At 31.9% G+C, this 60,948-nt stretch overlaps 5 protein-coding genes and 1 non-coding gene across 14 annotated transcripts in view; 3 read left to right on the top strand and 3 right to left on the bottom strand.

The window, feature by feature from the left end:
- The first annotated feature begins 3,713 nt into the window (after window positions 1–3,713).
- Window positions 3,714–3,785, top strand: Trnad-guc. The gene has a single exon. It is a non-coding gene; the product is annotated as a tRNA-Asp (tRNA).
- Window positions 3,786–3,818: 33 nt separating this feature from the next.
- Window positions 3,819–16,236, bottom strand: LOC119606059 (ubiquitin-like modifier-activating enzyme ATG7). The gene is made up of 11 exons (XM_037959435.1): window positions 15,909–16,236; window positions 14,241–14,436; window positions 13,834–14,180; window positions 13,561–13,773; window positions 13,351–13,495; window positions 13,130–13,288; window positions 11,953–12,141; window positions 11,681–11,854; window positions 4,385–4,681; window positions 4,206–4,322; window positions 3,819–4,144 (listed from the first exon to the last, which is right to left on the bottom strand). Exons 1-11 carry the CDS (start codon window positions 16,100–16,102, stop codon window positions 4,100–4,102), a joined length of 2,076 nt encoding a protein of 691 aa, XP_037815363.1. The 5' UTR covers window positions 16,103–16,236; the 3' UTR covers window positions 3,819–4,099.
- Window positions 7,235–11,679, top strand: LOC119606060 (32 kDa beta-galactoside-binding lectin). Of its 5 annotated transcripts, none has more exons than XM_037959438.1 (4): window positions 7,235–7,296; window positions 7,753–8,107; window positions 10,631–11,218; window positions 11,285–11,626. In XM_037959438.1, the coding sequence occupies exons 2-4, from the start codon at window positions 8,016–8,018 to the stop codon at window positions 11,568–11,570; spliced, it is 966 nt and encodes a 321-aa protein (XP_037815366.1). In that variant the 5' UTR covers window positions 7,235–7,296; window positions 7,753–8,015; the 3' UTR covers window positions 11,571–11,626. The 5 variants fall into 5 exon arrangements, with proteins under 5 accessions (XP_037815366.1, XP_037815368.1, XP_037815367.1 ...); XM_037959440.1 differs by having other exon boundaries at window positions 7,278–7,296; window positions 7,989–8,107; window positions 11,285–11,679; XM_037959439.1 differs by lacking the exon at window positions 7,235–7,296 and adding an exon at window positions 7,307–7,462.
- Window positions 16,237–16,576: 340 nt separating the features above from the next.
- Window positions 16,577–33,783, bottom strand: LOC119606057. 5 transcript variants are annotated; one of them, XM_037959434.1, is made up of 16 exons: window positions 33,076–33,782; window positions 31,949–32,062; window positions 31,765–31,878; window positions 31,634–31,705; window positions 30,552–31,568; window positions 29,254–29,433; window positions 28,673–29,192; window positions 28,304–28,600; window positions 28,171–28,233; window positions 27,926–27,994; window positions 25,052–25,162; window positions 23,961–24,973; window positions 23,729–23,824; window positions 20,686–20,904; window positions 19,163–20,619; window positions 16,577–16,945 (listed from the first exon to the last, which is right to left on the bottom strand). In XM_037959434.1, the coding sequence occupies exons 1-16, from the start codon at window positions 33,548–33,550 to the stop codon at window positions 16,916–16,918; spliced, it is 5,847 nt and encodes a 1,948-aa protein (XP_037815362.1). In that variant the 5' UTR covers window positions 33,551–33,782; the 3' UTR covers window positions 16,577–16,915. The 5 variants fall into 5 exon arrangements, with proteins under 5 accessions (XP_037815362.1, XP_037815360.1, XP_037815359.1 ...); XM_037959433.1 differs by lacking the exon at window positions 16,577–16,945 and adding an exon at window positions 18,480–19,090 and having other exon boundaries at window positions 33,076–33,783; XM_037959432.1 differs by lacking the exon at window positions 16,577–16,945 and having other exon boundaries at window positions 18,479–20,619; window positions 20,686–20,901; window positions 33,076–33,783.
- A 13,013-nt stretch (window positions 33,784–46,796) lies between these two features.
- The window catches only part of LOC119606056 (probable beta-hexosaminidase fdl), a 58,558-nt gene continuing 44,406 nt past the window's right edge, over window positions 46,797–60,948 (top strand). The window contains exon 1 of the mRNA XM_037959429.1: window positions 46,797–46,955. Coding sequence (XP_037815357.1) covers window positions 46,939–46,955 — 17 coding nt within the window. The 5' untranslated portion in view covers window positions 46,797–46,938. The remainder of the gene's footprint in view (window positions 46,956–60,948) is intronic.
- LOC119606062 (uncharacterized protein DDB_G0283357) overlaps window positions 54,993–60,948 on the bottom strand; it is a 10,945-nt gene continuing 4,989 nt past the window's right edge. The window contains exon 3 of the mRNA XM_037959441.1: window positions 54,993–56,683. Coding sequence (XP_037815369.1) covers window positions 55,094–56,683 — 1,590 coding nt within the window. The 3' untranslated portion in view covers window positions 54,993–55,093. The remainder of the gene's footprint in view (window positions 56,684–60,948) is intronic.

Here is a 60,948-nt window from a genome sequence, read left to right as displayed (position 1 = left end):
TACAAACGGTCTTTTGTGATTAGTGAAATGATTTAAATCTCAATTCAAATTTATTCTAAATTTCTAAAATTTACGGCCGTTTTCTCTCTCCTAGCTAAAAATGTCTATTCTACACTTATCTAATGCATATGTATTGACCCATAAATGTTTGAGTTTTTCTTTTAAGTATATATTTCTGAGTTTTTTTTCTTAATATTGAGTTTTGAGTCGTTTTTAATGACCTGTGGTTAAGTATTAGAAATTTCTTTTTTTGCAATAAATACAATTTTTCACTCAAATTATATCAGCCTTTATTTTTAGAGAATATTTTCGGTGAAACGTTTTTCTATAATTAATGTTTTGGTGTCAAAGTTCAATAGAACTTTTATGTACTATTTTTGTGTTGTTATCATACTTCTTGCCTCAGTAGGTTTATAATTCTTTATTCAATTTCGAGATACAATGCTATGGGTGTTTAGGGTCCAAAGATAAACTGATAGGCCTTATTTTTCTTTATATAAATAATCTGGTTGTATTGCCAAAGGCGACAAATTTAAACCCCCCATTTCTGGGTTCATTAAGGAGCTATTGTTTCAAAATTGTAACAATAATGATGAGTATCAGGGTCTAAATCAAATTTTGTTTCCTGGTCTGAGTTCGATAACAACTTGAAACTAGTTGTTGGACTTTCAAAAGTCCTGTCCGTTTGTATGTTTGTAGAAATCAGTTTTTAGAAGACCCTCGTGATGAATTGTGCATCCATAGTATATAGAATTAGATTTGAAATTGATCATTACATAGTGCTATAGCCGATCCTTATAAAATTTACTGCATTGATTTTTGTTCTGATATAAAAAGTTATTTAAGCTGAATATCATAGTGATACTAATGTTTATATGTAAGTGAATTATTCAAGTTCAAGTCATTTTCTGGAGCGGAAAGAAAATCAACAGTATTTGGGATTATAACAAAACTTGTAGGGGACAATTTTTTTTATTTTTGTGTAGAGTATGCTTTCTGTCAAAAGTTGTTATTGTTTACATGTTATGAATGTTATTTGTTTACATTTCATAAGTCATTTTTTGACAGTAATCTAATTATAATACAAAAACAAAATATATATTGTTTTTGTATTGTTGTAGTGATGCAGTCACCTCTCTAATTATGCCATGTATTTAACATGAATATATTTAATCCAAACAAGTAAGAAAGTATAGTGTCGGCCGTGGCCGACCATATGATACCCTATACCAGTTTTGAATATTAAATGTGATATATTTTTCATAATAAAGCATTTATCTTCAATATTACCTTGCTTCCGATACCTTTAAGCAATTTATGGACTGACTATGGAAAAAGTAATTTTCTGAAAGAGGCTTTATATGGGGCAAGAGGCAAATATGGAACGATTCCGAAAAAATTTTGTGATTTTATTTATATGTATATAATATTTATTTGTGCTGAATTTCATCGCGGTATTAGTACTTTTAGTGCATTTTCTGAAAGGGACTTTGTATGGGGAGTATGGGAGTTTGATGAGTCAATGAGGCCCGATCTTTATGGATTTTGGCTAGGTCATCAAGGCTTTTATAAAACTTATTTGTGTTGCTTTTTATTGAGATATAAGTATATTTAACATAATTATGAATAAATATTTTCGTTGGGTACTGTTGTATCGGGTTAGGTGAAATAATGGACCGATTTTAACCGTTATCAATAGGCTTTGTCCTTGAGCCAAAAAAAAGCGTATGTGTTTAATTTCATCCAATTACATAGACAGCCAGCCATGATGGCTTAATCAGCTCAGAAAACGATTCTAAGCCGATTGGTATAGTTTATGGTATGCTTTAGGGTATAAAAACTTTTTTCGAGGATCCATTTGAATGGCGGCTTAGTAAAAAAATGGATCGATTTCAATCTACATCAATGTCCAGGTCAAAAAATTGAGCTACTTCAACTGGATGCGTCCATAAATCTATTGGTGTGAAGTAGGGTTGGCTGAGCAGTTGAATATGTGGCGGGTGTCATGAGGATCCTCACCACATGCAGGACATCCGTTGGAGACCGTCCGTTTATACATGACCAGTAGGCCTTGAGCCTATTGCTCCATACCGATCTTAGTTGTGCTAGAATTACTATTGTTTTCCGCGGCATGTTTTCTTCCTTGTCTGCTATGGGCGGTGGACAACGTCCAAGTATGACATTCATGCGATATTCTGCGACCGCGGAATTTATGGTGTCTCTATGAATGTCGTTCAAAGCTGTCGTATACGAGGACTGATATATTGCATCCGGCACATATCTGCATATGTTTTCCTCATATATACATGCCTCGCGGGAGAATCCAACTGTGTGATGTTAAAGTTGGGATGACTCCTTCGATGACATCCCAGGAGGAACTGTTTGGTCAACATGACATTGTTTTCCTTGACTGGGAGGATCTTCGTTTCCTCATGCAGGTGATGTTCCGAGCTAATTTGTTGGCAGACCGTTACAGTCCTTAGGGCGGCATTTTGGCAGCTTTGAATGTTTCTCCACTGGGTATAAGTGAGCGAAGGTGATCACACTGCAGCAGTATAATTAACCACTGACCGACTAATCATTTTATATGTTGCTAACAAGGTTTCTTTATCCATAACCCAAGTGTTGGCGGCTAGCGCTTTGAGGACTTTGTTTCGACTTTGCAATCTGTGCGTGATTGCAGTCGACCACGATGCCAGGGTGGTAAAAAGTGTTGTTGACGACTACGCTGGTGATAATTGCAGGTTATGTGCATTAATTGGAATTACATATTATAATATAATTAATAAATTATAATTCTATATACTTCCAAAACGTACCAATACAAAGTTTAAACACTAGTACACATGTAAAGTTTCAAAACATTGCAACAATGCTTTGTTTATTTTCACGTTCTAAAATATAGAAGATGCAAAGTATTGTTTTGAGTAAGTCAGCTGTTTGTGTTGTTTTAGCAAATAATTTCAACAAGCATCAACTTTAAAACTGATGCGCTGATTGCCATTTTACTGCGTTTATAATACTTGTCGATGACGTTTTGAAACAGTATGCATTGTTAATGTTTTGTACTGCGGCGTTATGAAACACTAGCGGAGTTCAGTGTTTAGTGCAAATGGTCTTGCAAAAGAGCAAATGCAAAATTTCATAGCTTTTTATTGCAATCCAACAACAAAACACACACTGTTGCATTTGTCACACCATTGCATTCATCCAATACTCAAAAGGTATAGTTTTTTTGGTGCGTTATTGCATTTGCAATTCTCTCATTAAAACAGCTGTCATTTGTAAACAACAAAATAAATGAAACTAAAACAATAGAAAATTATTCCAAATAAATTAAAAAGTGAAAAACCAAACAAAAAGTGGTCAACAGAAGGAATATTCTTTGATTATTTGGAGGAGGCAGCAAGTATAGAAGTACGTTTTTTTAAACAAATAAGTTTTTTTTTACAAACCGCGGAACTTTTACAAAAATATTAATGTTAGTTGAGACTATACTTTGTTCGTATACAAAGCAAATGACGTTTTGGAAGTCAGCCTACGTAAACTCAATAGTAAAAGGTGAATTACACTTTTATAAATTTTGCTCACTGTATACAGTTTGAAAAGCATTGCTTTTATGAAAAAAAGCTTTTCTTTATACAATACTATAAAAGTACATAAAAGTAAGCAACAAATGTTTTTATTTAAAATTAAGCTGTTGTATTCCAACATCCTCGATAGTATAGTGGTCAGTATCCCCGCCTGTCACGCGGGAGACCGGGGTTCAATTCCCCGTCGGGGAGATGTAAAAGATTTTTTTAAATATATTTTTTTGTAATTTCATTAATAGACAAAATTCTGCATATTTTTTATTTATTTGAGTAAAATATATATTGGAAAAGTCGTTTTTCTTTTCATATGACACATATTGAACAAAACAAGCTGTTTATTAGGTTTTTAATCAAAATATTAAAAGCCACATTTTTAACATAAAAAGCTAATATAGAGAGTCATTCATTTAAATATGTATGAGTTATTATGAATGTTTTGTTTAATACATAAATGCTGTTTTAATTTATAGGTTTTATGTCCAGTCCAATTACACAATTACTAGACTTTAGTCATCCGATAATTCTAAATCAGAATCGTTGAAATCGATAATCTATAAAAAAATAGAAATCAAATCAAATAAAAAAATTTAAAAGATAATATCAAAAACTAACCTCATTATTTAAATCCTTATATTCAGAAATACCAGTTAAATCTTCCAAATATTTAGCAGATTCAAATACTTTAAACAGAAACTCATTGCCTTGGCTGCGGTAGGCATTCACTACTTTCTGTAGATAAAAAAAATCAATTTAAAAATTTAGATGTACCCCAAAATCAAGCTAAAACATACCTCTGAGCACGCTATACATTGTAAAAATTTCTCAGATGCTGGTAGTATATTCTCAAAGTTACTCAGCATACCCCTAATGGAATGTGGTAAAATACCCATTATACCTTCGGGAGTTTTATCTGAAACTGCTGAGTTAGATTTCAAACTACCACTAGCAGCATAATAAGCTGGTGCCATTTCTTTAAGGGGATGATGTAGTAGAGATACTAGCAGTTCCACAGCATAACTGGCGGCTATATTTGAAACACCAGGTCGCGTAACGGTACATTGTTGATCCAGAGTACGATCTTTAAGTGACTGTTGAGAATGTTGAGAAATTTTAAAATAAGTTTAGAAAAGTTTCAATTTCATTATTATTTACATAGATTTTTAACATTTACATCGCAATTTCTACTCTATGTATTACTCTATGGCTAAAGCTTTTATTAAGTATAATGAGTGAAACTTTTTTTAATGTCTGTTTTGTGTCGGAAAAGAGTCCAAAAGTTAATGTAAACAAATGTCAGACATATGGAAAAAAAACTGAGTTGTGCAATAAGTGGCGCCTTAAATTAAAGTTTAAATAGACTTTTTACACATTCTAGTCTAGAGCCGTAAGCGTTCCAGGCGGAACTTCACAGCTATCAAAAATGTTATTATTTTAGTATTTGCTAAAAAATTAACACCACAACTTTTTCAGAATGAAAGCAATTATAAAGTGGAATTGGTATTCGTTTTTGTTATTGTATTTTAAGTATTAATTAATCTTTTACTAAAAATTTACACTTGCGATCAGAATGAAACGACAATTCAGTTCTAGTTCTGTTCTAGTTCTATTCTAGTTCTATTCTAGTTCTGTTCTAGTTCTGTTCTAGTTCTGTTCTAGTTCTGTTCTAGTTCTGTTCTAGTTCTGTTCTAGTTCTGTTCTAGTTCTGTTCTGGTTCTGTTCTAGTTCTGTTCTGGTTCTGTTCTAGTTCTGTTCTAGTTCTATTCTAGTTCTATTCTAGTTCTGTTCTAGTTCTGTTCTATTTCTGTTCTATTTCTGTTCTAGTTCTGTTCTAGATCTGTTTTAGTTCTGTTCTAGATCTGTTCTAGTTTTGTTCTGGTTCTGTTATAGTTCTGTTCTAGTTCAGTTCTAGTTCAGTTCTAGTTCAGATCTAGTTCAGTTCTAGTAGTCTAGTTCAGTTCTAGTTAAGTTCTAGTTCAGTTCTAGTTCAGTTCTAGTTCAGTTCTAGTTCAGTTCTAGTTCAGTTCTAGTTCAGTTCTAGTTCAGTTCTAGTTCAGTTCTAGTTCAGTTCTAGTTCAGTTCTAGTTCAAGTTCTAGTTCAGATCTAGTTCAGTTCTAGTTCAGTTCTAGTTCAGTTCTAGTTCAGTTCTAGTTCAGTTCTAGTTCAGTTCTAGTTCAGTTCTAGTTCAGTTCTAGTTCAGTTCTAGTTCAGTTCTAGTTCAGTTCTAGTTCAGTTCTAGTTCAGTTCTAGTTCAGTTCTAGTTCAGTTCTAGTTCAGTTCTAGTTCAGTTCTAGTTCAGTTCTAGTTCAGTTCTAGTTCAGTTCTAGTTCAGTTCTAGTTCAGTTCTAGTTCAGTTCTAGTTCAGTTCTAGTTCAGTTCTAGTTCAGTTCTAGTTCAGTTCTAGTTCAGTTCTAGTTCAGTTTCTAGTTCAGTTTCTAGTTCAGTTCTAGTCAGTTCAGTTCAGTTCTAGTTCAGTTCTAGTTCAGTTCTAGTTCAGTTCTAGTTCAGTTCTAGTTCAGTTCTAGATTCAGTTCTAGTTCAGTTCTAGTTCAGTTCTAGTTCAGTTCTAGTTCAGTTCTAGTTCATTCTAGTTCAGTTCTAGTTCAGTTTCTAGTTCAGTTCTAGTTCAGTTCTAGTTCAGTTCTAGTTCAGTTCTAGGTCAGTTCTAGTTCAGTTCTAGTCAGTTCTAGTTCAGTTCTAGTTCAGTTCTAGTTCAGTTCTAGTTCAGTTCTAGTTCAGTTCTAGTTCAGTTCTAGTTCAGTTCTAGTTCGTTCTAGTTCGTCTAGTTCAGTTCTAGTTCAGTTCTAGTTCAGTTCTAGTTCAGTTCTAGTTCAGTTCTAGTTCAGGTTCTAGTTCAGTTCTAGTTCAGATCTAGTTCAGTTCTAGTTCAGTTCTTGTTCTGTCTAGTTCTGTTCTAGTTTCGTTTTAGTTTCTAGTTCGGTTCTAGGTCCGTTCTAGTTCAGTTTTAGTTAAGTTCTATCTATCTATCTATCTATCTATCTATCTATCTATCTATCTATCTATCTATCTATCTATCTATCTATCTATCTATCTATCTATCTATCTATCTATCTATCTATCTATCTATCTATCTATCTATCTATCTATCTATCTATCTATCTATCTATCTATCTATCTAAATATCTATCTATCTATCTATCTATCTATCTATCTATCTATCTATCTATCTATCTATCTATCTATCTATCTATCTATCTATCTATCTATCTATCTATCTATCTATCTATCTATCTATCTATCTATCTATCTATCTATCTATCTATCTATCTATCTATCTATCTATCTATCTATCTATCTATCTATCTATCTATCTATCTATCTATCTATCTATCTATCTATCTATCTATCTATCTATCTATCTATCTATCTATCTATCTATCTATCTATCTATCTATCTATCTATCTATCTATCTATCTATCTATCTATCTATCTATCTATCTATCTATCTATCTATCCCACACAAAACTTTTCGTTAGGACAACTCTGAATAAGTTGATCAGATCATTGAAGCAAGTGATGAAAGAGAGCATAAGAGAGTTTAAAAACTCTTAAGAATAGTGTATCGAATGAAAAATTGTATATTAAACAGCGTGTTAAAAAAACTAAATTTCCTGACTTAGTATTAAAATGAATGCAAATGAAACTGCATTCAACAAAAACATCTTTACATTTCGTGAAATCTTGTACAGTTTAATTATACAAAAAATAAAAAGTTTCTCCAAACAATTGAGAACCTAAACTTCTAAAATTTTATTAATTATTAAAAATTTTATAACAATAATTATAACAAAATTTAAATAGTTAATTATTTGTTTAGTTAACTCTCTTTTTATTTCTCTCTATTGATGTGTAAACACTCATATAAAGTTTAATATACAACTTTTTTTTGTTTTTTCCCTTTTTTGTGACATGAAACGATTAGATAAAATTTCAACTGTTTATTCTAGTAGAGCTAACTGATAAGGCACGCCAACAACAAAAATAATAATAATAATAGTACAACAAATATTTAATATTGATAGACGGACGGACGGACCTAGAGGTTTACGGAATTAGTAAGACAACATACAAACAACAACATTTGAAGAAAGAAAAACTAAAAACAAAAATATTTCTTTACTTTAAAATTCTGAATTTAGTTGTATTCCAGACATTGGTGTTTAATATCGATTCGTATAAAAAAGTGAGCGCGAGCGGGAGGTTAAAGTATTGTGCCGGTTGATCAGTAGCAAGTTCAATTATACTATATTTTGAAAATCAATTTGTGTGGAAAGTGTAAATTTAATATTGAATGAATTAATACATCAATTGTTAAGACAACAACAATATAAGTAAAAAAAATAACTTTGTCTGAATTTATTATAATAAATAATAGTGAATATTAAGAAAACAGAAATTAATAATGTTGACAGAATTTGCTGGTAATTTGGCCCATCATTTAGAATTTGGACATGCCTTGGAAATTGTTGCAAAAACTATCGATGGAGCTTCTCGGTAAGTTCGAACAAATATAAAAGACATAGAAAATAATTGATAAGAATTTGTTATCAATAGGTATTTGTAGTGAGTAATTTTAAAATGTTCTCATTGCTGGTAAGTTCCCCTTTTAGTTGATTAGTGTAAAATTGCACTAATTTGAAAAGCGTACAAAATACATACATAAAAATGGAGTACGGCAATAAAATTGAATAAGAGCTAATTTCGAAATGTAATATATTAGTTAATTTAATGGAAAACAAACAAATATCGGTTTTATATTATATTTTTTAATTATATAGCATCCAACGACAGTTTCCTCAGGAGAATATTAATTAATGAAAAAATGGTTTTGAAGTTTAGTTCTAGTTTAGTTCAGTTCTAGTTCTAGTTCTAGTTCAGTTCTAGTTAAGTTCTAGTTCAGTTCTAGTTCAGTTCTAGTTAAGTTCTAGTTCAGTTCTAGTTAGTTCTAGTTCAGTTCTAGTTCAGTTCTAGTTCAGTTCTAGTTCAGTTCTAGTTCAGTTCTAGTTCAGTTCTAGTTCAGTTCTAGTTCAGTTCTAGTTCAGTTCTAGTTCAGTTCTAGTTCAGTTCTAGTTCAGTTCTAGTTCAGTTCTAGTTCAGTTCTAGTTCAGTTCTAGTTCAGTTCTAGTTCAGTTCTAGTTCAGTTCTAGTTCAGTTCTAGTTCAGTTCTAGTTCAGTTCTAGTTCAGTTCTAGTTCAGTTCTAGTTCAGTTCTAGTTCAGTTCTAGTTCAGTTCTAGTTCAGTTCTAGTTCAGTTCTAGTTCAGTTCTAGTTCAGTTCTAGTTCAGTTCTAGTTCAGTTCTAGTTCTAGTTCAGTTCTAGTTCAGTACTAGTTCAGTTCTAGTTCAGTTCTAGTTCAGTTCTAGTTCAGTATTAGTTCATGTTCTAGTTGAGTTTAGTTCAGTTCTAGTTCAGTTCTAGTTCAGTTCTAGTTCAGTTCTAGTTCAGTTCTAGTTCAGTTCTAGTTCAGTTCTAGTTCAGTTCTAGTTCAGTTCTAGTTCAGTTCTAGTTCAGTTCTAGTTCAGTTCTAGTTCAGTTCTAGTTCAGTTCTAGTTCTAGTTCAGTTCTAGTTCTAGTTCAGTTCTAGTTCAGTTCTAGTTCAATTCTAGTTCAGTTCTAGTTCAGTTCTAGTTCAGTTTTAGTTCATTTCTAGTTGAGTTCTAGTTCAGTTTTAGTTCATTTCTAGTTGAGTTCTAGTTCAGTTCTAGTTAAGTTCTAGTTCAGTTCTAGTTCAGTTCTAGTTCAGTTCTAGTTCTAGTTCAGTCTAGTTCAGTTCTAGTTCAGTTCTAGTTCTAGTTCAGTTCTTCTTTTCAGTTCTAGTTCAGTTCTAGTTCAGTTCTAGTTCAGTTCTAGTTCAGTTCTAGTTCAGTTCTAGTTCAGTTCTAGTTCAGTTCTAGTTCAGTTCTAGTTCAGTTCTAGTTCAGTTCTAGTTCAGTTCTAGTTCAGTTCTAGTTCAGTTCTGTTCAGTTCTAGCTTCCGTTTCTAGTTCAGTTCTAGTTCAGTTCTAGTTCAGTTCTAGTTCAGTCTTCTAGTTCAGTTCTAGTTCAGTTCTAGTTCAGTTCTAGTTCCGTTTCTAGTTTCAGTTTCTAGTTCCAGTTCTAGTTCGTTCAGTTCTAGTTCAGTTTCTAGTTCAGTTCTAGTTCAGTTCTAGTTCAAGTTACTAGTTTCAGTTATAGTTCAGTTCTAGTTCAGTTCTAGTTCAGTTTCGTTCAGTTCTAGTTTCTAGTTCTAGTTCAGTTCTAGTTCAGTTCTAGTTCAGTTCTCGTTCAGTTCTAGTTCAGTTCTAGTTCAGTCTAGTTCAGTTCTAGTTCAAGTTCTAGTCAGTTCTAGTTCAAGTTCTAGTTCAGTTTCTAGTTCAAGTTCTAGTTCAGTTCTAGTTCAGTTCTAGTTCAGTTCTAGTTCAGTCGTAGTCAGTTATGTTCAGTTCTAGTTCAGTTCTAGGTTCTAGTTCGTTATGTTCAGTTCTAGTTCAGTTCTAGTTCAGTTCTAGTTCAGTTCTAGTTCAGTTCTAGTTCAGTTCTAGTTCAGTTAGTTCAGTTCTAGTTCAGTTCTAGTTCAGTTCTAGTTCAGTTCTAGTTCAGTTCTAGTTCAGTTCTAGTTCAGTTCTAGTTCAGTTCTAGTTCAGTTCTAGTTCAGTTCTAGTTCAGTTCTAGTTCAGTTCTAGTTCAGTTCTAGTTCAGTTCTAGTTCAGTTCTAGTTCAGTTCTAGTTCAGTTCTAGTTCAGTTCTAGTTCAGTTCTAGTTCAGTTCAGTTCTAGTTCAGTTCTAGTTCAGTTCTAGTTCAGTTCTAGTTCAGTTCTAGTTCAGTTCTAGTTCAATTCTAGTTCAGTTCTAAAATTTTAATTCAGTTCTAGTTTAGTTTTAAAAGTTTAATTCAGATAAATTTTAAAATTTCTGTGAATTTTAAAGTATTTTTAATGTGAATTAATGAACGCATTTTTAAATATTTCCGAACTTAAACTCTATAATTTTTAAAAAAATCTTAAAAAATTTAAAAAAAAATCCTTTACTCTTAATTTCAGATTCAATTTAACTTTAGCCACCGCCAAATCTGTCATTAATCCTAATGCTGACATTGGTTTACGATTTACAGTGTATTTTCGAGACGATTGTATAGTGCGAAATGCACGCATCAACGGGGTGTGGGGTGAAGAGGAAATAAAAAATATTGACAATTACTCCTTGCCAAATCCCATAACATCAGGAGACTTTTTCATGATCTATATTTTGGCATGTGAAGAAAAATTCCACATTTCTATTAATAGTCGCCCGTTTTGTACATTTAAATATCGTTTGCCACTGGAATCTTTAAGATCACTAGAATTACGCGATCAAATACAAGTTATAAAACAAATAGATCATCGTACAGTATTTCCAAATCCTTGGCCTGCTATCCACACATCGGATTATTTTAAAGCCTTTAGTAATGATGCTCCCATATTATATAGTCCTGGACATGTTATTGTAATAACAGCACGTTGCTTTGATAATAAAAAGGGACAATTTATTATTAAGTTTATGGAATCGGATAGTAAACGTGAAGATTTCCATTTTAGTGTAAGGTTTGATGAGAAGGCAGTGGTGCGTAATAGTCATGATAAAAATTTCAAGTAAGTTTTTTGTTTCCATTAAATAAAAGGTTTATACGTTAATATATTTCTGCTAATTTTTCATAGATTTGGTCCGGAGGAGCGCCATGGCGGTTTTCCATTTGTCTTCAATCAACAATTTAAACTTGCCATTGCCTTTACGGAAAAGGAATTCTTAACTGCCGTGGATGGTTACAATTTCTGCAGTTATGCCTATCGCCAGCCAAATATGTTACAAAATCTTGTTGGTTTTAAGGTGACCTGCATTAATGGTCTGCATATGCATGTCACCGGTGTGGATCACATACAAATGGGTGATGCCTTATGCACAAGTTTCGAAAAGTATTCTAGATTTGACTATGAATGTGCCTAAATTTTTCTTTCTTCTTTTTAAGTAATTCTTATTTTAATAAATGTTTTTGTAGTTAAGTAGATTTTCTTTATAAAGAAAGAAAATAATAAATGAAAATAAAAAAAACTTACATTTCCTGGTGCCGTAACATCATTACAGAAATAGCAACCCAATTGATGACCTGGAATGCATTTTAAATGATCGATTTCCATTTGAGCAATGCTTGCATCATTGCCCGGCTTTCTAGCGGATCCATGACGTTGTATTAAGTAACTGTCAAAACCTAAAGCAGAATTGATGACAATCTGTAAGGGAGGGTATAGGGAAATAAATTTTAATCATAAATTTAGTTTTTTAATGAATTATGATTAGGCTGTTGAATTGATGTTTATGAAAAATTTACCTTTTCATGTGCAGTTCCCAATAGAGTGGGCAACCAACGACTTTCTCGAGAGTCTGTTAATAAAAATATAACATCATGTTCTTTTACCAGCTCTTGCAGTTTATTAAGATCTTTCTCTGTTTGCTGCTTCAGAGAGTCACCAACTGTGTGACCAGGCATTGGTATATGCATAACGTGACCAGCTGAAACCTGTAATATTATGTTTGATTTAGAAATGAACCAGAACTGAACTAGAACTGAACTAGAACTGTACTAGAACTGAACTTGAACTAGAACTGAACTAGAACTGTACTAGAACTGAACTAGAACTGAACTAGAACTGAACTAGAACTGAACTAGAACTGAACTAGAACTGAACTAGAACTGAACTAGAACTGAACTAGAACTGAACTAGAACTGAGCTAGAACTGAACTAGAACTGAACTAGAACTGAACTAGAACTGAACTAGAACTGAACTAGAACTGAACTAGAACTGAACTAGAACTGAACTAGAACTGAACTAGAACTGAACTGGAACTGAACTAGAACTGAACTAGAACTGATCTAGAACTGAACTAGAACTGAACTAGAACTGAACTAGAACTGAACTAGAACTGAACTAGAACTGAACTAGAACCGAACTAGGACTGACTAGACTGAAACTAGACTGACTAGAACTGAACTGAACTAGAACTGAACTAAACTGAACTAGAACTGAACTAGAACTGAACTAGAACTGAACTAGAACTGAACTAGAACTGAACTAGAACTGAACTAGAACTGAACTAGAACTGAACTAGAACTGAACTAGAACTGAACTAGAACTGAACTAGAACTGAACTAGAACTGAACTAGAACTGAACTAGAACTGAACTAGAACTGAACTAGAACTGAACTAGAACTGAACTAGAACTGAACTAGAACTGAACTAGAACTGAACTAGAACTGAACTAGAACTGAACTAGAACTAAACTAGAACTGATCTAGAACGGAACGATATCTGAACTAGAACTGAACTAGAATTGAAATAGAACTGAACTAGAACTGAACTAGAGCTGAACAAGATTTGAACTAAAACTGAACTAGAACTGAATTAGGACTGAACTAGAACTGATCTCAATCCAAAAGTAATTAAGCTAAACCAAATTTTATGAGAATTAATAGAACTTTCTATATATCATTATTACTAAAACTTACAGTGGATGGATTTATTTTCCTTAAACAATCAGCAGCAGCATCAGCTTTCAAAACATTGCCCTTAACAGCATCCTCAAATGTGTAAAGATATTGACGCACAGGATTGGCCAAACTAACCTTGCCATTATCCACAAAAGATATATACTTAAAACCCCAACCCTATAGACACAAGAAACGTTAATAACAAAATAAAATTCTCCCTAAATCCCTAACAAACTTACCAATAACATTCTGGCCACAGCACAACCCAAAGTACCAGCACCAAATAATAAACATTTGGTATTTTTAATAACATCCATATTTAAATCGGGTAATAAACGCCATTTCATTAATTTCAAATTTAAATCAATGGAATTATCGGTTAAACTATTTCAAATAAATTAAAAAAAGATTAATACAAATTATTTAACATATTCCAAAAAGAAACTTACACTTGGGGATCCATGCTATCTCGCATTGAAACCATACGAGGTTGGGGCTTTTGATTTTTGTTCAATTCCCAGCCTACAAACTTTATTTGGTCCATTTCTTTAAGGTCCAATATTTCAGATTGTTTAATATGCCATATTAAACTGAAACCAATATTCATGTGATTGCCATAACGCAAACCCAAGAATTTAATGGTATTACCCACTAAGAAAGAACTTAAAAAGAAATAAGAATGTAATTAGATTTTATCATATTTATAAAATTAGAAAACTTACCACTTGTAATATATAAATGCTGCATATACTCTCATCAGCCAAGATGGTTGCACAAACTCACTGTTATCTGGGAAACAAAAATAAGTTTCTTCCAAAGATAATTTCTCTAAAGTTATGTAGTTATCAATGAATTCTTTTAGAGTATAAAATTTCTTATTTGTAGCCGAGGCTTGCAATACAAACAAATTTTGCAATATACCATTGGGACATAATTTTATGGCCTCTTGTATATTATCAAATTTCTCGCGTGAATCTACCAATTTTGATGCTGGTTTTTCCAATGTCAAAGTGGTAGTCAAAGGACAGGGAAATGCAAACCAATAGTAATAGCTATGGTTTTTAAGATCCTTTAATTAGAAGAAATATTCATAAAATAAGGTGTAAATATTTTAAAACCTACAACTTACCGCAAATGAAAGTATAAAAAATCTTGCCAATAAACTTGGATCTTCTACAGTGGCTTCATTTTGAAAATGTTTCAAAAGTTTTATACCTTCTTCTTTTAATAGGGCATTTTTATCGCAATTCTTAAACTCTTCTATGGTGTTTTTGTTGTAGATAGTGCCATGAGATTTGAAACAATATTTCGGTGGGGTGAACTCACTGAAAATGCATATATTATATGTATAGTTTAGTTACATGTCAGTTCTAGTTTAATTCTGGTTCAGTTCTAGTTTTGTTTTAGTTCAGTTCTTGTTCAGATCTAGTTCAGTTCCAGTTTAATTCTAGTTTAGTTTAGTTTAGTTGTAATTCAGTTCTAGTTCAGTTAAAGTTCAGTTCTAGTTCAGTTCTAGTTCAGTTCTAGTTCAGCTCTAGTTCAGTTCTAGTTCAGTTCTAGTTCAGTTCTAGTTCAGTTCTAGTTCAGTTCTAGTTCAGTTCTAGTTCAGTTCTAGTTTAGTTCTAGTTTAGTTCTAGTTCTGTTCTAGTTCTGTTCTAGTTCTGTTCTAGTTCTGTTCTAGTTCTGTTCTGTTCTAGTTCTGTTCTGTTCTAGTTCTGTTCTGTTCTGTTCTAGTTCTGTTCTAGTTTAGTTCTAGTTCAGTTCTAGTTCTGTTCTAATTCTGTTCTAGTTCTGTTCTAGTTCTGTTCTAGTTCTGTTCTAGTTCTGTTCTAGTTCTGTTCTAGTTCTGTTCTAGTTCTGTTCTAGTTCTGTTCTAGTTCTGTTCTAGTTCTGTTCTAGTTCTGTTCTAGTTCTGTTCTAGTTCTTTTCTAGTTCTGTTCTAGTTCTGTTCTAGTTCAGTTCTAGTTCAAGTTCTAGTTCATTTGTAGTGCATGTTCTAGTTTAGATCTAGTTTCTAGTTCTAGTCAATTCCTTGTTATAGTTTATAAAATTTTTTTGATAAATGTTTGATTTTTAGAAAATTTTCAATTTCCTAAAATTCGATTCGATTAAAAATTTGCGTTATATTCGAAAGATTTTATATTGAAAATTTACGATTAATTACACATTTATAACATTTTTTGAATTCTACAAATTTTTCTTATAAAATTTGCGATAAGTAAATATTGGAGCATTTTGTTTTTTTACTATTCTATTTAAAGAAAATTCAGACCCTAAAATAAATTTCCATTTATAGAAAATTTTAAATTAATTCCGTATTTAAGAAATAATTTTAATAAATTAATTATTAATAGAACAATTTTCGAAAAATTAAAAAAATATTCCAGACATTACTCTATTTATAGAATATTAGTCGAAATTAATTTACGACTAAATGGTTTCTAAGTCAATGAAGACCATTTGCAGTCTTAAGAATCCAAAACATCACTTAATTGACCAATTTATTTTGATTTCAGTTCTTTTGATTTTGATTTAAATTTTAAATTATTTAAAATCCCCATAGAATAATATAAATTTATTCTCCTCCCTACAAATTTAAAAAACAACGTACTTTTGAAGGTCATACCAATCCAGACAAATCAAAATAACTTTCTTTGTTTTGCATAAAATGACGCACCCTCCCACACCCAACCAACCACCACTATTTCTATAGTAACACTACCATTGCTTTAATCAGAAATTAGAACTGATAATATAACCCGCTACAACTAACTGCATTAAAAGACAGTTCACTCACCTATTAAAAGCGGTATAATCTACTTCCATTAGACACGATTTAGCATGACGGTTGGTATAGTAACCATAAATAGGTTTGGGCTTATCACTCAAACGATCCAAATCCAGTTTAATTTCGGCCAATTTATGCCAAAATGTAGGACTAACAAACGATTGCAGTGGGGCAAATTGTACAATATTACTTTCACTTTCCATTGTTGATTAAAATTGTAGAAAAATTATGTTTAGTTTAAATTTAATTAATTTTGTTTTTCTCCTGATTGTTGTTGCGAAAAGTAGACGAAGAAAATTGCAAATGTTGTTGATGCAGTAAAAAAACAAACAAAAGACTTATGACAGGCTTATCAGCTGACAGCTGATTTGTTTACACTACATTAGAGAGCGGAGTTGAAGCAATTTCACATTAACGGCGTTGGAATTATAAATATTAGCGGCGGTTCGATTAAATCTTAATTTAAATTAATAATAAATTTCAATAATTTAACGAAAATAGGGAACAAATTTGAACAAACGTGGATTTAATTTGGAAATTTAGTTTTATGTTGATATATTCTTCTATATATTGACTTTCTTTGGCGAGATTTTCCAAAAAAAAAAGCGGGCAAATATAATTTAAAACAAACCTTTTAATTTTAAATATACAATTACAACACAGTAGTTTTAATTAATCAAGCAAACAAAATTTATTTATATAAACGTTTTAATAAGTATTTTACAATAAATCATAATGATTACGAACTGATTAAATTTAAAATGTTGAAAAGAAATTATTCATAATCTAAAAATACTTTAGAAATTAACACTTAAACATTTTTTTATAGCGCATAATATGTAATTATTACCATTTTTTCTAAACATCATTTTATTGCGAAAATAAAGCAATTAAACGAGTTAGGAAATTAAAGCAGCAAGTAAACCACATCTTTTTTTTTTAAATTCAATAAATGTTGTTAATTGAATTGGTAAACAATAACAATATAATTCCAATAAAACCTTTAAAAGTATAATTTAAAGTTTTCTAATACGTACACAAATATTCTGAAAAGATATAAAAAAACAACAAAATTTATTTGCATTAGTTTAATTGTTTTTATTGTAACTTTTTTTTTTTTAAATTTTATAAATAAATTTATAAATAACAATTAATTAAAATAATAGCTAAAACTGTTACCGTTATTATGGGGTTTGATATACATACATTCATACATAATTTGTTTATAAATAAATAAAATAAAACTAATATTAAAACAAACATTAAAATGGCGACCAGTGTGAGATTTAAGTATCATCAATCATACCTTTAACTTTTTGAATAGACTAGACTATAGACTAGACTGTAGACTAGACTATAGACTAGACTATAGACTAGACTATAGACTAGACTATAGACTAGACTATAGACTAGACTATAGACTAGACTATAGACTAGACTATAGACTAGACTATAGACTAGACTATAGACTAGACTATAGACTAGACTATAGACTAGACTATAGACTAGACTAGACTATAGACTATAGACTAGACTATAGACTAGACTATAGACTAGACTATAGACTAGACTATAGACTAGACTATAGACTAGACTATAGACTAGACTATAGACTAGACTATAGACTAGACTATAGACTAGACTATAGACTAGACTATAGACTAGACTGGACTATAGACTAGACTATAGACTAGACTATAGACTAGACTATAGACTAGACTATAGACTAGACTATAGACTAGACTATAGACTAGACTATAGACTAGACTATAGACTAGACTATAGACTAGACTATAGACTAGACTATAGACTAGACTATAGACTAGACTATAGACTAGACTATAGACTAGACTATAGACTAGACTATAGACTAGACTATAGACTAGACTATAGACTAGACTATAGACTAGACTATAGACTAGACTATAGACTAGACTATAGACTAGACTATAGACTAGACTATAGACTAGACTATAGACTAGACTATAGACTAGACTATAGACTAGACTATAGACTAGACTATAGACTAGACTATAGACTAGACTATAAACTAGACTATAGACTAAACTAGACTATACACTAGACTATAGACTAGAATATAGACTAGACTATAGACTAGACTATAGACTAGACTATAGACTAGACTATAGACTAGACCATAGACTAGACTATAGACTAGACTATAGACTAGACAATAGACTAGACTATAGACTAGACTATAGACTATACTATATACTAGCCTATTGACTAGACTATAGACTAGACTATAGACTAGACTATAGACTAGACTATAGACTAGACTATAGACTAGACTATAGACTAGACTATAGACTAGACTATAGACTAGCCTATAGAATAGACTATAGACTAGACTATAGACTAGACTATAGACTAGACTATAGACTAGGCTAGACTATAGACTATAGACTAGGCTAGACTATAGACTATAGACTAGGCTAGACTATAGACTATAGACTAGGCTAGACTATATACTAGGCTAGACTATAGACTAGGCTAGACTATAAACTAGGCTAGACTATAGACTAGGCTAGACTATTGACCAGACTACACTATAGACTAGACTATAGACTAGATTATAGACAGGACTATGGACTAGACTATAGACTAGGTTAAACTATAGTCTAGATTTTAGACTTTTAATTTTCTTTCTTCGAATTCCTTTTCTTTTCTCTAATTTTATCCAAAACTTTCGAACTCAAAGCATTTGACAGACACTTAAAAGGTTTACGCTTATAACTCGGATTATTAGCATTCTTTATAGTTTCACAATAAGAAAATTCCGTATTATTTGCTTCGCAAACAAATTGGCATAGAGCAAAAGAGGGCGCCGTATTTAAAAGCCAATATAAAATCCGAGCTCTTAAATCATCATGTTTTTGCATGCGTTCACTTTCAAACGTGACATAATGAAATTCTTTAAGATCACTTAAAACCAAAAGAAAATCTCTTTGTAGACTTTGTGACCAAAAGGGAAATAGAGCAGATATCGAACGATTTGATATGCGAGTTTTGAAATTTTCACAAACTATTGTAGCCTCGGTATAGGATTTACCATACTCCAGACTGGGCAGTAGATATTTGCAAATGTGTTGGGCAGTAAGTTCTTTGAAATAATGAAATTTATTAATTTGACGATATAGACAAAGTTTGGTCACCATTTTATGGGGATGCTGTTGATGTGGGGTAGGTGCTATTGTAGCTATTGGATTGTTAGTATGGGAAGTTAGAAGGGGATTATTTACCTTATCTTTGGAATCTTTGCATAAACTACTTCTACTACGTGTTGCTCTTGTGGGAGAGACAGGAGGATTTATTTGATTTGAAGTGGTGTCGGTAGAGCTGGCAGTATTTTCTGGTGGATTAGTAGGCTGTGAACCTAACATAGAACTTCTCCTAGTAGTTCTGCGGACAGGCTGTTGTTGTTGACTTCCTGCTGCTTCTTCATTTTCTGGTTGTGTCAATGTTAGAGAACAGGTCTGCAACTGCTGTTGATTTCCATCGTTGTCAACAGTTTTGGCTAGTTCTTCGTTTTGCGTTTGTGTCGAGGGTAATGATGATGGCAAACTTGTTTGACTCTGTTTTTGATAATTATGATCAACAAGTCTCAATAGTGAAGTGTTATTGAAAACTGAACAATTTTTTTGGAATTCTTGAGAAATTTGTATAATTGTACCCACAGATGGCAGAGTATCTACACATTGTTCGTTTGTAACTGAATTATCCTCCTCTATAGGTGTTAAACTTGTGCCGGGAGGTTGTTCTGAAAGTTGTTCAGAAGGTAATGCTTTATTATTTCTACTGCTGCTAGCTGTATAGGCCGGTTTGGTTAGCAAAGGGCGTGTATTATGTTGAATTTGTGGTACAAAATTGGAATTTTTTATAGGTCTAACTGTTGCTATACTTTTGGAACTTTTTACTGCAGAATAAGTTTTTTCAAAACCCCTACGTTTGGGTAGAGCAGTATTGGCTTGTTGTGAAGTTTGCAAAGTATTCAATACAGTTGGTTGTGATACTTCATTAGATACCAAATGAGCATTAAGATCTGAATTTTCCAAAGTTGAGGTCTTTATTAGCTCCTGCTGTAATAAAATTGACGTTGTTGGTTCTGCACTTAACGAACCACTACAAGTTGGAGTTTCTTCAAAGGTACTAGGAAAACGTTGAGCTTCAGCATATACCGCAAAACTTTGTAAAGATGTTTGTAATAATTCGAATTCTTGAGTATTTACTTTTATTACTTCTAATTCTTCAGTGTTATCTTTTAAATCCATATCTTGTTGTTGTTGCTCTTGACTTCCATTCTCACCGCTACTTCTTAAGCTAACATTTATCATTTGTATAACGGGTGCATTCTGTTCCTGCACAAACTGTTGAGTTCCCGTGCTTTCATTATAAGTTTCCGCCGAACTTGGCAGACGTTGTGCCAAATTCATAAGAGAATTACTATTTTCATTATTTGTCAAATCAGTGGATAACAGAGGTTCTGGCAGGGCATCTCCAAATTCTATTTGAGAAGGTGGTAAATTTTCACAAACTTCTGCTGCCGAATCATCCAAATCAACTATCTCTTGCAAACAGGGTTCGCATTGCATATTACTGTTCTCATCCTCATAGAATAGTAAATTAGTTAATAATTTACTGTCAAGTGGTTCAGTTTTTACATCATTAGCGATAAGTTCACCCAAGCATACAACTTCATCTGTAAGAATTAAAAATTTTTTAAAAAATTTCTTTTGTTTTAAATTAATTTCTTTTTGTTTCTTACAATTTTCACTATTAGTTGAGGAAGTTACATTTAAGGTGTTTGCATTGTTACTGTTATTTAAGGGATCATTTGAAACTCTGGCTTCTGCCGGTAGCATTTCAATTTGTTGTTGTGTATTGGGTAGTAGAACACAATTAAATTCTTTTATAGATTGATTCTGAGAGGTGTTTATTTCCGTTGGTCTGTCGCCTCCAATTTCTGCAACTGCTTCTACTTCTTCTGAAATAACAATATAAAACACAAATGTAGTTTATGAAGCTTTTTACGGAAAAGCTTATTTTCATAAATGCTGTTTACTGGGAGAAGTTTTTAAGGCGAGAAGGTTGTGTTTATCGCTCGATAGATATGTAATAGTTTCTGCGATATCTCCTTTAATACCATGAAAGCAACTCTTACGAATCCAACTTAATAAAGGCCTATAGACCAGTCTGCAGATTAGACTATAAACTAGCCTTCAGACTAGACTATAGACTAGGCTATAGACTAGACATTAGACTAGACTAGAGACTAAACTATATAATAGACTATATACTAGACCATAGAGTAGAATATAAACTAGACTATAGACAAGACTATAGACTAGACTATAGACTAGACTATAGACTAGACTATAGACTAGACTATAGACTAGACTATAGACTAGACTATAGACTAGACTACAGACTAGACTAAACTACAGACTAGACTATAGACTAGACTAGACTATAGACTAGACTAGACTAGACTAGACTATAGACTAGACTATAGACTAGACTATAGACTAGACTATAGACCAGACTATAGACAAGACTATAGACAAGACTATAGACAAGACTACAGACTAGACTATAGACTAGACTATAGACTAGACTATAGACTAGACTATAGACTAGACTATAGACTAGACTATAGACTAGACTATAGACTAGACTATAGACTAGACTATAGACTAGACTAGACTATAGACTAGACTATAGACTAGACTATAGACTAGACTAGACTAGACTAGACTATAGACTAGACTATAGACTAGACTATAGACTAGACTGTAAACTAGACTATAGACTAGACTATAGACTAGACTATAGACTAGACTATAGACTAGACTATAAACTAGACTATAGACTAGACTATAGACTACACTATAGACTAGACTAGCCTATAGACTAGACTATAGATTATCCTATAGACTAGACTATAGATTATCCTATAGACTAGACTATAGACTAGACTACAGACTAGACTAAACTACAGACTAGACTATAGACTAGACTATAGACTAGACTGTAAACTAGACTATAGACTAGACTATAGACTAGACTACAGACTAGACTATAGACTAGACTATAGACTAGACTATAGACTAGACTATAGACTAGACTATAGACTAGACTATAGACTAGACTATAGACCAGACTATAGACTAGACTATAGACTAGACTATAGACTAGACTATAGACTAGACTATAGACTAGACTATAGACTAGACTATAGACTAGACTATAGACCAGACTATAGACTAGACTATAGACTAGACTATAGACTAGACGATAAATTAGACTATAGACTAGAATAGACTATAGACTAGACTGTAGACTAGACTATAGATTAGACTATAGACTAGACTATAGACTAGACTATAGACTAGACTATAGACTAGACTATAGACTAGACTATAGACTAGACTATAGACTAGACTATAGACTAGACTATAGACCAGACTATAGACTAGACTATAGACTAGACTATAGACTAGACTATAGACCAGACTATAGACTAGACTATGGATTAGACTATAGACTAGACTACAGACTAGACTAAACTACAGACTAGACTATAGACTAGACTATAGACTACACTAGACTAGACTAGACTAGACTAGACTATAGACTAGACTAGACTATAGACTAGACTAGACTATAGACTAGACTATAGACCAGACTATAGACAAGACTATAGACAAGACTATAGACAAGACTACAGACTAGACTATAGACTAGACTATAGACTAGACTATAGACTAGACTATAGACTAGACTATAGACTAGACTATAGACTAGACTATAGACTAGACCGTAAACTAGACTATAGACTAGACTATAGACTAGACTACAGACTAGACTATAGACTAGACTATAGACTAGACTAGACTATAGACTAGACTATAGACTAGACTAGACTATAGACTAGACTATAGACCAGACTATAGACTAGACTATAGACTAGACTATAGACTAGACTATAGACTAGACTATAGACTAGACTATAGACTAGACTATAGACCAGACTATAGACTAGACTATAGACTAGACTATAGACTAGAATAGACTATAGACTAGACTGTAGACTAGACTATAGATTAGACTATAGACTAGATTATAGACTAGACTATAGACTAGACTATAGACTAGACTATAGACTAGACTATAGACTAGACTATAGACTAGACTATAGACTAGACTAGACTAGACTATAGACTAGACTATAGACTAGACTAAAGACTAGACTATAGACTAGACGATATATTAGACTATAGACTAGAATAGACTATAGACTAGACTGTAGACTAGACTATAGATTAGACTATAGACTAGATTATAGACTAGACTATAGACTAGACTATAGACTAGACTATAGACTAGACTATAGACTAGACTATAGACTAGACTATAGACTAGCCTACAGACTAGACCATAGACTAGATTATATGCAAGACTATCGACTAGACTACAGACTAAACTATAGACTATACTACAGACTAGACTATAGACTAGACTATAGACTAGACTATAGACTAGACTATAGAGTATACTATAGACTAGAATATAAACTAGACAATATACTAGGCTACTACTACTTATAGCAGCTTTGCTGTCATTTTATTGTTTCTTTAGCCAGTTCAGCTTGCTTAATAGCAGATATTTCTCCCTGGAGAACATTAAATTGTTAGTCAGTCTGAAGGAGGATTTAATTACATATCTCTCAATGAAGAGCCCAGCACCATTAGGATTGTTTGACGTAATGGATGTTGCTCTAATTATATGGGTAAATAAATAAAACTTACCTATGTCATTATTGATCATTGCAACATCATCTGAAACTTCCTCGGTTTCAATACAAACTTCTTGAAGAGCTGATTCATTCAACATAGTAGCATCACCTATGAATGACAACAAAAGAATGTAATAATTTTAAAAGTTTGTAATCAGAATTAATTAAATGACTATCATAGAATTAATATGAACGTTGTTTTAAAAAAGTAAAAAATCAATCCTTTATAAGTCCAAAAATTTTACCTTGATCATTATTATTTAAATAATCTTTATAAAACTCCTCATTAACCAACGGTACATCTCCCAGCCATTTTTCATATTTCCAACAACGATTATAATACTCAATACATTCCTGTTTTAGTGTTTTAATATCATCAGTATCTAGCAATTTTCCGGTACGTTTTTCGTAATCAAGTTTAACGCAATCCAAAATATTGGTACATGACAACAAAACAGACCAGTGTAGTAGTTTTGGTGAAATATGCTTTAACATGGTGGAATAATCAGTGAAACGTATATTCTTTATATGCAAAAATTCACACAAATCTTTAAGTGTTATAAAGAGATTTGTTGGCCACACTACGGGAGTACGAAAGACATAACGATACATACATTCGGTTAAATGATTATCGTTATATAATTGTTTGCCTTCGTAAACACTGGTGAGTTGTAGGAATTCTTGAAATGTTAGTGATAAAATGGTGCGCAAAATTAATTGTTTAAGACCAAATGAAGTGCGTAAAATATAGGAGAATGTATTGGTCTTTTCCACATTGCGAAAGAATATACGTTTGGCCTTTTCTATGATATTATTATTGCTAATTGGTTTTTCGGGCGAATTTGTTGCTTGATTAACATTATCATTTTGTTTTTCAGATGCCTTAGGCGTTGTGATTTTAACTGCATTTGTTTTAACAGGGGTTTTCGTATTTGCCTCCACTATTGTTGTATTGCTTTTATCGCTTTGAGTTTCTTTTACATTTTCTTTAATTTTTACCGGATATTTTAAGGCAAATTTTGTATTTGTTATATATTTGTAGTAAAAATAACGTTGAAGTGCTTCATATAGTTCCGCATTATTTAATATACGTTCCACAATATCTTTGTTGTTTAAGCAGAAATCGTTTAAAAGCTTTTCCAAAGGAATTTCATTACATTGCAAAAAGATTTCGTAGGTATCAGAACAAAAATCTATAGCATTATCAAAGCTCTGTTTAAGTTTAGTTAAAAGTTTTAGGCAAAACTTTTGAAAGATTCTGAAATTAAAGAAAAATTTCAATTATCAAGTCAGACTCATGGAATTAGATAACATAAGTTATAAAATATAAAATTACTTTTCGGACTTTAAATTTTTCCATAAATCTTGTGACTTTTCTTGTATCTGAGGTGTGTCCACCTGACTTTGGCCGCTTTCCGTGGCACTTTCCGTTGCCTTTGTGTTAAAACTAAAAAAACATCAAATTTGTAAAACATTTAAGAGCAATCAAACATATTATTTTTATTTGACTAGACGAGACCTATAGACTAGACTATAGACTGGACTATAGACTAGACTAGACTGTAGACTAGAATGTAGACTAGACTATAGACTAGACTATAGACTAAACTATAGACTAGACTATAGACTAGACTATAGACTAGACTATAGACTAGACTATAGACATGACGATAGACTAGACTATAGACTAGACTATAGACTAGACTATAGACTAGACTATAGACTAGACTATTGACTACTATAGACTAGACTATAGACTAGACGATAGACTAGACGATAGACTAGACTATAGACTAGACTATAGACTAGACTATAGACTAGACTATAGACTAGACTATAGACTAGACTATAGACTAGACTATAGACTAGACTATAGACTAGACTAGACTATAGACTAGACTATAGACTAGACTATAGACTAGACTATAGACTAGACTAGACTATAGACTAGACTATAGACTAGACTATAGACTAGACTATAGACTAGACTATAGACTAGACTATAGACTAGACTATAGACTAGACTATAGACTAGACTATAGACTAGACTATAGACTAGACTATAGACTAGACTAGACTAGACTATAGACTAGACTATAGACTAGACTATAGACTAGACTATAGACTAGACTATAGACTAGACTATAGACTAGACTATAGACTAGACTATAGAACTAGACTATAGACTAGACTATAGACTAGACTATAGACTAGACTATAGACTAGACTATAGACTAGACTATAGACTAGACTATAGACTAGACTATAGACTAGACTATAGACTAGACTATAGACTAGACTATAGACTAGACTATAGACTAGACTATAGACTAGACTATAGACTAGACTATAGACTAGACTATAGACTAGACTATAGACTAGACTATAGACTAGAACTATAGACTAGACTATAGACTAGACTATAGACTAGACTATAGACTAGACTATAGACTAGACTATAGACTATACTATAGACTAGACTATAGACTAGACTATAGACTAGACTATAGACTAGACTATAGACTAGACTATAGACAGACTATAGACTAGACTATAGACTAGACTATGACGACTATAGACTAGACTATAGACCTAGACTATAGACTAGACTATAGACTAGACTATAGACTAGACTATAGACTAGACTATAGACTAGACTATAGACTAGACTATATACTAGACTATAGACTAGACTATAGACTAGACTATAGACTAGACTATAACTAGACTATAGACTAAGACTAAGACTAGACTATAGACTAGACTATAGACTAGACTAAGACTAGACTATAGACTAGACTATAGACTAACTAGAGACTAGACCTATAGACTAGACTATAGACTATAGACTAGACTATAGACTAGACTATAGACTAGACTATAGACTAGACTATAGACTAGACTATAGACTAGACTATAGACTAGACTATAGACTAGACTATAGACTAGACTATAGACTAGACTATAGACTAGACTATAGACTAGACTATAGACTAGACTATAGACTAGACTATAGACTAGACTATAGACTAGATATAGACTAGACTATAGACTAGACTATAGACTAGACTATAGACTAGACTATAGACTAGACTATAGGACTAGGACTATAGACTAGACTATAGACTAGACTATAGACTAGACTATAGACTAGACTATAGACTAGACTATAGACTAGACTATAGACTAGACTATAGACTAGACTATAGACTAGACTATAGACTAGACTATAGACTAGGACTATAGACTAGACTATAGACTAGACTATAGACTAGACTATAGACTAGACTATAGACTAGACTATAGACTAGACTATAGACTAGACTATAGACTAGACTATAGACTAGACTATAGACTAGACTATAGACTAGACTATAGACTAGACTATAGACTAGACTATAGACTAGACTATAGACTAGACTATAGACTAGAACTATAGAGACTAGACTATAGACTCGACTATAGACTAGACTATAGACTAGACTATAGACTAGGACTATAGACTAGACTATAGACTAGACTATAGACTAGACTATAGACTAGACTATAGACTAGACTATAGACTAGACTAGACTATAGACTAGACTATAGACTAGACTATAGACTAGGACTATAGACTAGACTATAGACTAGACTATAGACTAGACTATAGACTAGACTATAGACTAGACTATAGACTAGGACTATAGACTAGACTATAGACTAGACTATAGACTAGACTATAGACTAGACTATAGACTAGACTATAGACTAGACTATAGACTAGACTATAGACTAGACTATAGACTAGACTATAGACTAGACTAATAGACTAGACTATAGACTAGACTATAGACTAGACTAGCTATAGACTAGGACTATAGACTAGACTATAGACTAGACTATAGACTAGACTATAGACTAGACTATAGACTAGACTATAGACTAGACTATAGACTAGACTATAGACTAGACTATAGACTAGACTATAGACTAGACTATAGACTAGACTATAGACTAGACTATAGACTAGACTATAGACTAGACTATAGACTAGACTATAGACTTGTCTGTGGTCTAGTCTGCAGTCTAGTTTATAGTCTAATCTACACTCTAGTCTATAGTCTAGAATATAGTCTGGTCTTTAGTCTAGTCTATAGTTCAGGCCAGAACTGGTGCAGACTAAATGCTTGGGTTCTTTAAAAAAAGCTATACATTTATAAAAACATACCCTTTATTAACTGTCTGAGATTCAGTTGATTCCATTTCAACTGTTGCTTCTTCCTGGTTAGTTTCTATTCTATAAAACAATAAAATAAAGAGAAAAGTTATGAGCCACAACAAAAAAAAAAAAAACATATAAATTAATAAAATCATTAAAGCCATTTTTCCGATTTAAAAAGCGGAGAGCTGGAATTGGTCATTAAGTTTCTTAAGTGCCATGTTGTGCCCTAACTATGTATTAAACTCTCTTACCTTTCATTATTCGATTCACTTCTTTCACTAACAGCTTCATTGTTAGGAGCACTTGTAGGACTACTAAATAGAAAATTTTTTTTTTAAATTATTATTTTATCAAGACCATAATAATAGTTATAAGAATACCTACCTTTCCTTTGCCGATTCATTGCATGCTGTTATTGAATCCTGGTGAAAAAGAGCCCTTATATCATTTTCACATTTTTCACATATTTTGTTGTATTTAAAAAGTTTACACAATAAAGATGCGCTAATATTATATTCTACATCGCAACTCTGCTCTTTAAGTAAACGATAAACAAATATTTTGAAACTTTGTATTATTGCGATTTCAGATGGTTCACGTAAGATATATAAAATATTTGAAAGCTGAGTAAAGTCCACATGCGTGATGTAATGAAAAACGCAATTGTTATTAAGACATTGACTATAGAAGAATATAAGAATTCAGAATAAATTAAGAAACTGTTAAAATTTAAAATAAGTTTAATAACATTACCTGGCCACATTAACTTGTCCTGTAAATGGTATCTGTGTGGGAGGCAATAAACGATTTTCTAATATCTCTATAGAATTTCTATTATTATTTGGCTTTATAGCTGTTTGTTCGGGATTAAAATTTTCTGATTGATTTTCTTTAAACTTTTCAGTTTGCATTTCATCTATATCCATTTGTTGTGTAGCATTTTCTCCTTTTAGATAGAGTTTATCTGGTATTTGATGCATTTTTTCTTTTAAATCTGCCGGACATTCATCTAATGTTATTAACTTGCAAAAAGGTTTAAAATTTCTATTTTCAGGAGCTAAATAATATAAAACATAGGCACGTTGTAACATATAGGGTAATTTTTTAAGACTATTATAACGTTTTTGACAATAACCAGCGAATAATTCTGAGACATTGGTATATTTGCGAAAATCTGAGAAGGATATGGGACAACAGTGGGCATAGGGTAATAATTCTTTATAAGATTTTTTTGCTTTTTCAGTATTTTCCGTGTTATCTTGAGTTTCTTGTGCTGTAAAAGGGGAAAAGTTTGTTCAAAATATATTTAAAAAAATTTGTAAATAGATATTTACTTTTTTGACGTTTTGCTAAGGGAGATTTCATATCCTCAGTTGTGGTTCTTTTTGTGCTACTAGAAGAAGGTGAGTTTGTTTTGCTGTCTGAATCCGAACTTTCAGTATCCTTTTCTGTTTTTATGGTGATGATGGATGTGTTTGTAGGTGACGATTGAGATGTATTAGAGTTGTTTAAGGCTAAAAATATAAATTATTAAAACGAGTCGAATATATAAATAAAAGACTAGTCAATAGACTAGACAATATGCTAGTCAATAGACTAGACAATAGGCTAGTCAATAGATTAAGCAATAGGCTAGTCAATAGACTAGAGAATAGTCTAGGCAATAGACTAGTCAATAGGCTAGTCAATATGCTAGTCAATAGACTAGATAATAGGCTAGCCAATAGACTATATAATAGGTTAGTAGATAGACTAGGCAATAAACAGGACAATAGAGTAGTCAACAGCCTAGACAATAGACTAGTACATAGACTAGGCAATAGGTTAGTCAATAGACTAGACAATGGGATAGTCAATAGACTAGACAATAGGATAGTCAATAGACTAGACAATAGGATAGTCAATAGACTAGACAATAGGCTAGTCAATAGACTAAACAATAGGCTAGTTAATAGACTAGAGAATAGTCTAGTCAATAGGCTAGTCAACAGACTAGACAATAGCCTAGTCAATAGACTAGACAATAGACTAGTCAATAGACTAGACAATAGGCTAGTCAATAGACTAGTCAATAGACTAGTCAATCGACTAAACAATAGGCTAGTTAATAGACTATACAATAGGCTAGTCAATACACAAGACAATAGGCTAGTCACTATACTAGATAATAGGCTAGTCGATAGACTAGACAATAGGCCAGTCGATAGACTGAACAATAGGTAAGTCAATAGACTATATAATTGAATAGTCAATAGACTAGCCAATAGGCTAGTCAATAGAAAATACTATTGGTTAGTCAACAGACTAAACAATGGACTAGTCAACTAGTCAACAATAGACTAGTCAATATACTACACAATAAGATAGTCAGTAGACTAGACTATAGGCTAGACAAATAACTAGTCAATAAACTAGACCATAGAAAACTCAATAGATTAGTCGAGAGAATAATCAGTAAACTTATTCATATGCTAGTCCATAGACTAGTTAACAGATTAGTTAATAGTCTTTTTCACAGTCTAGTCTAGTCTCTAAACTACAACTATAGTCCAGTCAATAGATTAGAGCATAGTCAAGGCCACAGACTAGATCTGGGCCTTTTTGTTTCTTCTCTAATAAAAATAAAACTTGCCTTTCGCTGTCTCTTCTCGGCCAGCTGTTACTGCCTCCTTTTCAACCTCAGCAGCAGCATTAAATTCCACCGAAACAACATCCTCTATTCTAAAATTATTCAATGATGTCCTATTTATACCTTCCGGTATTTGTAGCAGACGATTTTTTAAAGAACTTGGCATAGGTTTAAAACGTATGGGAAACGTTTCACGTATGGTAGGTATTAAATAAAAAGCTTGATAATAATTGAAAATAGTAGTGTTAAAAGCTTCCTGAGAATTTTTATATTTATTAAATAATTCTTCATTATCTTGAGCTTTTATTTTAAATAATTTTTCCACAACTTCTTCAAAATGTGTACGTTTTTTAAATTCCTCCAAAGAAACGGGTAAATGTATAATCGCATCAGTTGTTTGAGCCGTAGAACAGGATATAATTGGTGGTTGATTTGTTTCATTAATGTGTTCAGGTATTATTTGTTGATTTTCATTTACCACCACAGGAACATCAACAGATGGTGGTATTTCATTAGCGCTTTCTGCTGGCTGACTGCTAGTGGTAGCCTTTTGATTTATATTTGATTCCTTTACACTATTGACAGCTTTTACAACTGTAGCTGCTAGTTGTTCTTCTTTATTTCTAACACTTTCCACTTCATTAACAGATTTTGATTCTATATTTTCCTGGGTTTTATCTAAATCCTGTTTCTTTAAGTAAAGATTATTGGGGATAACAAAAAATTTACTTTTTATATCTTCCGGACAATTGTCTAACATTTGTATCTTATTAAGTGGTGTAATTTTTCGATGTTCTGGTGCCAAATAAAATAATATATACGAACGTTGTTCTATTACGCGTTGATGCTTATCATCCATATGTTTCGTTTTGCATAACTCTTTAGCCAATTGTTTGATATTACTATATTTACGAAATTCCTTTAACGTTAAGGGACAACAATGTATATATGGCACCAAGTCTTTATAGTTAAAATGTTTCCCATTATCTGCATTAACTGAGGGAGGGAATTTGTTGGATTCTTAAAATATACAAAGAAAATCGTGTAAATTAAGAAATATTTTAAATTTTAAAGATTTATATTACCTGTATTAGCAATTAATGGCTTATTATTGTTGTTGTTAGTGTCCATTATTTCGGTTTGTTTATCAGTTAAGACTATAAAATAATAATTGTTTGAAATCTTCTTTAAAACTTTTAAAAATAGTTTTTCTTACCTTTAGTCGTAGCTGCTCCTTGTTGTTTAATAATTTTTTTATTAGTAGTTTCAGCAATTTTGCCAATAACCGGTTTTAAAATTGTTGTATTGTTGCTGTCAGAAGAAGTTGAAGCTGAAAGATAATTTTGTATTCATTTTAAAAATTTTATCAAATTTTTAATTCAATGAAATATTTGTCAAACCTTTGGATGGAGCAGCTACAAGTAGTTCTTTGCCTTGCACTTTAAGAGGTGAATTAGCTTTGCCCTTGGCAACCGACAGCTTTGGAATTGAACTAATATCTGGTGAACCAAGTGCTGTAAAAGTAGTTATAATAATTAATCTAGTCTATAGTATAATCTATAATCTAGTCTATAGTCTAGTCTATAATCTAGTCTATAGTCTAGTCTATAGTCTAGTCTATAATCTAGTCTATAGTCTAGTCTATAGTCTAGTCTATAGTGTAGTCTATAGTCTAGTCTATAGTCTAGTCTATAGTCTAGTTATAGTCTAGTCTAGTCTAGTCTATAGTCTAGTCTATAGTCTAGTCTATAGTCTAGTCTATAGTCTAGTCTATAGTCTAGTCTATAGTCTAGTCTATAGTCTAGTCTATAGTCTAGTTTATAGTCTAGTCTATAGTCTAGTCTATAGTCTAGTCTATAGTCTAGTCTATAGTCTAGTCTATAGTCTAGTCTATAGTCTAGTCTATAGTCTAGTCTATAGTCTAGTCTATAGTCTAGTCTATAGTCTAGTCTATAGTCTAGTCTATAGTCTAGTCTATAGTCTAGTCTATAGTCTAGTCTATAGTCTAGTCTATAGTCTAGTCTATAGTTTAGTCTATAGTCTAGTCTAAAGACTAGTCTATAGTATAGTATATAGTCTAGTCTAAAGACTAGTCTATAGTATAGTATATAGTCTAATCTATAGTATAGTATATAGTCTAGTCTATAGTCTAGTATATAGTCTAGTCTATAGTCTAATCTACAGTCTAGTCTATAGTCTAGCCTATAGTCTAGTCTATAGTCTAGTCTGTAGTCTAACCTGTAGTCTACTCTAGTCTATAGTCTTGTCTGTAGTCCAGTCTACAGTCTAGTCTATAGTCTAGCCTATAGTCTAGTCTATAGTCTAGTCTATAGTCTAGCCTATAGTCTAGTCTATAGTCTAGTCTAGTCTATAGTCTAGTCTACAGTCTAGTCTATATTCTAGTCTATAGTCTAGTCTATAGTCAAGTCTATAGTCTAGTCTATAGTCAAGTCTATAGTCTAGTCTATAGTCAAGTCTATAGTCTAGTCTATAGTCTTTACAATAACATCTCTCTGCAACTACTTACGTTCACTGTCATCTTCCACCACCTGTCCATCATCTACATCACAAACATCTCTTGCAGTCATTAAAATTCTTTGTTTAAGTTTCTCCTTTTTAGATTTACTTCCTTTCCCATCTTTTAACTGCTCTTCCACAATTTCCCCACCACCGGCATCTTGCATTTCTTCGTTGTTATCACAAATCACTGCTCCATTTTCGATACTAGCGTCCTGCACTGGTATTGCTAATAATTTATCTTTAATTTTCTTGGGTACTGCCTTTAAACGTATGTGTGATTTTTCTCTAATTTGTGGTTTTAAATAGAAGGCTTCATAATATGATCTGAGGGCTTTCTCCTTCGATTCCTCGCTACTTAGCAGTGCTTCAAAGGTTTCTTGATGACCATTCGCCTTGACTTTCAGCATTCTTTCAACCCATTCTTCATGGTAGGTGTATTTTTTGAAAAATTCAAACGAAACAGGAATATTCTTAGTGGTCATGGTGTTGCAGTTTTAAAATTCCTATAGACTTTATTTTAAAGTTGGTTTTCTTATAGTTTCTGATATTGTGTTCACATTGTTTGTTTATTAAATTATTTAAAACACTTTCTATCTTATTTGATCTTTTTATAATTATCAAAATTTAAGAAAATTTTATAATTCTTATACAAAAATAGTTTGTTTTGCAAAAACGCACAAAAATATTTCAGTTTTTGGCGTCATTGCGAATGTTGTAAGGTGTTGACAAGGGCGAATTCATTGTTGACAGTTAATCTTTGAAGAAATTGTTTTTTATATATGTAATTTGACACTCAAGACTTCTGTTTGTATAAACAGCTGTGTTGCACCTAAAATCTTAATTAATTCAGTTTATTTTGAAATATTCGTTTACAGGGTAGTTCAAAGAAAGTTTAATTTTAAAAAAATGTTGCCAGAATTGTAAAGAATACACGATGAATAAATTAAGGTACAAGTTAAAAGTTGATCATTACTCTCCTTTGCTATCGTGAGTAGGGTTCTATAGTTGAAACGAAAAGTCGACTTTTCGACTTTTTGCATTTAGTTAAAAGTCGACTTTTCGACCTTTCGACTTTTTCCATTTTATGAAAAGTCGATTTTTCGACCTTTTTCATTTATTTAAAAGTCGACTTTTAGACCTTTCGACTTTTAGTATTTTATAAATGGTCGACTTTTCGACTTTTTCCGACTTTTTGACTATTTTCGATTTATTTCGACTTTTTTCGATTATTTTTTTACTTTTTTCGAGTTTTTCGACTATTTTAGAGTTTTTTCTCTTTTCGAATTTTCGACTTTTTCCGACTTTTTTCGACTTTTCGACTTTTTCCGACTTTTCGACTTTTTCCGACTTTTCGACTTTTTTCGACTTTCTTCGACTTTTTTCGACTTATCGACTTTTTTCGACTTTTCAACTTTTTTCGACTTTTTTCGACTTTCCGATTTTTTGACTTTTCGACTTTTATTTACAAAGTCGACTTTTCGACTTTTTTCATAGACGATAGTCGAGTTATCGACTTTTTTGGAACAAAATAGTCGACTTCGACTTTTCGACTTTTTTCGACAAAAAGACGATTGTTCGATTATTCGAAAGTCGATTTATAGAACCCTAATCGTGAGTATGTTAAATAGTATAGTATAAGTTGGTTGATAATTCTATGTATAGGAGTGCAAAAATTGTTGTGTACTGTCTGCACACAATTTTAGGAAACCGATACATCTCAAAAGAGATTCTTTCTCTTTCATCATGCTCCCGGCAGAAGGCTGTACAGCAAATAAACAAACAAATATTACCATTTGCTTCAGCAATGAAGGTTTATTCCCTGAATCTTTAAAGATAACTGAGTCGATTAAGCTATATCCAAGCGTCCGATATCTTCGGGATCTTAATCTTCAATTATTCTAGTTTCTTATTTAAATCCAGCAAAACCGGTACATAAATAATGCAGGAAAATTACAAAACAACGCAATATTCCATTCTTGATTCGTTTTTTCAGAAACCATAGCAGCTAGTTCAACAATTTTCATCAGACTTTTTTACCACCCAGGGATTTTTGCGATTGAAAATTATTAAAATCGGTTCAAAATGTAATTTTTAATCATTACAAACTAAGCAAAATCTACTGGGCTAAGAAAAAATCACAATTAAATGAGAAAGGTATGCCAAGTTTGTTTAAAATTGCGCAAACTTGGTATCACTGCCTCGTTATTGTGAATATAATTATGATTTTTTTGACTAATTGAGAGTGACAACAAATATTTACAACAACCACAGGCAACATTTTTATACTTCCACAAAGCTGTCAAAAATTGCCTGTTGTTTTGTGCATATTGATTCTCTTAATAAATAGAACTGTCAAACTGTAGTCAGTTGTTTTTTTTCGTCTCCCAAAATCGATGTAAGAAAAACTACACTTGGGATTTGTAAAAAGTGCAAAAGAAATAAATATTTTATTTAACCAATTATTAAAACAAAAACAACAACTAATTAAACCACAGAAATATCAGCTAAATATAAGAAAAAGAAGAAATTCGCTGAAAGTGCAATACAACTTGTGGTAAAATTTAAGCAAAAGTTTTTTTCTTCTTTTTTTTTAAATATAAAAGTGATGTGAAAGTTTATATTCAAAAGTATGGGTGCGTGCGTGTGTGTCACATATTTCTTTGCAAAAAATAAGTAAATAAAATACCGCAGACGTAAAAAGGGGAACTAAAGAAACACATTAAAATTATATGTATGAAAAATTTATTTAAATAACAAATAAAAATGTGTTTAAGCTTATCAATAAATTACTATAATTGTTTATGTTTTTTTAAGAAAGTACAAAAAGTGTAAAGAAATAATGTTTATTCTATAAACAACAAGAACAAACAAACTAGATTTTTTTTTCGCTGTTGCCCTGACAACAACAACAAGTTTTAAAGTGTCGGCTGCGATTTCTTTTTCTTATTTGAAAACCTAGAATTTTGTTTGAAGTTTGAATTTGTTTTGCTGCTGTTTGCTGTGATTTTCTCCTGTCATCCATCCACTTAGTCAGTTGTTCATTATAGTTTTTAAAACTCAACTGGAGGCCGGAGAGTATTTTGCCGTTAACAACTTCCTGGTTTAACAGGCAGTACGGGTCATGCTAATTACTGTATTCCGCCTACACTATTATAATCATCGGAAGGTAAGTTTAAGCGTTATGGAACGAAAAGTGTTATGATTTATGATATTAAAATCTTAACAGCAGTCTGGAGATTAGGAAACATGTTCTAAAATTTCTGATTTAAATTTATGGTGAAGTAATTTGAACAGCAAATGTTGTTTATAACGCAGAATAGTCTAGTATATAGACCAGACTATAGACTATAGTTTTAGACTATAGTCTCGTCTATAGTCTATAGGCTAGGCTGTAGAGTAGACTATAAGTAGACTATAGACTAAACCATAGACTAGACTATAGACTAGACTATAGACTAGACTATAGACTAGACTAGACTAGACTAGACTAGACTCGACTAGACTAGACTAGACTATAGACTAGACTATAGACTATGACTATAGACTAGACAACTAGACTATAGACTAGACTATAGACTAGACTATAGACTAGACTATAGACTAGACTATAGACTAGACTATAGACTAGACTATAGACTAGACTATAGACTAGACTATAGACTAGACTATAGACTAGACTATAGACTAGACTATAGACTAGACTATAGACTAGACTATAGACTAGACTATAGACTAGACTATAGACTAGACTATAGACTAGACTATAGACTAGACTATAGACTAGACTATAGACTAGACTATAGACTAGACTATAGACTAGACTATAGACTAGACTATAGACTAGACTATAGACTAGACTATAGACTAGACTATAGACTAGACTATAGACTAGACTATGACTAGATATAGACTAGACTATAGACTAGACTATAGACTAGACTATAGACTAGACTAGACTAGACTATAGACTAGACTATAGACTAGACTATAGACTAGACTATGACTAGACTATAGACTAGACTATAGACTAGACTATAGACTAGACTATAGACTAGAGTATAGACTAGAGTATAGACTAGACTCTAGACTAGAGTATAGACTAGACTCTAGACTAGACTATAGACTAGACTATAGACTAGACTATAGACTAGACTATAGACCAGAATACCATTGTCGCTTCAAAAGACAAACGTATCAAAGGCCATTTTGCCAGATCCTTGTGAACGAATTAAAACATTATAGGGAATTTTCGATTCCTAAACAAATAACTTCGGAAATCAATATTTCAATATTGTTTAACAGTTTTTTTTAATATTACGTATGAGCGAGATAAAGTCAAACTTAAATTAGAAAAAAATCTTAAATGACGAGTTATGAACAAATATTTGTGTTTCAGCAAATATTTATGTTTATTTTTGTTATTTATTAAATAAATTGCAGAATAATTTTTATTTACTTCAATGATATTTTTGTTTATTTTGATTCTTAATTTTTAAAATAAGTATAAAACTACATATTTTTAAATGGAACTGCCTTTAAAAAAAGTTTTATACTTATTTTATACAAATGTATTGTATTTTTAAACCACATTCATTTCCGCCAAGATCTTATCAGAACAGTGACCTTGAATTCATAATAATGGTATATGTTATGAAATAATATTATTAAACTTAATAAAATAAAAATCCATTTTGTTTTAATTTTAATAGAAAGTACTTTTCTATTAAATTTCTTTAAAAAAAATGTACAACTTTGTTCCATTTGTATATTTTTGACATGATTTGATTGTTATACAAGTTGTTCTAATGCCCTTTTATTGTTGTTGACCTATTTATTGTGAACATAGAAATTAATATAAAAATATATTTTCAAAATCATACTTATACATGCAGTATATTTAGTTTAAGCATTATGTTTATATTGTATCTTAGAAAATTTTCTCTTTATCCTATTGACATAAAAAAAATGTTCGAATAATTCAGACATATTTCTTTTTCTTTTTTTACACTCACTTGAAATGATTTGTTCTATTGTTCAGTTTTTCTTTATTTTTGGGAGGTTTTCCAAATTTTTTCTACATTTTTTTTTATTTTTGCCTTTTCAAACATTTTGTTTGTGTGTGTGTGTGTCTTTTTGTTGTTGGGTTGTTTTGGAAAGAATTTTCTTTGTAAATCGTTGGTTCTTAAGATGATTAGCACACTCGTACTTGAAAACACTTACGCTTTTTATTCGTTCTTAAAATGTTTTTGATTTGTTTAGCATGAAAGTTTTCAAGCATCTTATATTCAGACTTAATTGTTCTACTAGTTTAAAGGAAATTAGTTTAAAATTTGAAAATCTCACCCCTATTCATAAACGCTTGATAAACTATTAATAGTTTCTTACGATTTTTGTAATGAAAAAAGTGCTAAATTAACCATAATTAAGCAATTATAAATAGACTTATTTTTCTTGATTTCCTGTCATATTTAAAATAGTTCAAATTTACTTTTGTTTTAAAACATGTTTATTTACTTTCCTTATCGGAAGTGTGCTGTAAAAATGTCTCACTAAATAAAATGCCTTGTTTGTCATGTTTTCTATTAGTATTTTTTAAGTTCTACAAAACTGAAATATTATCGTTTCTTTTAAATGTTTTTTAGTAGAAAATATATGTTTTTATCAGCTTTTACATATATTTTAATTAGTTATATATTTTAATTTTGTGTACTACTATTAACCAGCGCCTGTGTTCTGTAACTTTCGAATCGACAAATGATTTCAAAAAATTTATAATCGCCTTGTTTAACCACACGTGATTCAAATATATTTTGGTTAATTGTAATGTGTTCAGTTTAAAAAATATTATATTTCAATTTTTTTTCACGACTTGAAAAATATAGAACACAGGCACAGAATTGGACTAAACTATAGAATAGACTAGACTATAGAATATATTCCAGAATAGACTATAGAATTGACTATAGAATAGAATATAGAATAATCTATATAAAGACTCTAGAATACACATAGAATAGACTATAGATTGGACGATAGGCTAGACTTAGACTAGACTATAGACCAGACTATAGACCAGACTATAGACCAAACTATAGATTAGACTAAACTATAGTCCTGACTATAGACTAGACTATAGACTAGGCTATAGACTAGACTATGGACTGGACTATAGACTAGATTATAGAATAGGCTATAGTCTATAGACTAGACTATAGACTAGACTATAGACTAGACTATAGACTAGACTGTAGACTAGACTATAGACTAGACTATAGACTAGACTATAGACTAGGCCATAGACTAGACTATAGACTAGGCTATAGACTAGACTATAGACTAGACTATAGACTAGACTATAGACTAGACTATAGACTAGATTATAGACTAGACTATAGACTAGACTATAGAGTAGACTATAGACTAGACTATAGACTAGACTATAGACTAGACTATAGACTAGACTATAGACTAGACTATAGACTAGACTATAGACTAGACTATAGAGTAGACTATAGACTAGACTATAGACTAGACTATAGACTAGACTATAGACTAGACTATAGACTAGACTATAGACTAGACTATAGACTAGACTATAGACTAGACTATAGACTAGACTATAGACTAGACTATAGACTAGACTATAGACTAGACTATAGACTAGACTATAGACTAGACTATAGACTAGACTATAGACTAGACTATAGACTAGACTATAGACTAGACTATAGACTAGACTATAGACTAGACTATAGACTAGACTATAGACTAGACTATAGACTAGACTATAGACTAGACTATAGACTAGACTATAGACTAGACTATAGACTAGACTATAGACTAGACTATAGACTAGACTATAGACTAGACTATAGACTAGACTATAGACTAGACTATAGACTAGACTATAGACTAGACTATAGACTAGACTATAGACTAGACTATAGACTAGACTATAGACTAGACTATAGACTAGACTATAGACTAGACTATAGACTAGACTATAGACTAGACTATAGACTAGACTATAGACTAGACTATAGACTAGACTATAGACTAGACTATAGACTAGACTATAGACTAGACTATAGACTAGACTATAGACTAGACTATAGACTAGACTATAGACTAGACTATAGACTAGACTATAGACTAGACTATAGACTAGACTATAGACTAGACTATAGACTAGACTATAGACTAGACTATAGACTAGACTATAGACTAGACTATAGACTAGACTATAGACTAGACTATAGACTAGACTATAGACTAGACTATAGACTAGACTATAGACTAGACTATAGACTAGACTATAGACTAGACTATAGACTAGACTATAGACTAGACTATAGACTAGACTATAGACTAGACTATAGACTAGACTATAGACTAGACTATAGACTAGACTATAGACTAGACTATAGACTAGACTATAGACTAGACTATAGACTAGACTATAGACTAGACTATAGACTAGACTATAGACTAGACTATAGACTAGACTATAGACTAGACTATAGACGACTATAGACTAGACTATAGACTAGACTATAGACTAGACTATGACTAGACTATAGACTATACTAGAGACTAGACTATAGACTAGACTATAGACTAGACTATAGACTAGACTATAGACTAGACTATAGACTAGACTATACGAACTAGAGACTAGACTATAGACTAGACTATAGACTAGACTATAGACTAGACTATAGACTAGACTATAGACTAGACTATAGACTAGACTATAGACTAGACTATAGACTAACTCATAGACTAACTATAGACTAGACTATAGACTAGACTATAGACTAGACTATAGACCTAGAACTATAGACTAGACTATAGACGAGACTATAGACTAGACTATAGACTAGACTATAGACTAGACTATAGACTAGACTATAGACTAGACTATAGACTAGACTATAGACTAGACTATAGACTAGACTATAGACTAACTATAGACTAGAACTATAGACTAGACTATAAGACTAGACTATACTAGACTATAGACTAGACTATAGACTAGACTATAGACTAGACTAGTAAGCGATAGACTAGACTATAGACTAGACTATAGACTAGACTATAGACTAGACTATAGACTAGACTATAGACTAGACTATAGACTAGACTATAGACTAGACTATAGACAGAACTATGACTAGACGATAGACTAGACTATTAGACTAGACTATAGACTAGACTATAGACTAGACTATAGACTAGAATATAGACTAGACTATAGACTAGAATATAGACTAGACTATAGACTAGACTATAGACTAGACTATAGACTAGACTATAGACTAGACTATAGACTAGACTATAGACTAGACTATAGACTAGACTATAGACTAGACTATAGACTAGACTATAGACTAGACTATAGACTAGACTATAGACTAGACTATAGACTAGACATAGACTAGACTATAGACTAGACTATAGACTAGACTATAGACTAGACTATAGACTAGACTATACAATAGACTATAGACTAGACTATACAATAGACTATAGATTGGACGATAGGCTAGACGATAGGCTAGACTATAGACTAGGCTATAGACCAGACTATAGACCAAACTATAGATTAGACTATAGACTAGACTATAGACTAGACTATAGACTAGTCTATCGACTACACTATAGGCTAGACTATAGACTAGACTATAGACTAGACTATAGACTAGATAGACTAGACTATAGACTAGACTATAGACTAGACTATAGACTACACTATAGACTAGACTATAGACTACACTATAGACTAGACTATAGACTACACTATAGACTACACTATAGACTAGACTATAGACTACACTATAGACTAGACTATAGACTAGACTATAAACTACACTATAGACTAGACTATAGACTACACTATAGACTAGACTATAGACTAGACTATAGACTAGACTTTAGACTAGACTATAGACTAGACTATAGACTAGACTATAGACTAGACTATAGACTAGACTATAGACTAGACTATAGACTATAGACTAGACTATAGACTAGACTATAGACTAGACTATAGACTAGACTATAGACTAGACTATAGACTAGACTATAGACTAGACTATAGACTAGACTATAGACTAGACTATAGACTAGACTATAGACTAGACTATAGACTAGACTATAGACTAGACTATAGACTAGACTGTAGACTAGACTGTAGACTAGACTATAGATTAGACTATACACTAGACTATACACTAGACTATACACTAGACTATACACTAGTCTAGTGGCTAGACAATGGACTGAAGTAGAAGACTAGTCTCCTAGATTATAAACTAATTAGGATTTGTGAAATTTAATCAAATACTTTGTTTTTTTTTTGCTACAACGTAACAAATTTGTTACGTTTTAAAACGTAAATATTTATATATACTTCCGAATTTCTTTCTTCAAATATTATTTATTTGCATATTTTTTATGATTTATTTTTTTTATAAAAGGTTTGTTTGCCTGACAAAAACATAACAATACTAATAGATAAATATACAAATATTTAATATTCATTGTTAACAAAATATATCTATATTAGTTGATAAATAGCAGCAAAGCGTTACGTTTAACACTTTGTAAAAGTGTAAAAAAGAAATAGAAGTTGAGGGGAAATATTAAAAATGTTTAATAAATGTTATCTATAATATTTGTCTATAAAATAATTGCATATAATACTAAAAATAATTAATAATGTTATTTAAATTGAACTCAGATCAAACATAAAACCGATAACTTTGGATTTCATGAGATCAATATATTTTTTAACGTTTTCTAAATCATTCATAATAAATAATTTTTTATTATTTCCATAATTTTTTAGTTTTTAATATAAATTTAATGAAAGAAAAGAAACTTGTATTTGGAACACATTTGTAATCATATTTGTTTAATAAAATTGTACAGCGTCACACCCACGTGCCCCAAACACAAACTACTTAGGAAAACGTCAAACACTAACTGTACGATTATCGATTTCATTCTTAATTATTCGAATATAGAAATAAATATGTGTGTTTTGTAATAAAAACTGTTATGTCGGTGGTGGCGTTGATAATTCTGCTTACTAAACCGTCTCATATTATTGTTTTTAGTTTTGTTTTTGCAATTTGTTTATTGTACAAGTAAAACAGTGTTTATGACAGGAAGTTTGTATGGAAAAAGTACTTCATAAACTATTGCCCAATGTCGAGAATATGTATCATCAGAGATGATCATCTAAACTGATAACCTTAACATGAATCCTCGCTAATTAGGGTGATCTTGTAATTACAATAGTCCCCAATAGAACCAATATAGTCCAAAGATATATCAGTCTGAGCTTTCGTAGAGCTAGGACTGATACATCTTGGTACAACGTTCCATATGATCTGACAGTGCTCAGTAAATATACTTATAGGAATCCTTAACTAGTCTCCAGCAAGGGCCAATAGACTTAAGGTTCTTTTCCGTGAAAGACATAACCAAAACATTTTGGATATATCGAAACATTTCTAGTTCTGTCGTACTTGAACAATTTTACATTGTAACATTTTTTCTTTAAAATTTTACACATTCATTTCCCTTTAAAACACTGTTTAACCCTGATTGTACCCTGTATTATATGTTCATTCATTGATGTGGTTGCAAATAGTATCGTACCAACTACTTGCTACTCAATTCAAATGTATGACAGTTTTTATTTCTTCTTTTGTTTGCTGCTGTACAGTTCAATTTGCTATTGCTGAGCTTTTTTTTTTTGTTATTATTGCGTTAACACCATTTTGTTGTCTCTGTAATTTACACTCTATAATCATTTATTATTTGCTCTCCCTCGATTTTTGTATATTTATTTATAAATATGAAAAAAAATATTCAAACATTATAATCGACCAGCTGTTTGCCACTACGTCATACACGCGCATATTAAGTCAGACAAACTAAGTAGTAACATGAAAAGTGTTGTCAATCGGATCTAATTGAAGACAACATAATATGCAGCTGTTCTAAATAAGTTCTGTCTCAGCTGTAGTTCAATTCTAGTTCAGTTCTAGTTCTAGTTCGGTTCTAGTTCGGATCTAGTTCATTCTAGTTCAATTCTAGTTCAGTTCTAGTTCAGTTCTAGTTCAGTTCTAGTTCAGTTCTAGTTCAGTTCTAGTTCAGTTCTAGTTCAGTTCTAGTTCAGTTCTAGTTCAGTTCAGTTCTAGTTCTAGTTCTAGTTCTAGTTCTAGTTCTAGTTCAGTTCTAGTTCAGTTCTAGTTCAGTTCTAGTTCTAGTTCTAGTTCAGTTCTAGTTCAGTTCTAGTTCAGTTCTAGTTCAGTTCTAGTTCAGTTCTAGTTCAGTTCTAGTTCAGTTCTAGTTCTAGTTCAGTTCTAGTTCAGTTCTAGTTCAGTTCTAGTTCAGTTCTAGTTCAGTTCTAGTTCAGTTCTAGTTCAGTTCTAGTTCAGTTCTAGTTCAGTTCTAGTTCAGTTCTAGTTCAGTTCTAGTTCAGTTCTAGTTCAGTTCTAGTTCAGTTCTAGTTCAGTTCTAGTTCAGTTCTAGTTCAGTTCTAGTTCAGTTCTAGTTCAGTTCTAGTTCAGTTCTAGTTCAGTTCTAGTTCAGTTCTAGTTCAGTTCTAGTTCAGTTCTAGTTCAGTTCTAGTTCAGTTCTAGTTCTAGTTCAGTTCAGTTCAGTTCAGTTTTTCAGTTCTAGTTCTAGTTCTAGTTCTAGTTCAGTTCTAGTTTCAGTTAGTTCTAGTTCTAGTTCTAGTTCTAGTTCTAGTTCTAGTTCTAGTTCTAGTTCTAGTTCAGTTCTAGTTCAGTTCTAGTTCAGTTCTAGTTCAGTTCTAGTTCAGTTCTAGTTCAGTTCTAGTTCAGTTCTAGTTCAGTTCTAGTTCAGTTCTAGTTCAGTTCTAGTTCAGTTCTAGTTCAGTTCTAGTTCAGTTCTAGTTCAGTTCTAGTTCAGTTCTAGTTCAGTTCTAGTTCAGTTCTAGTTCAGTTCTAGTTCAGTTCAGTTCTAGTTCAGTTCTAGTTCAGTTCTAGTTCAGTTCTAGTTCAGTTCTAGTTCAGTTCTAGTTCAGTTCTAGTTCAGTTCTAGTTCAGTTCTAGTTCAGTCAGTCTAGTTCAGTTCTAGTTCAGTTCTAGTTCTAGTTCAGTTCTAGTTCTAGTTCTAGTTCTAGTTTCAGTTCTAGTTCTAGTTCAGTTCTAGTTCTAGTTCAGTTCTAGTTCAGTTCTAGTTCAGTTCTAGTTCAGTTCTAGTTCAGTTCTAGTTCAGTTCTAGTTCAGTTCTAGTTCAGTTCTAGTTCAGTTCTAGTTCAGTTCTAGTTCAGTTCTAGTTCAGTTCTAGTTCAGTTCTAGTCAGTTCTAGTTCAGTTCTAGTTCAGTTCTAGTTCAGTTCTAGTTCAGTTCTAGTTCAGTTCTAGTTCAGTTCTAGTTCAGTTTTAGTTCAGTTTTAGTTCAGTTCTAGTTCAGTTCTAGTTCAGTTCTAGTTCAGTTCTAGTTCAGTTCTAGTTCAGTTCTAGTTCAGTTCTAGTTCAGTTCTAGTTCAGTTCTAGTTCAGTTCAAGTTCTAGTTAAGGTTCCCAAAAGTATGTAATTGTTTTCTATGTTCACCCTACATAATTTGCAGTTGTAAAGACATAATTTAGTGTTGTTGCACTACTTATATCGGAATCAACTGTTTGTTACTCTTTTAATAACAGTAAGCAAGTTATAGTCCGATTTTCATTGGCTATAGTTAATGACGTTTATTCTATGATATGATGTTTTTAAGTCGACTTATATCTTTTTACATCTGAGGCTATATTATTTTATTTGTGTAATTAATTGATGTTGCTTTTACATACAACAAAATACTCAATGTATTTTTTCCTGTAATTTGTATTTTTACAATTAGCGCCACCACTTTTATTTTTAACCTAAACAAGTCAGGGAAACCCGTTTTCAGCTGAAATTTGATTTGTTAATAATAATTTTGAAGTAAAGAAAAAATAATTTTCAAAGAAATTATAAAAAAATATAAATATTCATGATTTGTAGTTTTTATTAAAATTTCCCTAGGTGTAAACCACAGCTTTGTATTTTGAAAATTATTATTAATTTATAATTTTATAAATTATTAGTTTTTTAATAATCAATTTATTTGAAAATTAATTGCGGTTTTTATAGGCCCCACTAAATTCTGCGTATAATAATTCTGCCCCTGCTTATGCATGTTTTATACAATCGGACCTAAACATTAGAAAAACTATTAGAAATATGATAATTATATGAAATCTCCGATCTTACTCCCAGTTCCAACATAGACGACACTCTACCGAATTGATAAGGAACTAGGTAATAAGAGCATTCGGAGAAATGAAAAGTGGGTTATTATTGAATGAAAAATTATGAAATGAAAAACCTGCACCTACAATTACAACGTCCACTGTATAACAACTAACATACTAACCCCATCATAGACTTTGGGCGTTTTATCTTATTAGACGATGACTATGATGACGACGACAACAACGACGTCTACGACACACTTGGACATGTTTTCAGTGTTTTTTGCTGCCCGTCTCTTTTTGAAAATTATGTGAGTGTTTTTAATTTGTGTTTTTTTTTGTATTTTTTTGTGCATTTTCTTGTTGCTAATAAATAAACTCAATTTAGTTGTAATTATACATTTATGATCAGCAGTAGCAAAGTTTTTCAAATATTTTTTAATTTTATTTTTTACAAATTTTTTTCAACAATTTTGAGTGCGTGATTTAATATAAATAAAAAAGAAAATTAAATTATTAAGAAATTTTAAAAATGTAAAGTGATTTTAAAATAATTAAAAATGGGTTTAACGTTTAAATAACCGAAGTGATTAACTTAAAAGCTAAAATTATCACAGAAATGCTGAAATTACGACGGTATGTGTTTGTTTATAGGAATTTAGAAAATTATGTGAAATTATTACTTAATCCCTTAGTATACGTATGTAATTGAAAATATTGCAAACATTTTCGCCAGATAATTATAGTGAAGACAAAAATGATCCGTTCATTACATTTTGTTTAAAATTAAAAAATAAAAGTTTTAGTTAAAGTTTTTAAGGAAAATATTAAAACTAAAGAAAAACCTCAAAATTCGCTTTAAAATATAAACAAAACAAACTTATGGTATATGTTTGAATCAAAAATCTTGTGTAGATTCTCTAGAGCAATAGTGTTAGAAATTTATAAACAAGTTTTACTACTTACAAACTAATGTTTTTCATGATTATATCCTACACTACAGCAACATTTAGGGTATAATTGATCTGTGCTATAGTTTATAACAGCAGTTATAAAATATACATAAATCATAATCAGCTCAGAATTACTTTCTCAATTACTTCAACAATCGATTCTCAGAGCGAACTTGTAAAGTTCGTCTAGTCTATAGTCTAGTCTATAGTCTAGTCTATAGTCTAGTCTATAGTCTAGTCTATAGTCTAGTCTATAGTCTAGTCTATAGTCTAGTCTATAGTCTAGTCTATAGTCTAGTCTAGTCTAGTCTATAGTCTAGTCTATAGTCTAGTCTATAGTCTAGTCTATAGTCTAGTCTATAGTCTAGTCTATAGTCTAGTCTATAGTCTAGTCTATAGTCTAGGTCTATAGTCTAGTCTATAGTCTAGTCTATAGTCTAGTCTATAGTCTAGTCTATAGTCTAGTCTATAGTCTAGTCTATAGTCTAGTCTATAGTCTAGTCTATAGTCTAGTCTATAGTCTAGTCTATAGTCTAGTCTATAGTCTAGTCTATAGTCTAGTCTATAGTCTAGTCTATAGTCTAGTCTATAGTCTAGTCTATAGTCTAGTCTATAGTCTAGTCTATAGTCTAGTCTATAGTCTAGTCTATAGTCTAGTCTATAGTCTAGTCTATAGTCTAGTCTATAGTCTAGTCTATAGTCTAGTCTATAGTCTAGTCTATAGTCTAGTCTATAGTCTAGTCTATAGTCTAGTCTATAGTCTAGTCTATAGTCTAGTCTATAGTCTAGTCTATAGTCTAGTCTATAGTCTAGTCTATAGTCTAGTCTATAGTCTAGTCTATAGTCTAGTCTATAGTCTAGTCTATAGTCTAGTCTATAGTCTAGTCTATAGTCTAGTCTATAGTCTAGTCTACAGGCTAGTCTAGTATAAAGTCTAGTCAATTATGGTACATTAAACTTTATTGAACATTAAATGGCGTGCCAAAATCGGAACTTATATGATCGGAGTCCTAATATGTTGTTTCGAATTTCTCCATTATAATTTGCAATGTTTATGAGACTATGACACAGATTCGGATTCAGCGTAGCTTAATCCTTAAGAAGAGCATAGTTGAATCTTGGTGTGATTGCATCTCAGGGTAAAGAGGTGCTACCAGTACCTCTTGTCTTGACTGTACTGTTGTTCAAACCCAAAATCGAGAGAATAGAATGTTAGTTATAAGGCTGATTGATGTACGCTGAAATCTATATTTTGGGATAAGTTCTGTGCTGTTGCCGAAAAAGACAATTGACTGTGGGGCTAAGCGTTAGGAATGAGTTGGTGCTAAATCAATGTACTGTATATTAATTGCGATCTGAGTGTTCTTTGAACTACATGTGTTCACGTAAAGCACTCGATTTCTGTCCCTGTTGGCATCCTTAAAGGGGCATGCTATCTGAGTGAACTGTCCAACTGGAGGTCATTTCTTGAAGCCTTTGACTCGTGGCCTAATCAGAGAACTAATATATAATTTGGTAAAACGAGAGTCGATTGGGCCTTCCTTATACGTTCTGTAACCGGCTATTGGTTGAGGTTTATTCTAGAAGTAGACAGAGATGAACAGAAGTAGAAAGAGATGAACATTCTCATTGTTAGAATGATAAAAGTCACTGTAAACTAAGTTCATACCCAATTCGAAAAATTTAAGAATGATAGAATATGTTCTGGTTGAACGTCTGACAGACCAGATAGATTAGAAAAATGTGATGACCCAACGTTTGATAGCGAATCGCTTCTTGGGCCGGACAGTTACAAAGAAGGTGAGTAATTGTTTCCTCCCCATCCTCGTTCTGACAGCTTCTACAGAAGTCGTTATATGGAAGACCCATACGTCTTGGATGACTGATGAAAGAGCGCTCAGATGCATTCTGCAGAGACCTATTAGATGGGATGTTCTGTGAAGATCTATTTGTTTTAGAATTTTTGATCAAATTATTTTTCTAAATAGATTAAATTCCCAATCTATAGAGACCTTTCGATCAAATTATTTATCTATGGAGAATTTTTGACCAATCCCCAGTCTTTTACTCTATCCTCTAAGAAAAAAGAGAAAACATACATTACAATTAATAGTTTTTTCATAAATAGTTTCTATAGTTCTATAATTCTTCTTGACTTCTTTCTAAAGTAACAAATTAAAATTTAGCTTCAAGTTATCTGATCTAGCACATCATGTTGCCTTATAAAGTATAACTTATGTTACTGCTAATATTATCAATAGAACAATAAAATACAAATAAGGTTTTTTTTTGTTTGGTCGTTTATTCTAGTCCATCAAGATTTAAAAGAAAATCAATATTAGATAGTGGTAAATGCAAAAAAGAAAAAACTAAAATTGAGTTGAAGGTAATAATAAGAACGGACACATCATACTCACTCACACACATATTGCAGCAGACATTATGGGGTGTTGGGGGATGGCAAAACAAAATCCCAGCTTAGACTAAATTAAATAATTTTCAATGTCTTCTTTGTCTGGTGATGAATGGAAATTGTGTATTGATACCAATATGCTTTAAAATTTTACATTAATTAGTGCAGTATAATGAACAAATTTCTCAAGGTTATTTGTTGTTTATACGGTGAAAGTTCAGATAATTTGTATTTAGTTTGAAGGGGTTTCTAACTCGAGGAAATTTCTAATTCTTTTACCATTCGTCTTGCGCTTTTTTATGGATAGTGATTTTTTTAGAATTTTATCGAAAGTTCGTTAGTTATAGAGATTTAGAAAGAAATTCCTTACTAGTCTATAGTCTAGTTTATAGTCTAGTCTATATTCTCTTCTATAGTAAAGTCTAGTCTATAGACTAGTCTATAGTCTAGTCAATAGTCTAGTCTATAGTCTAGTCAATAGTCTAGTCTATAGTGTAGTATATAATCTAGTCTTTATTCTAGTCTGTAGTCAGTCTATAGTTTAGCGATAAACTAGTTTAGTACTTTAGACTAGTCTACATTAGACTAGTCTAGACTATAGAGTAAACTATAGACTAGACTATAGACTAGACTATGGACTAGACTATAGACTAGACTATAGACTAGACTATAGACTAGACTATAGACTAGACTATAGACTAGACTATAGACAGACTATAGACTAGACTATAGACTAGACTTTGGACTAGACTATAGACTAGACTATAGACTAGACTATAGACTAGACTATAGACTAGACTATAGACTAGACTATAGACTAGACTTTGGACTAGACTATAGACTAGACTATAGACTAGACTATAGACTAGACTATAGACTAGACTATAGACTAGACTATAGACTAGACTATAGACTAGACTATAGACTAGACTATAGACTAGACTATAGACTAAGACTATAGACTAGACTATAGACTAGACTATAGACTAGACTATAGACTAGACTATAGACTAGACTATAGACTAGACTATAGACTAGACTATAGACTAGACTATAGACTAGACTATAGACTAGACTATAGACTAGACTATAGACTAGACTATAGACTAGACTATAGACTAGACTATAGACTAGACTATAGACTAGACTATAGACTAGACTATAGACTAGACTATAGACTAGACTATAGACTAGACTATAGAACTATAGACTAGACTATAGACTAGACTATAGACTAGACTATAGACTAGACTATAGACTAGACTATAGACTAGACTATAGACTAGACTATAGACTAGACTATAGACTAGACTATAGACTAGACTAGACTAGACTATAGACTAGACTATAGACTAGACTATAGACTAGACTATAGACTAGACTATAGACTAGACTATAGACTAGACTATAGACTAGACTATAGACTAGACTATAGACTAGGGTGATCGATTATTCGACATTTTTCAAAAACCGGTTTTCGAATAGTTCGAATAGTTGACATTTAAAAAAAACCGGTTGATATTTTTCAAATACAGAAAAAACCGGTTAACCGGTTTTTCATTATAAATAAAAAAAATATATTTTAATTTAAAAAACTTAATGTTTATATTTAAATTTGATTAATAAAACATGGCCCGAAATGATTTTTAACAGTTTAAAAGATTATAACTTTAGATCTTGTCGTCTGATTTACATTATTTCTTTAATATAAAAAAAATTAGGAAAAAAGTGGGACACTTCTGTTAAACATAAGGTACTATGTAATCCTAGCTTATTTTAAAAGCCCTGTTTAGGAAATTTTCATAGGCATTCCAACACTTCCATAAAATTTCAGCCGTAAATTAATTATTGTAATTGGAATATAATCTTAAGATTGATAAAATTTTATCAAACAGTTACCAATTTTACAAATAAATTTTTTTAATTAATTAGGAAAATCAAAGAAGTTTAACCAAAGGAGCTGTAGAAAAATATACGCTAGTTCCTCGACTCGAATATTTTTAAAATTTAGACGGGCTGTATTATTATTTACTTAAAAATTTCATTTAAATAATCTTTGAATACAAAGCAAATAAAAGTATTCGAAAACCGGTTTTTAAAAAGTGAAAAAACCGGGTTATTCGATATTACGAAAAATCAACATTAAGAAAAAACCGAAACTGGTAAAGCATAAAAACCGGTTGAAAAATCGAGTCGATCACCCTACTATAGACTACTATAGACGAAGACTAGACTATAGACTGACTATAACAGACTAGACTATACTATAGACTATATAGACTAGACTATAGAACTAACCTATACTAGACTAGACTAGACGATAGACTATTGACTAGACTTCGGACTATAGACTAGACTATGAATAAATAGACTATAAGACAGCGATGACTAGACATAGACTAGACTATAGATAGACTATGACTAGACTAGACTATCAATAGACAGACTATAGACTAGACTATAGACTAGACATAGACTGACTATAGACTAGACTATAGACTAGACTATAGACTAGACTATAGAATAGACTATAGACTTGACTATAGACTAGACTATAGACGAGACTATAGACTAGACATAACTAGACTATAGACTACTAGACTAGACTATAGACTAGACTATAGACTAGACTATAGACTAGACTAGAGACTAGACTATAGACTAGACTAGACGTGAACTAGACTAGACTATAGACTAGACTATAGACTAGACTATAGACTAGACTATAGACTATACTATAGACTAGACTATGAGACTAGACTATAGACTAGACTATAGACTAGACTATAGACTAGACTATAGACTAGACATAGACTAGACTATAGACTAGACTATAGACTAGACTATAGACTAGACTATAGACTAGACTATAGACTAGACTATAGACTAGACTATAGACTAGACTATAGACTAGACTATAGACTAGACTATAGACTAGACTATAGACTAGACTATAGACTAGACTATACAGACTTAGACTAGACTATAGACTAGACTATAGACTAGACTATAGACTAGACTATAGACTAACTATAGACTAGACTATAGACTAGACTATAGACTAGACTATAGACTAGACTTAGGACTATAGACTAGACTATAGACTAGACTATAGACAGACTATAGACTAGACTATAGACTAGACTATAGACTAGACTATAGACTAGGAATATAGACTAGACTATAGACTAGACTATAGACTAGACTATAGACTAGACTATAGACTAGACTATAGACTAGACTATAGACTAGACTATAGACTAGACTATAGACTAGACTATAGACTAGACTATAGACTAGACTATAGACTAGACTATAGACTAGACTATAGACTAGACTATAGACTAGACTATAGACTAGACTATAGACTAGACTATAGACTAGACTATAGACTAGACTAGACTATAGACTAGACTATAGACTAGACTATAGACTAGACTATAGACTAGACTATAGACTAGACTATAGACTAGACTATAGACTAGACTATAGACTAGACTATAGACTAGACTATAGACTAGACTATAGACTAGACTATAGACTAGACTATAGACTAGACTATAGACTAGACTATAGACTAGACTATAGACTAGACTATAGACTAGACTATAGACTAGACTATAGACTAGACTATAGACTAGACTATAGACTAGACTATAGACTAGACTATAGACTAGACTATAGACTAGACTATAGACTAGACTTTGGACTAGACTTGGACTAGACTATAGACTAGACTTGGACTAGACTTAGACTAGACTATAGACTAGACTATAGACTAGACTATAGACTAGACTATAGACTAGACTATAGACTAGACTATAGACTAGACTATAGACTAGACTATAGACTAGACTATAGACTAGACTATAGACTAGACTATAGACTAGACTATAGACTAGACTATAGACTAGACTATAGACTAGACTATAGACTAGACTATAGACTAGACTATAGACTAGACTATAGACTAGACTATAGACTAGACTATAGACTAGACTATAGACTAGACTATAGACTAGACTATAGACTAGACTATAGACTAGACTATAGACTAGACTATAGACTAGACTATAGACTAGACTATAGACTAGACTATAGACTAGACTATAGACTAGACTATAGACTAGACTATAGACTAGACTATAGACTAGACTATAGACTAGACTATAGACTAGACTATAGACTAGACTATAGACTAGACTATCTATAGTCTATAGTCTAATCTATAGTCTAGTCTATAGTCTAGTCTATAGTCTAGTGTATAGTCTAGTCTATAGTCTAGTCTATAGTCTATAAAATTCTCTTTCTGCCAAGATTTCCTATGAAATTCTTTTTCTGTAGAGAATTTTTGTTAATATGATTCACTTTCTATAGAGAATTTCTGATTAAATTTTCTTTCTTTAGAGAATTTTCCAACAAGTTCTGTTTCTGAACAGAGTTTTTGATAGAGTATTCTTCCGTTTTTCTTTCTACAGAAAATGTACGATCAAATTCTCTATCTATGGAGAATTTTCGTTAAGATTCTGGTTTTATAGAAAATTTTCGGTCAAATTCTACTTTTACAGACAACCGTAGATAAAATTATCTTTCTAATTTCGTTCATATTCTCGTTTTAAAGTTCAATTCTCTTTCTGTAGAGAATTTTCAATCAAATTCTCTATCTATTGAGAATTTTTGTTTATATTTACGTTTTTCGGTCAAATTCTTCTTTTATAGACAACTGTAGATAAAGTTATCTTTCTAATTTCGTTCATATTCTCGTTTTATAGTTCAAATTCTCTTGCTGTAGAGAATTTTAGTTCAGATTATCTTTCTTCAGAGAATAAAATTCTCTATCTACTGAGATTTTTTTAGATTCTCGTTTTATACAGAATTTTCGGTCAAATTCTTTTACAGTTAATTTTAAATAAAATTTTCTTTTTAATGCAAATATCAATTCAGTAAATTGAAAATATCAATCCAATTAATCGAAAATTTTTAAAGATTTTTAATATGTTTTCTTTTTATTTTATTTTCAGGTAAGAAATCGAAATTTAAAACTAAAATTATAGCTGTCTTAAAGGTAAGATGATGAATAAGATCGCAAAAACTAATAAGTAAACTTCTAATTGATCTTTTTCGAAATCGCAAACAAATTTTGTGTTGAATTCATTTGTATGCTCAAATGATTATTAAAACGATTAAAAAACTTGGTAATAACGGGGTAATAACCTACGTTATAACTTACATAGAAATTGTTTAATAATGTCTTATTAGTAATTTCATAAATTTCATCTTTATTTTAAATTATTTATTATCATTTTATTCAAATATTTCAAATATCCTCTTATCCCATTAATACTATAAAGCACTTTTGTGTGTGTGTGTGTTTTTCTTAAGAAAGTAAATTTCCAAATTCAAAATTATCAAACGTAACCACTGGATTCTAGTTTTAAGGCTGCATCATAGGTGGGTAGACCAGTTTTATCAATAATTTTACTCATATCCAAACTAATGATGCCATTCTCATTGATACAATCCAAATTAATGGTTACCGAGGTTGGTGTTGAAGCATCGGAGGAAGTAGAGGCTACTATGTGTGGGGTCGTGACTGCCGTTGCGGCTGATGTAGATGGCAAGGAATCTTCTAAAATATCATTATCATTATTATTGTTATTGTTATGATTAGAGGGGTCTTGATATGTTGATTGTCTTGCTGTTGCTATTGCACAATTGGCATTAGCATCTGCTGTTGGCATGTTAGCAGTTGCTGTAGCTTCTTCTCTATTAGGTATTAGTTCAGGAACAGTGATTTCCACCTGTTGCAAAGATTCTTCTATCTCTTCTGTATTATCCTGTTGTGTGTTAACTTTTTGATAATGATTTTGTTGTTTAAATTTTCTTTTTGTATTCGCACATGAACATTGTTGTTCTATATCATTATCATTGTCATCGACTTCATCCTCTATATCGGCCTCCTCAATATCATCTGTTTCATTCGTACATTCATTCGCATTTTGTTGTTTTTCATGTAAATTATTTGTTAAATTGTCGTTATTATTCAAACTATTTTGTGTGCTTTCACTGCTTCCCTCCTGCCCATTTGTGGCCGCCTGTTCTTCCGCTAAGGCACCTGCTAATGTATCTAAATTACTTTCCATTGATATGGAGAGTATTGAATCATTATCGTAACGAAATTTACCACACAAGGGACAGCCACGCCTATAGTAATTTTGCTTAAGATAACGACTGCCAAATGTTTCGGGTGTATTCGATTTGGAGGTGTTATAACCCTGTGATAGTTTGCGGGCATTCATGGCTAAAGTAGGTGAACTAGTAGAGGCTGTCGTTGAAGCCCTCGACTCGCTGGGTAAATGAGCAGATCTGGCTGCTAAAGCTGCTGCTGCTGCATTCCACATATTTTCCACTTCGGCTCGTTGTAGTGAACAGCAGGATTGAGCCTGCAACACCTTTTTCATATTCAACTGACTCAATTGATTAGGCCCAACATTTCGTTGTTGCTGCTGCTGCTGTTTGTTGCGTAAATAGCTAACAGTTGCACGATTATTTGTGGGAGTTGTAGTGGCTACGGTTAAGGCATTTGCCATATTACCATTGACATCATTATAGTTTAGCAAAGGATCTATAGGAGAATGACTAGTAGCTGTTCTGATATTAGCATCAGATGAAGCCAAAGAATTAATTTCCATGCCACTTATAATAGATCCACCCACACCCAAGACTCCTCCCAGTGCATTCACCCTACCCTGTATTATGGAACTAACATCTAATGATGATCTATAGCCAGGTGGTGGTGAATTATTTGTAGGCAATTGTTGTTGCAACAATTGTTGCTGCATCAATAATTGCTGTTGATGTTGTTGTATTAGTAGTTGCTGTTGTTCTTGCATTGCTACCACAGCATCGTAAGAGGGTGGTGGTTCATGATGAAGTGCTGGTATTGTGGCCAAACCATCCATAGAATCGCCCACAAAGAGACCGGATGTTTCGTAGCACTGGAAATAGAACAAAAAGGATGGGAAATTATATAACTAGGAAGGAAGTAAATGTTCAAGTCATGTAGATTGAAAGTTGATCTTAATACTCATTAACCTAGAAAATAATAATATTAAACACAACCACTGGATTCTGGTTCTAAGGTCACATCTGTACTTGGATAGATGAGTTATATCAATAATTTGACTCATATACAAACTAATGATGTCATTCCCATTGACGTAATCCAAATTAGTAGTTCACTACTCCCAAATAGTCAATAAGTCTCAAAGGCACTAAGATAAAACATGACCCCACTACTCTTCAGATGAGGATTATTAGATCTAACCTGTAGCCGTGAGATATGTGTATCAGTAGATCATCAACTTTAGACCCAAGTAACTCAGCAAGGTTGGATACAGTGCAATTGCCAAGACACCTATTTCTCTCGGTGGATAGGGCGGGTCATTTGCAGATAAGGTGAACGTTTCTTTTTCTCTCTGTTATTGCAAATGCGACATGTTTCATTGAAGTAGAGTCCAAGTCGACTTGCTTGTCTATCAGAACCCAATTTTTAGATATTATAGTCAGCAACTTCAATATGTCCCGACTATTATGGGTAGTAAGTTGTATAGTGGGTTTTTAATAGGAAGAGAGTCCAAATATGTTGTCCACTCGGCATGTGTCCAGTTTCTTACACCTGTTTTTAGCCTTTTGATGAAAGAGACTGAAGGTAGTACTTTGATAAACGGAGTTCCTACTGAAACTGCTTTAGAGACAACCAAAACAGATCCATTTCTCACATTAACTTCGTCACTCTGAATGGTCCAGGTTCATAGCACGTTTTTCATAGAAAGGTGTTCACATTTACTTCGCGACTCTGAATGTGTCCCGGTTTTTCCATCTATTCTCCGTGTTTTGAAGGAAAAAAAATTGGAATATATTACTTTTAATAGACTCCAGAGGAACTGTGACTAAAGTTGCACTAATCCCGCTCCGGCTAAGTCATCTACTTGCTCATTGGCTTAGCAATCTCAATGCGCAGTCACCCAAGCTAGATGATGTCAAACAGACGGGGACCCAGTCTGGGCAGATCATTCTTTCGTGGTCTGACTAAAGTTGCACTAATCCCGCTCTGGCTAAGTCATCCACTTGCTCACTGGCTTAGCAATCTCAATGCGCAGTCACCCAAGCTAGATGATGTCAAACAGACGGGGACCCAGTCTGGGCAGATCATTCTTTCGTGGTCTGACCAGTAGTAATGTGTAGGAAATTAATAAGAGAAGAAACGCCGACCTATTAACTAAGAGGACAATAATTCCACGAATATTGCCACTATTTCAGGCTGGAAAACACTATAGATATTCAGTAGACGATCGCAGAAAACAAAAAGACCAACACCCCAGTTCGTTTTTGAACCATTTATATAGAATCTATTGTTAAAAACGTTCACTTTATTAATCCTACATCAAAGTCCGTATGTGGATGCAAGACGGTTAGTTCAAGACAAAGGAAAGTGAAAGCTTATAATTCGTGCACGTTCATATATTCTTGATCTTCAACAACCAGACGCCTTAAGCCTCCCTGAACATCAGGCAAAGATGGTCATTATATGAAGCAATATAGAAAAGAGTCTTCTTTCAAATTAGTTTTTAACAGGTATTGCAACATCCAGGGTTGCCATGATGGAAGATTACACTTTCATGTGGGGCCTCATATTGTGATCCGCGCCAAAATAACTTCTTATTCTTTGAGGTTAAGTAAAGCGTTATGTCAAGGAGATCGTTCTACATCGATCAAAACAAATAGTAGTTGGACGGAGCAAGATCTAGACTATAAGACGAGTGAAGCAAAACTTCCCAATCACTTCTTTCTAAGTTTTAACGGTTATTGCAACTTTTGATCCAGAGTTGTCATGTTGGATGATTACGCTTTCATGTGGGGCCTCATATTCTGATAATTTTTCGTCCAATGTTATCTGTTGCATTTGGTACAGGTTAACTGTGATAGTCTGACCAGATTTCAGCAGTTCATAATATATAGGAATCTTTTGATCCCATCAAATACAGAGAGTATTGCCTTAGCTCCATGTTTGGCTTAAATGTCGGCTGATTGACCAGGCTTTACATACGATCTCTTACGCTTCTGGTTGACGTAATGGATCATTTCATGGAAAACTTATTTTTAGAAGGAAAGAGGGAGAAGAAACATTCATTTGTTTCTAAAGAAAGTTTCCTATGCAGCAAGGGTCAATATTCTTCGCTTTTTCTTAACTTTTGCGTGTTGAAGTTTTATACCAAGTGTTACATCCGCATTCCTAAATACATGCTACATATTTTGTTAACCAAAGTATGCTACACTTTTTCTTTACCAATAAACTCCTAACGGTAGGCATTATTACAATGAAACATACCACTTTAAGAAATACCAACATTTTACAAATTAAGCCTATAAATATACAACACTTTTTCACGCATTTCTTTAATTCTTTATACAGAAACACTTAAAGTGAAACCATTTAACTACAGCAGTAGTTAATTAATTTATATTAAACCTTTGTTAACGGACTCATCCCACCCATTTCAGTATCAATTACTTTCACTCCATAATCTGACAACTTTAATAAAGTTTTATGAACTCTTTTTTTTTAAGTGTCAACAAGTGTTACAATGAGAAATTTGTATACTTTTACTGGTCAAAAACTGGAGTTGGGGGGATAAAAATAAAAGAAATGAGTTTCTTTAGTCATACTACTCTGTGATTTCGTACAATACAACATAAAATTTATTTCTTTCTTACATTTTCATAATCATAATAAATGTGACATTAAGATGTTAACAAGAATAATTCGTTGAAACAAATAAACGAACAGCAACAAAAAAAAAGTCAACAAACGAAACAAGTTGAGGAGTTTTTATTTATTTGTTTGTCAACGAAATGTTTTTAAATATAAACGGAAGGAAATGAAAAGACACTCAAAAACTTCCTGTAGCGCAGGAAAATCAAGTGTAAAATAAATATGTAATTGTTGTTGACATTTTCATTCTCTGTAGAGTTTTTTTCCTGTTGGTTTTCTCATTTTACAGTTTTCATTTTTATGCTCATAATAATCATTTTCACTTCGCAATTCGCATTTTTGTTACAACTTTGTATGCAATTAGACGAGTGAAGCGTTAAATTGGGGTTAAACATGTAGACAATAATAACAACAACAACAATAAGAACAAATATAACAGTAGCAGCAACAACAACTACAATAAAAAATAAGTGTTAAGTAGAGAACATAAATATGTTTTGCAGCATAATTTTAGGCTGTATTTGCAAATAGAAATATTTATGTAGCGGGGAAGTTTATTTATAACACAGATGGAAAATTTAGTACCATTATAAATTTTTTAGTCCTTTTTGAAATCAAAAAACTCCGCAGTGGACTAGGGCTTAGCATATAAACTAGTCAATGGACTATTATTCGGACTAATCTTTTTGTTTATGTAATATAAAATTTGATTAAAAATAAATTAAAAATCAAATCATTAAACTTGTTTTAGTATAGTCAAGACTATAGATCAGATTATAGTCAAGACTATATAGTAGTTTTTAGTCGAGACTATAGATTAGTATGTAGTCGAGACTATAGTTCAGAGAATATAGATCATTGTATAGTCCATACTATAGATCACTTTACTTTTACTTTAGTCGAAACTATAGATCAGTTTATAGTCAAGACTATAGATTAGTTTTTTGTCGAGACTATAGATCAGTGTGTAGTCGAGACTATAGATCAGTTTATAGTCGATACTATAGATCAGATTATAATAGAGACTATAGATCAGTTTATAGTCGAGACTATAGATCAGTTTATAGTCGAGAATATAGATCAGTTTATAGCCGAGACAATAGATCGGCGTATAGTTTAGACTATTGATCAGTCTATAGTCGATACTATAGCTCAATGTATTGATTAATGTATTGATGACACAATAGATCTGTCTATAGTCGAGACAATATATCAGTCTAAAGACGAGACTATAGATCAGTCTATAGTCAAGACTATAGATACATTATAGTCGATACAATAGATCAGTTTATAGTCGAGACTATAGATCAGTCTTTAGTCGAGACTATAGATCAGTCTATAGACGAGACTATAGATCAGTCTATAGTCAAGACTATAGATACTTTATAGTCGATACTATAGATCAGTCTATAGTCGATACTATAGATCAATCTTTAGTCTAGACTATAGATCAATCTTTAGTTGAGACTATTGATCAGTCTGTATTCG

Source organism: Lucilia sericata, unplaced genomic scaffold, assembly GCF_015586225.1.
Source record: "Lucilia sericata isolate MDLA Ls3-8-SP2 unplaced genomic scaffold, ASM1558622v1 Contig000550F_arrow, whole genome shotgun sequence".
Taxonomy (NCBI): Eukaryota; Metazoa; Arthropoda; class Insecta; order Diptera; family Calliphoridae; genus Lucilia; species Lucilia sericata.
The sequence above is the reverse complement of the archived record's forward strand: the minus strand, read 5'-3'. Positions and strand labels throughout refer to the sequence as shown.

Bases quoted from the DNA above. Each gene is read 5' to 3' on its own strand.
- LOC119606059 (XM_037959435.1), bottom strand. From the start codon at position 16,102: ATGGAAAGTGAAAGTAATATTGTACAATTTGCCCCACTGCAATCGTTT. The intron at 14,437-15,908 runs GTGAGTGAACTG...ATGCATTTTCAG, and splicing joins GATTATACCGCTTTTAATAG to TGAGTTCACCCCACCGAAAT. The intron at 4,682-11,680 runs GTAAGTTTTTTT...CATTCTCAACAG, and splicing joins ATGTTACGGCACCAGGAAAT to TCACTTAAAGATCGTACTCT.
- LOC119606057 (XM_037959430.1), bottom strand. From the start codon at position 33,550: ATGACCACTAAGAATATTCCTGTTTCGTTTGAATTTTTCAAAAAATAC. The intron at 31,569-31,633 runs GTAATATAAATC...GTATATTTTAAG, and splicing joins GCCATTAATTGCTAATACAG to AATCCAACAAATTCCCTCCC. The intron at 29,434-30,551 runs GCAAGTTTTATT...TTATATTTTTAG, and splicing joins CCGAGAAGAGACAGCGAAAG to CCTTAAACAACTCTAATACA.
- LOC119606060 (XM_037959440.1), top strand. From the start codon at position 8,016: ATGTTGACAGAATTTGCTGGTAATTTGGCCCATCATTTAGAATTTGGA. The intron at 8,108-10,630 runs GTAAGTTCGAAC...TCTTAATTTCAG, and splicing joins ACTATCGATGGAGCTTCTCG to ATTCAATTTAACTTTAGCCA. The intron at 11,219-11,284 runs GTAAGTTTTTTG...AATTTTTCATAG, and splicing joins AGTCATGATAAAAATTTCAA to ATTTGGTCCGGAGGAGCGCC.